Source organism: Oncorhynchus mykiss, chromosome 30, assembly GCF_013265735.2.
Source record: "Oncorhynchus mykiss isolate Arlee chromosome 30, USDA_OmykA_1.1, whole genome shotgun sequence".
Classification (NCBI taxonomy): domain Eukaryota; kingdom Metazoa; phylum Chordata; class Actinopteri; order Salmoniformes; family Salmonidae; genus Oncorhynchus; species Oncorhynchus mykiss.
The window spans coordinates 8095910-8167998 of NC_050570.1; the positions used below are offsets into that span (position 1 = coordinate 8095910).

The 72089-nt window shown below is 42.9% G+C and overlaps 4 protein-coding genes across 6 annotated transcripts; 3 read left to right on the top strand and 1 right to left on the bottom strand.

The window, feature by feature from the left end:
- Positions 1–3421: 3421 nt before the first annotated feature.
- LOC110521242 (protein PML) lies at positions 3422–9798 on the top strand. The gene is made up of 3 exons (XM_021598681.2): positions 3422–3810; positions 3972–4032; positions 8979–9798. The coding sequence occupies exons 1-3, from the start codon at positions 3796–3798 to the stop codon at positions 9506–9508; spliced, it is 606 nt and encodes a 201-aa protein (XP_021454356.2). The 5' UTR covers positions 3422–3795; the 3' UTR covers positions 9509–9798.
- A 2824-nt stretch (positions 9799–12622) lies between these two features.
- Positions 12623–29454, bottom strand: LOC118945775 (mannose-6-phosphate isomerase-like). The gene is made up of 3 exons (XM_036968620.1): positions 29369–29454; positions 28235–28414; positions 12623–13405 (listed from the first exon to the last, which is right to left on the bottom strand). The coding sequence occupies exons 1-3, from the start codon at positions 29442–29444 to the stop codon at positions 13383–13385; spliced, it is 279 nt and encodes a 92-aa protein (XP_036824515.1). The 5' UTR covers positions 29445–29454; the 3' UTR covers positions 12623–13382.
- Positions 15071–20963, top strand: trex4 (three prime repair exonuclease 4). 3 transcript variants are annotated; one of them, XM_036968617.1, is made up of 3 exons: positions 15071–15181; positions 15476–15575; positions 19969–20963. In XM_036968617.1, the coding sequence occupies exons 2-3, from the start codon at positions 15491–15493 to the stop codon at positions 20676–20678; spliced, it is 795 nt and encodes a 264-aa protein (XP_036824512.1). In that variant the 5' UTR covers positions 15071–15181; positions 15476–15490; the 3' UTR covers positions 20679–20963. The 3 variants fall into 3 exon arrangements, with proteins under 3 accessions (XP_036824512.1, XP_036824513.1, XP_036824514.1); XM_036968618.1 differs by having other exon boundaries at positions 15078–15169; XM_036968619.1 differs by having other exon boundaries at positions 15180–15262.
- A 959-nt stretch (positions 29455–30413) lies between the features above and the next one.
- Positions 30414–59590, top strand: LOC110522720 (secretory carrier-associated membrane protein 2). Its single transcript, XM_036968616.1, is given in 10 exon segments — positions 30414–30760; positions 37383–37460; positions 37629–37715; positions 38140–38254; positions 41802–41930; positions 46556–46715; positions 56656–56757; positions 57174–57257; positions 57259–57286; positions 58169–59590. Coding segments are annotated over 10 exon segments (981 nt in total). The 5' UTR covers positions 30414–30703; the 3' UTR covers positions 58310–59590.
- Positions 59591–72089: the final 12499 nt, after the last annotated feature.

The window sequence follows — 72089 nt, forward strand, 5'->3', positions numbered from 1 at the left end:
CGAGGGAAAGATGAACGGAGCAGAGTACAGAGAGATCCTTGATGCTCCAGAGCACTCAGGAGCTCAGACTGGGGCGAAGGTTCGCCTTCCAAAAGGACAACGACCCTAAGCACACAGCCAAGACGATGCAGGAGTAGCTTCGGGACAGGTCTCTGAATGTCCTTTAGTGGCCCAGCTAGAGCCTGGACTTGAACCTAATCAAACATCTCTGGAGAGACCTGAAAATACCTGTGCAGCAACACTCCCCATCCAACCTGACAGAGCTTAAGAGGATCTGCAAAGAAGAATGGGAGAAACTCCCCAAATACAGGTGTGACAAGCTTGTAGAGTTATACCCAAGAAGACTTGAGGCTGTAATCACTGCCAAAGGTGCTTCAACAAAGTACTGAGTAAAGGGTCTGAATATTTAAATATGATGTTTATTTTGTATACATTTGCAAAATATTCTTAAAACATGTTTTTGCTTTGTCATTATGAGGTATTGTGATGTCATTATGGGGTATTGTATTTAGATTAATGAGGGGGGGGGGGGGGGACAATTGAATCCATTTTAGAATAAGGCTGTAACATAACAAAATGTGGGAAAAGTCAAGGGGTCTGAATACTTTCTGAATGCTCTGTATGTGTCCCATACATCCTTGGTGCCAGCCAAGTCCTTCACCTCTGACTCTTCCTTCCTAGGTGTTTACATTGGTTCAAATATGAGTGAACCTTTCCATGCATTTACTCTGAGCTCAATGTGCATTTAAACACCTCACACAGAAAAGGCCATCAGTTTCAACCGTCCAGTGTGATTAAACAGACAGACGACTATCTCTGCTACTCTGACAAATACTTCTACAGTCTCTCTGTCACTCTCTATACCGTGCAATATCCTGTGTGTCTTATAGAGTCTGTCTGTCTCTTCTCACCAGTGATTAACCCGGGGTTAAATTAGTCTTCTAATATCTTGCCGTTACTGTACTGTACTTGCCATCCCATGCTTTACAACAAGCACCTATTTGAAACAACACAATCACAGTCTTGTCATGGGCAAGTGGTAGGACTTGATTACAGAATAGTCATCATAATGAATAGGGAATGTGTGGTTGCCTATGTGTTTGTCACAAGCTTGTCTCTTCTTAAACTGTACCATCCAGATTTCCCACTCTGTCCGAAACAGGTAAACGGGACTTGCTGCTTGTGGTCTACTATTAGGGTGGAGCGACGGAAATTGCAAATCATAGTGGTATTTTAGTGAGCGGGCACCTCAACCAGTCACAACCAAACAGGAGTCATATGCATTAGGCATCAAACTGAAGAAAACATCCTGAAACAGACAGGGACTACCTGAATTGACTACCAACTGCTTGTTTTCGTTTCTACGTTGCAAAGCATTTTTGCTATGGTGTGCCCTAATGAATACCACCCTGGTTGTCAGAAACGGCACTCGGAAGTTCAGTTTGAGACAGATGTACTGTGGGTTTTTGAGCAGTGTGGTGGGAGAAAAATAATTATTCCTACTGGTCAACAACATCAACAAGCTAAACTAAGACGGTGTTTGTATACCCTATAAGGCTAACATTGGCCAATGGTGTCCTGCTAAAGTGAATGCACCTATCACTGGAAGGCAGTTCTCTGCTTTTGTTGTTGTCTTCTTGTGTTCTTTTTATACACAGTATGTATGTTGTATTTATGATCATGCTTATGAGTGTACATTGTGTAAATGCCTGTTATAAAAATGATATATTATCCTGTGTATGACTACTTATATAATATTAATCATGTTCAGTTGTTTTTACAGGCAACAAAAAAGACTTGAGAAATGTTCTGTGTGTGTGTGGTGTGTGTGTGAGTGTGTGTGTGTGTGTGTGTGTGTGTGTGTGTGTGTGTGCTCTACTCTGGACACAGTTGTGTCGTTACTAGGGCAGTTATTGTCATATTTATTGTTCAATTTCAAGATATAAAAACAGTACCAGTCAAAAGTTTGGACACACCTATTCATTCAAGGATTTTTCTTTATTTTTACTATTTTCTACATTGTAGAGTAATAGTGAAGACATCAAAACTATGAAATAACACATATGGAATCATGTAGTAAGCAAAAATGTGTTAATCAAATCAATATATATTTACATTTTGAGATTCTTCAAAATATCCACCCTTTGCCTTAATGACAGCTTTGCCCATGCTTGCCATTCTCTCAACCAACTTCACCTGGAATGCTTTTCCAACCGTTTTGAAGGAGTTCCCACATATGCTGAGCACTTGTTGGCTGCTTTTCCTTCACTCTGCGGGCCAAAGCATCCCAAATGATCTCAATTGGGTTGAGGTCGGGTGATTGTGGAGGCCAGGTCATCTGATGCAGCTCTCCATTACTCTCCTTGGTCAAATACCCCTTACACAGCTTGGATGTGTGTTTTGGGTCATTGTCCTGTTGAAAAACAAATGATAGACCCACTAAGCGCAAAACAGATGGGATGGCATATCTCTGCAGAGTGCTGTGGTATCCATGCTGGTTAAGTGTGCCTTGAATTCTAAATAAATCACTGACAGTGTCACCAGCAAAGCACTATCACATCTCTTCCTCCATGCTTCAAGTCAGGAACTACACATGCAGAGATCATCCGTTCACCCACTCTGCGTCTCGCAAAGACACGGCGGTTGGAACCAAAAATCTCAAATTTGGACTTATCAGACCAAGGGACAGATTTCCACCGGTCTAATTTCCACTGTTCGTGTTCCTTGACCCAAGCAAGTCTCTTATTATTGGTGTTCTTTAGTAGTGGTTTCTTTGCAGCAATTCGACCATTCGGCCTGATTCACACAGTGTCCTCTGAACAGTTGATGTTGAGATGTGTCTCTTACTTGAACTCTGTGAAGCATTTATTTGCGCTGCAATCTGAGGAGCAGTTAACTCTAATAACCGTATCCTCTGCAGCAGAGGTAACTCTGGGTCTTCCTTTCCTGTAGCGGTCCTCATGAGAGCCAGTTTCATCATAGCCCTTGATGGTTTTTGCAACTGCACTTGAAGAAATGTTAAAAGTTCTAGAAATGTTCCTGATTGACTGATCTTCATGTCTTAAAGTAATGATGGACTGTCGTTTCTCTTTGCTTAATTGAGCTGTTCTTGCCATAATATGGACTTGGTCTTTTACCAAATAGGGCTACCTTGTCACAAGACAACCTATTGGCTCAAACGCATTAAGAAGGAAAGAAATTCCACAAATTAACTTAATAACAAGGCACACCTGTTAATTGAAATGCATTCCAGATGACTACCCCATGAAGCTTTGTACACTCTTGAAACACCTGCATTTTGGAGCTGCCTTACCCAAGAAAACAAAAAAGAGGCCATGTGTGTATGCGGCTTTATTAACTCAATGATATATTTTACATTGTTTGCAAACTGATATGTGACAAAGAAAGAATGAAACCAGGCGAATGGTGTGTGGAATATTCTACATTTGTTCGTTGTGTTGACGAAATCCTTCTAAAAAGGCTCATCGATAGTCACGCGGTCGTTATTCTTCACTTCCCTCTAGCCCTTTTCTATACCAATGTCACGATGATTCATTAACGAAACGCATTTATTTTAAATGGTTTAATGTTGAGTAAGCAATGCCTGAAACGAAAGTAAGTTTATATAAGTATCGATTCGCTCTTACCACCTGCCCATCCGTTGTGGCCCATCCCTTATGACCACCTGAATAAACTATTATTTACGAGTCACTATAATATAAAAGGGTACTTCATTCGACGGCAGACAGGATGATTTGAGAACCTATTTAGGATTTTGACAGCTTCGACATCGTTATGCAGTCATCTTTGGTAAGATCATATTCCATTGATCAGTTGTTGATTTTATATCATTGACAAAGGATTGTTTAAAAAACGGTTTCGGAGAGTATTATCAAGTCATTCATTCATAATGAAGATATCATACATTGATTCATGGTACTGATTTGACTGACTGTACTTTGCTTATCCAGGGTATGGGAGCAGTGTCTGGTGATACCGTAGTATTCTTTGATTTGGAGACTACCGGATTAGGTATTGTACTAAATATATACCCTTGTTTTTAAATATTGTTAGGTTGATAGAGTGCTCTACTGTTTTATGCTAAAAACTTCTATAATAAAACATTTATGTAGTAGACTGACAGTAGACTGAGGGCAATATCCATTGGTTGGAAAAGTACCCAATTGTCGTCATACTTGAGTAAAAGTAAAGATACTCAAATAATCCACGACTAAAATTAAAGTTGCCCAGTAAAATAACACTTGAGTAAAAATCTTTATAAAGTATTTGGGTTTTAAATACAGTATACTTAAGTATCAAAAGTAAATGTAATTGCTGAATGTATAGCTAAGTATCAAAAGTAGAAGTATAAATAATAAAACAATTCCTTCCGCAAACCAGACGGTACAATTTCCGTGATTTAAAAAAATATAGATGTTTTACGGATAGCCAGGGACACACTCCAACACTCGAGACATAATTTACAAATAAAGCATTTGTGTTTAGTGAGTTGGTCAGATCAGAGGCAGTAGAGATGACCAGGGATGTTCTCTAGATAAGTGTGTGAATTGGACCATTTTTCAGTCCTGATGAGTAATTTGGGGTGTCAGAGAAATTGTATGGAGTTAAAAAGTACATTGTTTTCTTTAGGAAGGTAGTGGAGTAAAAGTTGTAAAAAATATATATAAATAGCAAAGTAAAGTGCAGATACTCCAAAAGACAACTTAAGTAGTACTTTAAAGTATTTATTATTTAAGTACTTTACACCACTGGTAATAACTGCTTTGTTGTTGTTGCATTTCCCCTTTTAGTAGTAGACTATACACACAAGGTATTGTAAATGTTAGAGCTAAGAAACCCTGTATACAATTCAGGGACTCTTTTTGGACTACTTTTAAAGCAATATGTATTTCCAGTATATTTGTGACAAAGATGTGCGTGGGAGTTTATAGAGAGACAATTTGATGCCTGCTTGACAATTTGATGCCATCACGAAAGTGATGTGCGAAAACGAGTTCCTGATGTTGTGCAATATCTACTGGCTCACTTGATGGTCCAGGATAGATATGTTCTCATATTTATCATCAATAAACCATATTATTTATGAGCCATTCACAATATAAAAAAAATCAACGTAGCCTTAACAAGTCATTGGAAATAGAGCAACACGACACATGAGCCTGTGCTGCTATTATGATAAGGTATTATTATGAACTGCACACTATGGGCCCGATTCAGACTTAGAAAATGTACGCCTTTCCTATGCACTTCTCAGTAGCCGGTATTCAGACTTAACTTATGTAGGTGCGTAATGGGGTTTCAGGCGTGGTTCCCTTGCGTGCGCTGAATAAATGTAATTCAACCGCTGACAACCCTCCCACTTGCTGGCCATCAGATTTTCATGTGGAGTTTTTATTCAGTAGGGTTTATTTATCTAAAGCCATCCCTTTAAATTTGGTGTACCTTTAATTAGAAATTCTATCGACATATACTATAATATATGGAATAGTTCCGAATATTTATTTTTATTTTTATTTTTTTTATTTTACCTTTATTTAACTAGGCAAGTCATTTGAGAACACATTCATATTTACAATGACGGCCTACCCCGGCCAAACCCGGATGATGCTGAGCCAATTGTGCGCTGCCCTATGGGACTCCCAATAACGGCCGGTTGTGATACAGCCTGGATTCAATAAAGACACGTAAAGACACGCATATTCGACTTTTTGACAGCACCAATTGGGAGATTTGAAAATAAAATAAAAACTAGGATCTTGTATTTAGGGTTCGGAAAGTATTCATGAATAATACAAATTTTAAAAAAGATTTGGAAAGCTTTTACGAACTAAATATAATGGTGAATCAAAAATAGTGGTTTGATTCATCCTGAAAGTTGCCATATTCAATTATTCAACTCTTGAAATATTGGAAGGTGAGAAAAGTGTACAATAGAGGTTGAACAGTAAATCTACCCAAATAATACTCATTCCTCCCTAACCATGGAACTGTGAGGATAACGGTCCTGTGCAGTCGTCAGTTATAAATGGAAGGAAACTAACACTAGTGACAGTTATAAATGTAAGGAAACTAACACTAAAGAGACAGTTATAAATGTAAGGAAACTAACACTAAAGAGACAGTTATAAATGGAAGGAAACTAACACTAGTGACAGTTATAAATGTAAGGAAACTAACACTAGTGACAGTTATAAATGTAAGGAAACTAACACTAGTGACAGTTATAAATGTAAGGAAACTAACACTAGTGACAGTTATAAATGTAAGGAAACTAACACTAGTGACAGTTATAAATGTAAGGAAACTAACACTAGTGACAGTTATAAATGTAAGGAAACTAACACTAAAGAGACAGTTATAAATGTATGGGAACTAACACTAAAGAGACAGTTATAAATGTAAGGAAACTAACACTAAAGAGACAGTTATAAATGTAAGGAAACTAACACTAGTGACAGTTATAAATGTAAGGAAACTAACACTAGTGACAGTTATAAATGTAAGGAAACTAACACTAAAGAGACAGTTATAAATGTAAGGAAACTAACACTAGTGACAGTTATAAATGTAAGGAAACTAACACTAAAGAGACAGTTATAAATGGAAGGAAACTAACACTAGTGACAGTTATAAATGTAAGGAAACTAACACTAAAGAGACAGTTATAAATGGAAGGAAACTAACACTAAAGAGACAGTTATAAATGTAAGGAAACTAACACTAAAGAGACAGTTATAAATGTATGGAAACTAACACTAAAGAGACAGTTATAAATGTAAGGAAACTAACACTAAAGAGACAGTTATAAATGTAAGGAAACTAACACTAAAGAGACAGTTATAAATGGAAGGAAACTAACACTAAAGAGACAGTTATAAATGGAAGGAAACTAACACTAAAGAGACAGTTATAAATGTAAGGAAACTAACACTAAAGAGACAGTTATAAATGGAAGGAAACTAACACTAGTGACAGTTATAAATGTAAGGAAACTAACACTAAAGAGACAGTTATAAATGTAAGGAAACTAACACTAGTGACAGTTATAAATGTAAGGAAACTAACACTAGTGACAGTTATAAATGTAAGGAAACTAACACTAAAGAGACAGTTATAAATGGAAGGAAACTAACACTAGTGACAGTTATAAATGTAAGGAAACTAACACTAAAGAGACAGTTATAAATGTAAGGAAACTAACACTAGTGACAGTTATAAATGTAAGGAAACTAACACTAAAGAGACAGTTATAAATGTAAGGAAACTAACACTAAAGAGACAGTTATAAATGTAAGGAAACTAACACTAGTGACAGTTATAAATGTAAGGAAACTAACACTAAAGAGACAGTTATAAATGTAAGGAAACTAACACTAGTGACAGTTATAAATGTAAGGAAACTAACACTAGTGACAGTTATAAATGTAAGGAAACTAACACTAGTGACAGTTATAAATGTAAGGAAACTAACACTAAAGAGACAGTTATAAATGTATGGAAACTAACACTAGTGACAGTTATAAATGTACGGTATGTATAGTGGCTAATATTTAGCATGATACAAATTGAAGAAAAAACATACTGGGAAAAGTCCAGACAATTATACTGAACCAAAATATGAATGCAACATGTCAACATGTAAAGTGTTGCAAGGCCCTGTACACAATTCCTGGAAGCTAAAAATGTCCCAGTTCTTCCATGACCTGCATACTCACCGGCATGTTTGAGATGCTCAGGATCGACGTGTACGACAGCGTGTTCCAGTTCCAGCCATTGAAGTGGAGTGGGACAACATTCCACAGGCCACAATCAACAGCCTGATCAACTCTATGTGAAGGAGATGTGTCGCGCTGCATGAGGCAAATGGTCACACCAGATACTGACTGGTTTTCTGATCAACACCCCTACTTTTTTGTTAGGTATCTGTGACCAACAGATGCATATATCTGTATTCCCAGTCATGTGGAATCCATAGATTAGGGCCTAATGAATGTATTTCAATGGACCGATTTCCTTATGAACTGTAATTCAGTAAAATCGTTGTGTTTATATTTTTGTTTCCGTGTAAAACATTCTAGAAATCACAAAACAACTCTGTAGGTTTGGCGCTGTACTGTCATGGCTACAGAAGCCGATAGCGTGGATCTCCACATTTTATCCCTGCAAGTTATGAGGCCAGAATTTCATAAACGTCACTGTGGAAAAGGCGATATGTTGATATGCTTCTGTTTGCTGCCATATGACTGGTTTCACATTTGTCTCCACATTTGTTTCCAGCGATCATACGGCTGGCTATATTTACAATCCCCTTATCCAAACGGCTTAATAATTCACCTAGCTCTTATCAATGGCTCTTATCAATTAGTAAATTACAGTGCATGGACAATGCTGGAAAAGGAAAGTAGATGTTCTTCCACTTGGAACAGACAGGTTTCTCGACTTTATTCATCGTGCGTAAAGATAGTGGACTAATGAAGTATTCAAGTCAAGGTCAGATTACGGTGTATCTGTGGACACTCCTCCTCCACGACCTTCATTTATTTGACCTGCACGCCAAACGAATAGCGGGTGAATAGCATTATCTCATGCTTAAAGTTCAAGGTCAGAAATAAGTGTAGGGAAAAAAGTGCATAAAAAGGAATGATGTTCCATTACCCTGCAATTTAACTCAGGTCAAACCCCCCCCCCCAGGTGCTGCATTACTCATAAATGTTTTTTACACAGAACCAAAACGTCTTCTACAGGGACAGCCGAGGCACACATTGTTTTAATTAGCACCTTTGTTCATATTTTACATGTGAATCCAGCCTTGCCACAATACTGGCAAGTATTAAACCTACTTACCAATAACCCTAACCCCTCCTAACCTTAACCCAACTGTGAATAGAGTTTAACAGGGCATAAGGGTAAACGGTACTGTCCTTTAAATGTGACGGAATCTCCATCTACCTCCATAGACACATCCATGTGTGACATCATCCAGCTGTCGGCCATCAGCGGGGAGAGGGCATTCAACGTGTACGCTGTTCCTCGTTGCACCATGACGGACGAGGCCTCCAGGATCACAGGGTTCACCGTCAGGGACCACCGGACCCTGCTCCTACACGGTCGACGGGTGGACACCATCCCCCTCAGGGAGGTCCTCACCTCCTTCATCTCCTTCCTCCGAACCTTCCACAAGCCCCTGCTGGCGGCCCACAATGCCCGGCGCTTCGACTGCCCCGTGCTGGCCAGGGCTCTGAGGGAATGCTCCCTGACGGACGAGTTCCAGGAAGTAGTGTCTGGTTTCCTAGATACTTTCAGGATTAGTAAGGAGATGTTTCCATCCAAACTGGCCAAGTACTCTCAGGAGTACATGGTGAAGGTGTTCCTCAATAAGACGTACGATGCTCACAACGCCTTGGAGGATGTCAAGGCCCTGCAGGAGCTCTATCAAAAATGGAGTCCCAGGCAGGAACTGGTGCGCCGTCATACCTTCCCCCTGTAACATGCCTCTAACCCATACACTAGAAGGGTTTTATGATAGAGGGAAGCATCTGTAAAAAAAAAAAAAAGATATATATATATATATATATATATATATATATATATATATAAAATAATATTTTATTACACATGCAGGTTTTTTCAGTGTTTTCACACTGTATTTCCACAGTTACTTGTTTCTGATCGAGGGAAGCATCTGTAAAAAAAAATAAACATATAATAATATTTTATTACACACTCAGGTTATTTGCGTGCCCTGGTCTTTCCTGTGCATATAGAACTTTTGTGGATGATCTTGTCCACAATATAAAAATAAGAAAATGTAACTGTAAGTATTGTCATGCACAATTTTAGCAAACAATAATCATGTGGTAGCGTGTGTAAAAAAAAAAAATTAAAAACGTTTTTAAACATGCTTTATAAAATTGTTATTTGAAAATGGTTATTAATTAAAGTCTGAAACAGGTTTAGGATTGTTGTTGTCTTCTTGGTTGCAATGTAAACATATATGAAGAAATGGGCCTACCTTGGAGAAACTACTGACTATTAAGTTGGACAGGAACTGGGGATAAAATCTAAACAAATCTGTCAAACCTAATGGATTCTGTGCTTCTCAATAACATTAATAATGCTATATGAGAAACTCAGGGAAACGTTTTGGTTGGACAACTAATTTCAGGTCGAGAGGGGTCAACTCATTAGTGGACTGCGCTTTTCAGGGTCCAGCTGCACTATCATCTCAGTGGATCTGTCAGGAAAAATGTGTGTTTCGAAAGGAGTGGTCGTTCCTTTAGAAACCCCCACTTCTCCTTCTATGGTTCCTTTAGAAACCCCCACTTCTCCTTCTATTGTTCCTTTAGAAACCCCCACTTCCCCTTCTATGGTTCCTTTAGAAACCCCCACTTCCCCTTCTATGGTTCCTTTAGAAACCCCCACTTCTCCTTCTATGGTTCCTTTAGAAACCCCCACTTCTCCTTCTATGGTTCCTTTAGAAACCCCCACTTGTCCTTTTTATGGTTCCTTTAGAAACCCCCACTTCTCCTTCTATGGTTCCGTTAGAAACCCCCACTTCCCCTTCTATGGTTCCTTTAGAAACCCCCACTTCTCCTTATATGGTTCCTTTAGAAACCCCCACTTCTCCTTCTATGGTTCCTTTAGAAACCCCCCACTTCTCCTTCTATGGTTCCTTTAGAAAACCCCACGTTTCCTTATATGGTTCCTTTAGAAACCCCCACTTCTCCTTCTATGGTTCCTTTAGAAACCCCCACTTGTCCTTTTTATGGTTCCTTTCGAAACGCCGACTCCGTTCGACACCCCTGCGTTTCCTGAGAGATGCACTGAGAGACGACCTATCAGTAAGTGGAAGCATAGACACCCTGAGGGATGACTGCTCTTAGAGATGACGTCAAACTTCGGATACATGCTGTAGTAGCAGAGAGGAAGAGACGAAGAGAGGGGTTTTACTAGGTCCACTAAAATAAGGAATTTTTGTATGGAGGTCAATGAGAGAGTGTTGAATTTTGATCAACAAAAAATGCAATTGCTAATTTGCTACTGTATGTGATGCCTAGAAGTTTCGTAATTGTATTTATTTTCGGTAATATCAATTACCCAAACAAAGACTTTCTTTTAAAAAAGTATACTTTGTCATAAGACTTTATATGGGCAAATAAAACTCATAGAATAAAAAGGAAAGTTAGAACATCTTCCTAAATCTGAGGCTGGTTTTAACCTTCCTTTGGAATTGTATCAACTCACCAGCCAAGGCGTTTACTTGCAACATATAGTTAAATACACTGAAGAGGAACAATGGGTACATATTGAAGATACGCTCATCCCCAAAATCTTCTTATGTGTATATTTTCAAGGGAAAAGCTGAGAACATTAACAACAAGGAATAAGGAAGAAAATGAAACGTATTTGCCATGGACCAATATCACTCCCTAAAAACACAACTTTATGGAACAAACCTAGGATAGCTTTTCAGAATTCACAGATAAATTGGTCTACATGGAAAACTATAAAGGCATAGAAACTGTAAATGACTTGGTAACAGGAAATACATTTATTTCAATGACAGAATTAAAAAGCAATTTTGGATTGATACATATGCAATTTTAAAGTTTCATATCACATAAATTCGAAATCTTTTGGACATCAGAGAAACCTTGAGGGAATCTTATTTGAGTCAGAAAAGGATGATCATATGACAGGTAAGATATACAAAACCTTGCAGAGAGCCAATCCAACTGACAATCTCTTAGAAACAAAATATAAACTATTGGAACCAATACTTTAAAATAACGTATGTTGGCACAAGTTGGAGGGAATGTTGAAGCATAACTAACGAAATTACAGTCAACGAAAATGTATGCTTAATCCAGTATAAACTAATGTATAGAATTTATTATACACAAGACAAAATTCACCAATGACAATGACTCATTCCCAATGAGCCATGCTTTCTGGGAATGCTATGGTGTCCAAAAGTGATGGGCGGAGCTAGAAAGTTGGCTGTCAGAAGTATTAGAATGTAAAACCTACTTTTAATCCGTCTGTCTGCATATTTCAAGACATGGCATATGGGGTTGTAGTGAGATACCCAATGGACTGGACGATTCTCTTCTCATCACTCATCTTGAAAAATAAACATACTAAAAACGTGGGAGTAAATCACTCCGACGCCATTAACACAATGGAAAAATAAAATGATTTGTTATTGAAATATTGTAATAGCATGTGTGACCAAGAAAAACAAATTGGTACAATTTAAGGCCATGTGGCAAACAATAATGCAGGCACTGTGGATGGGGGTGTGGCCAGGCACTGTGGATGGGGGTGTGGCCAGGCACTGTGGATGGAGGTGTGGCCAGACACTGTGGATGGGGGTGTGGCCAGGTACTGTGGATGGGGGTGTGGCCAGGCACTGTGGATGGAGGTGTGGCCAGACACTGGGGAGGAGGATGTGGCCAGGCACTGTGGATGGGGGTGTGGCCAGGCACTGTGGATGGAGGTGTGGCCAGGCACTGTGGATGGGGGTGTGGCCAGGCACTGTGGATGGGGGTGTGGCCAGGCACTGTGGATGGGGGTGTGGCCAGGCACTGTGGATGGGGGTGTGGCCAGGCACTGTGGATGGGGGTGTGGCCAGACACTGTGGATGGAGGTGTGGCCAGGCACTGTGGATGGGAGTGTGGCCAGACACTGGGGATGGGGGTGTGGCCAGACACTGGGGATGGAGGTGTGAGCATGCGAGTCTGGGCAGATGAGATGGAGTCATTATTTGTAAGTCTGTCTGTAAATTGTTGTTCGTATGTGTAACTGGTTTGGGGGAATTATTTTTTTTATTTAAAAAGTAATTTCGTAATGGTTAGGTTGTTATGAATGCACTGATATAAGTGGGTGTAAGTGGCATTTCGGCAACTTTGATAAAAACACCAACTTATATTGTTAAATAAAGGTTAAATAAAAATAATTGAAAATATATATACCGTAGTTGTGCCTGGATATAACCTGTTTTAGCATGGACATTGCCATTGAGGGACTACACCATGTTAAAGTAGTCAACTGGTGTAGAATCCTATGACTTGGGAGCAATAAGCCAATGAAGAAGAAAATGTACAACTTTAAAATGGAGATAGCCTCAATGGCGCTTCCCATGCTGTCACAGACAATATAATGGCACAGATACAAAAGGGAGTCCTCTATCTCTATGGTCTGTTGTTCACACACTTATATCTTCCATTCATTGGCTAGAATGGTCCCACCTGATTATCGCTTCCTCCCGCATGCCTTCCATCTTTGAGGGCATGTATTTCCATTGTTAGAGTGGTCACTTGAGAAAGTAGAAACCTTCCATCATCCCAGAGAAGAGTCCCCTAAGCAAGCTGGTCCTGGAGCTCTGTTCACAAACACACCCCACAGATCCCCAGGGCAGAAACACAATTAGACCCAACCAAATCCTGAGAAAACAAAAAGATAATTTACTTGACACATTGGAAAGAATTTGCAAAAAAACAGAGCAAACTAGAATGCTATTTGGCCCTAAACAGAGAGTACACAGTGGCAGAATACCTGACCACTGTGACTGACCCAAACTTAAGGAAAGCTTTAACTATGAACAGACTCAGTGAGCATAGCCTTGCTATTGAGAAAAGTCGCCGTAGGCAGACCTGGCTCTCAAGAGAAGACAGGCTATGTGCACACTGCCCACAAAATGAGGTGGAAACTGAGCTGCACTTCCTTACCTCTTGCCAAATGTATGATGACCATGTTAGAGACACATATTTCCCTCAGATTACACAGATCCACAAATAATTCATATTTATGTTTATTTATTTTCCCTTTTTTACTTTAACTATTTGCACATCATTACAACACTGTATATAAGATGACATTTGAAAAGTCTTTATTATTTTGGAACTTCTGTGAGTGTAATATGTACTGTTAACTTTTTATTGTTTATTTCACTTTTGTTTATCTACTTCACTTGCTTCGCCAATGTAAACACATGTTTCCCATGCCGATAAAGCCCCTTGAATTGAAAGGTGTCTGCAGAAGGGATAAGCCTAGATGTCCATGTCAAATCAAATCAAACTTTATTTGTCACATGCGCCGAATACAAGTCTAGACTTTACCGTGAAATGTTTACTTACAAACCCTTGACCAACAGTGCAGTTCAAGAAGAGTTAAGAAAATAATTACCAAATAGACTAAAATAAAAAGTAATAATTAAAAGTAACACAATAAGAATAACGAGGTTATATACAGGGGGAACCGGTACCGAGTCAGTGTACAGGGGTACAGGTTAGTTGAGGTCATTTGTACATGTAGGTGGGGGTGAAGTGACTATTCATAGATAATAAACAGCGAGTAGCAGCAGTGTACAAAAGGGGTGAATGTAAATTGTCCGGTGGCCATTTTATTAATTGTGTTGGGGAAGAGATTATCTCATGTGTTGTAAAAGTGAAAAGAATGTGAAGTGTTGCAATTGTGGTTGGAACCATTTTGGCATGTCCGACTAGGGCTCCCTGCCATCCAGGACCTCTATAGCAGGCGGTGTCAGAGAAAGGCCCTATAAATTGCCACCCAAGCCATAGACTGTTCTCTTTGCTACAGCACGGCAAGTGGTAAAGGTGCACCAAGTCTGGAACCAACATGACCCTGAACATATTCTACCCCCAAGCCATTAGACTGCTAAATAGTTAGTGAAATAGTTAACCAAATGGCAACCCAGATTATCTGCATTGACTCATCACATACACTGCTGCTACTGTTTACTATCAGTCGTTTTTTCCCTAGTTATATGTACATATTTACCTCAATTACCTAGTACCACTTGTATCAACGCGGTACTCATACCTATTTAGCCAAGTTATCATTTTACTCATTGTGTAATTATTAATACTTTCTTATATTACTTGTTTTACTTTTCTGTTATTTCTCTCATTTATTTCTCCCTGCATTGTTGGGAAGGGCTGTAAGGATGCGTTTCACTGTTAGTCCACACCTTTTGTCTACAAAGCATGTGACGAATAAAATTGTATTTTATTTTTACCTTGTTTTTACAACCCCTTCCAGTTGGTGGCGGCAATACACCTTTTTGGGGGATGTAGTTCGCCATGAAACGCACAAGAAGAAGAAGCAGAAGAAGACGTCGGTCACAGTAAGAACAATGGTTTGTCATACACATCTTTGATATTGTCGTCTTTCTAGAGTTTCCTCCCTCATTGTACTAGTGTTTGTGCTGTTGCCCAAGGTTTGGGATTTCCGACACTAGTTGAATAGCCCCAAATAGAATAGAAAGAATCCAAGCAAATTAGAGAATTGATTTGGTCTAGTAATATTTGTGGTTTCATTGTCTTGTCTCTAGCGAATTGTTTGCTCTCATAACTTAATTCACGGCGCATTTATAGTAAATCGTCAGTTTGAGCTCTGCATTTTCACAACATTTTTCTCGTTTGATTTATAGACGTGATGAGAACTAATGGAAAATGAGAACAATCGCCTCGTTGTGGCCACCAGCCCTGGCCGAAGTTTGGTGTTCTTTGACTTGGAGACAACAGGACTTGGTCAGTCACTCGATATTCTTGCTACATTACTGCAGCCTGTCGTGTTGTTGATATATTGTAGCAGTTTGTTTGGGGTCCCTACTTTTGCTCTTGCAACAGTGTATGAAGAACCAAGGTTGGCGCGATGTTTATACACTTTCAATCAAAGACAACGTTTACGTTTTTTCATAATCATTCGATATAATCATGTAGGGCAGGTGATATTCATTTCCCATAGTAGTGAGATCAGTCTGTCTTGGTTCTGGGGACCAACAAGACCTGCCAACATGCACGCATTTTGTGTACCAACTACGCAGTTCTCTGTCCATGTACGCAGGTACGAGACCCAAGTATTTTCTATATATTTTTTAAAACATTTTAATAAATAAATACACGGAGTAAATCTAACATCCCGATTCTCGAGCTGCAACACACAGACATGTGCGTAGTTTTGTCAACGGACATGGAGATGAATACATAATTATTCGACGTAGCTACCCAGTGTCTGTCTGCCCCTCGTTGTTATTGCAGCCAGTCAGTAAAGCTATGTCAGACGACGAGAGTGAGGAAACAGGCAGAGCAGTAACCCCGAAACTCCAAAAAAGCAGAATACACGCGCCTGAGAAGTTCCTTCCTCGATACCAGAAGTGGTCATGCTTGACGCAATCCAAGCTATCGTATCATGCATTTTATACTTTGTGCAAGTATGATGACATCAGTCATCAAGGAACCTCAGGTAAGTGCTTACGTATAAGGATGCTAAATGATTTGATCCTAAGAAATATTGGATAATATTACTGTTGCCCATATTACTTAGTGATTTGAATAAATGGGTCATATAAAATGAATACAGCCATGGCCATGTTATTTTCCCACTCAATTTATTGTACAATGTCCCTATGTCATTTTTAGATTGTAGACATCATGTGGATGGGAAAGGGCATCAGAAGCTACTGGCAGCTACAGCATCAACATCATGTGGATGGGGAAAGGGCATCAGAAGCTACTGGCAGCTACAGCATCAACATCATGTGGATGGTGAAAAGGCATCAGAAGCTACAGCATCAACATCATTTGGATGGTGAAAAGGCATCAGAAGCTACAGCATCAACATCATGTGGATGGGAAAAGGCATCAGAAGCTACTGGCAGCTACAGCATCAACATCATGTGGATGGGGAAAAGGCATCAGAAGCTACTGGCAGCTACAGCATCAACATCATGTGGATGGGGAAAGGCATCTACAGCATCAACATCATGTGGATGGGAAAAGGCATCAGAAGCTACTGGCAGCTACAGCATCAACCCCAGCTATAGAAACCTTTGAAGCCAGTGATTTTTATTTATTTAATTTGTATTGAACCTTTATTTAACTAGGCAAGCCAGTTAAGAACAAATTCTTATTTACAACGATGGCCTAGGAACAGTGGGTTAACTGCCTTGTTCAGGGGCAGAACAACAGATTTTTACCTTGTCAGCAAAGGGATTCGATCTAGCAACCTTTCGGTTACTGGCCCAACGCTCTAACCACTAGGCTACCCGCCCCATCGAATCCTCAAGCTGACAAGGTAAAAATCTGTCGTTCTGCCTAGTTAAATAAAATAAAAATCTGGGCTGAAACTCTCTTTACGGCATATATTGTTGCACACAACCTGCTGTTGTGTGGCAGACCATGCAGGGCCCCGTTTTCAGAAGATGTTTCCCAACAGTGACATCACAAAGCAGTATGGCTGTGTCAGGACGAAGACCGCAAACATCAAAACACTGGCCCTTGATAATGAGCAAGGATTCACAGAGGCAATGAAGAGGTGTCCTTTCAGCCTGGCTACCGATGGCCGATACCGACACGGAGCATGTCAAAATGTAACTGATTGTATTTACGGCTCTTCGATGCAAGTATGGGCAAGGAAGTCGTGTTATGTGAATCGAGAGAGAGTCTACAGGAAGAGCTGTAATTGACACTGAAATGAAGAAGAGGAGCATTCCGTGGTGCAATTGTGAGGTTTTTTTTAGTGGATAATGCTGCTGTCTTACAAGGTCTGGGAAAAGGGGTGGCGACCTGAAATGAGAATGTGTACTTGGTTGGTTGTGCCTGCCATTTGCTACACATAGCTGCAGAGAGGGCGTCGAGGCAACTCCGTGTTAATACTGAAGACTTTCTCTTAACCATCTTTTACTATCTCGACAAGAGTAGCAAGAGGAAGGCTTCTCTGTTTGACACTGATGTCAGGAAGATTTTGAAGCTGGTATCTACAAGATGGTTGTCCCTTGGCCAGTGTATCCACTGCCTTCTGCAGCAATGGGATCCTCTGTGTTCTTTGCTGATGAGGTATCGGAGAAAGACCACTGTGCCCCCGAGCTTCACCACAACAGCCACATCCTCGTCCTCACTTGAGCCCTCTGCTAGGCAGCCCAAGAGTTTTTCCTCCTCCTCCACCACCACATTGCCAATGCCACGGCTCAAGCCCCCAGCTGACTCTACGAAGCCCCCAGCTGACTCTACTCCACCGGGCTCCCCCGAGCCTCCACCTGGCTCCCCCGAGCCCCTAGATCCCTCACCTGGCTCCCCCGAGCCCCCACCGGGCTCCTCTGGAAGCAAAGTCATGCCATCCTCCTCCCCCGAGCCCCCACCCTGCTCCCCTGAGCCCCCACCTGGCTCCCCCGAGCCCCCACCGGGCTCCCCCGAGCCCGGATCCCTCACCTGGCTCCCCCGAGCCCTCACCTGGCTCCCCGAGCCCTCACCTGGCTCCTCCGAGCCCCCACCGGGCTCCCCCGAGCCCTCACATGGCTCCCCCGAGCCCTCACCAGGCTCTCCCGAGCCCTCACCTGGCTCCTCTGGAAGCAAAGTCATGCCATCCTCCATCAAATGTGGACCTACTGACAAAACCTTCGACCTGACTCTCAGTATCTGTTCAAGCAAAGGGATATTGGGGTCAAAGTGGCAACCCAAAAGGCAGAGAAGAATGAAAAAGGACCAAAAGATCTTACAAATCCTGAGAAAGTCCTAAAATCTCTCACAGATCCGGTATCAAAAATCTATGCATACTTTTTTTACAGAGAGCCATATCAATTTTTTTATGTCGGAAATCTGATTCTGCAACGAGAGGAGCCGTGTGTTCAAATTTGACTGTCAATTTTAGAGATGCAACTGCAGAAACTAATGTTGTCCTTCTATACAAGCCAGACACTGTCACTACCCTTATGATGGCAGAAACGAGTAGTGGTGTCAAGTCTACACACTACCTGGAGAGCCCAAAACCAGCTTCCTGACGAGCTGTCCATTGGCCAGGACACCCGCACCTACATAGGAAGCCTTCTAGGCAGATGTCAGAAACATATTTTCTTCTGCAGTAGACTACATGTTGCTGAAATGTCCATTTGTAGATGTGCTCCTCCAGCATGCAGCGGTTGCTGACATTGCCAAGAGGCAGACTGCCAAGTTCTCATCCCTCAACCTTTTTCATGGCACGGATCAGGCCTGGAGAGAAATCGGCCCAATGAGAAGGGGGGGGCCAGCCTGGTCTACTCCCACCTTTCGGCTGTGATGCTGGGGATATTGGTCATATTCCACAGCAACGCAGACTGTGAAGAAGGTTTCAATGATTGCCAGAGGAACTGTTTGCCATAGAGAAGTCTACCCTGATGCTATGCTGCGTAAGGCTAAATCTGCTAGCTACCAGGCAAATCTGTCTAGGAAATGGAAGATTTGTTCTCACCCACCGTTTCCTGTCGTAGCCTTTTCCTTTTTATTATGGATAGCATGCTGATTTGATACTGATGCTCTGCTCAAACATTTGTTCTTATCATATCAGAGTTTAAAAATAAATATCGTGTCTTAGACATTTTGTACCTAAACAAATAACTTATTATTTGTTTTAATGAAATAAAATAAAACTCCAAGAATAAAGGCCCTTTGTGTGTTCTTTCCAATGACATCATGTTAGTGACGTTTTACCGTATGTGTAAATAGAATGCTGTCAAGGTATTCCAACCTTGTATAGACTTGATTTGGTACAATTCTATAATTGCAATCAGACTCACAAACAGCGTGTGTGCGGGGGGGGGGGGGGGAGAACCCCTATTCGGCACGTGCTATGCCTGCGAGTTGAATCTCCAATTTGCCGCGCATCTAGTACTCTAAAAAGTTGGACAAGGTTGGCAGGTCTGCAACAGGCTTTTGTCTCAGGCAGCCCAGAACTAACACAGATAGAATCAAAGAATATCACTGATTTGAATTCACCTTGAATCAGGTGTGTAGATCTGTAGTGGAAGAAAACCCTCAACCCCTGTGGGTCTCCAGGACCGGGACTGAACATTTCTAACCTAATGTTATGTGAACGTCTTAATCATTTCTATACGGGCTATCGTGGTCTTGAAAACTGATTGAGTGTTTGTAATGCTTGTCATTCCAACAGGTCAGAGCTGTGAAATCGTTCAGCTGGCTGCAGTAAGTGGGCGTCACTCCCTGAACCTCTACACTGTCCCTCGATGTCGGATGCAGCGTGGAGCCGCCAAGGTCACAGGCTTCAGAGTCTGGAGGCACAGGCTCTACCACCATCGCTGCCCTGTCCTGACCAACTCCCTCAAAGAAGTCCTAGTCTCCTTCATAGCCTTCTTGCGCATGCTGGACCGCCCAATTGTCGTTGGTCACAATATCCGTCGCTTCGACTGCCCTGTGCTAGCTAGAGGGCTTGATGAGTTTGACCTTAAAGCTGAGTTCCAGTTCGCAGTTTCTGGTTGCTTGGACACGCTCCCGTTGGCGCGAGAGATTCTGAAGGGACGCGGACTCCAGAGTTTTCGTCAGGAAAACCTTGTTCGGATAGTGGTTGGCATCTCCTACGAGGCGCATGATGCCTTGGAGGATGTGCGGGCACTGCAGAGGCTCTATGGTGCCCTCAGGCCCACGCCAGAGCAGGTCCTCAGGCAGAGCTTCACCCTGGACACCATGGCAGAGCCAGCACCCAAGCAGCCCCCTGCAGCCAAGGCCAAGGGGTCATGTAGGGCAACAGGTCAGTGGCCCCTGTGGAAGAACTTTAAACAGGAAGTGAAGGTCACAGAGGGACCCAAAGGGGGCACCACAGGCCAGGGTGATGCAACTCTTATAATGGATAATGGTTGTAAATGAAACTAAATGGGCATTATCACGTTGTGGAGATTATAAATATAATTACAGACGCTCAGTTAAATCATTTAAGGTTCTGACTTTGTGATGGATTGTAATGTGTTTGTGTAATTGTTTTTAAATTCAATATGTTTTCAGAAAATAAAGCTGTTATTTTGTTTTTTAAAACACTTCAACCTGTTAGGGGAATTCAACCGGAGATGGGCTAGAACAGTTACCTGCTACCCTCCCAGGGTAAGTGTTAGCCATAGCATTTACACTGAGATATCTATCAAACGTCTTAGAATAGGGAGTGCTGATTTTATGATCAGGTTTGCCTTCTTAAATCCCTATGAATAATATTACATGGAGATGGGACCTAATCCTAGATCAGCATCCCTACTCTGAGATGCTCTCCTTTCCAAATTCTACTTTACCAATAAAGTTATGGGCTTGTTACATTTGTTGAGGGATAAAAGTACATTCAAAAGGTGTGTAGTAGGCTAGAAATGTATCTTCTTTTGAGAAAAGGGGATTGGCAAGATTAGAACCTGTGACCTTCTGGAACCTATCCCACTGTGGCAGTAGGGGGAAGTGCACCACCCTTGTTATTTCACGTATTTAAAGAGACACTAACATACTCACACAGGGGAGAAGCCATATCACTGCTCCCAGTGTGGGAATAATTACACGCCCTCTGGTGCCTTAAAGAGACACTAACATACTCACACAGGAGAGAAGCCATATCACTGCTCCCAGTGTGGGAATAATTACACGCCCTCTGGTGCCTTAAAGAGACACTAACATACTCACACAGGAAAGAAGCCATATCACTGCTCCCAGTGTGGGAAGAATTTCAGCGTCCAGCATAATTTTAAGAGTCACCAGCTCACTCGTACAGGAGAAAAAACATACATTTGATCTACTATTTATTAGGTTGCCCAATAAGCTGCTGGCGAGACGGTGGCTACTCTTCCTGGGGTCCAAACAGGAAACACAAATAAAATACATCAATATATACAAAGCACTACATTTACATTACAATTTAATCATTTAGCAGATGCTCCCATCCAGAGAGACTTGCAGCTAGTGCATTCATCTTAAGATAGCCATGCGAGACAACCACATACCACAGTCGTATCCGAACCTTGTATCACATACATAATCCAATGCAAAATACAGTGCCTTGCGAAAGTATTCGGCCCCCTTGAACTTTGCGACCTTTTGCCACATTTCAGGCTTCAAACATAAAGATATAAAACTGTATTTTTTTGTGAAGAATCAACAACAAGTGGGACACAATCATGAAGTGGAACAACATTTATTAGATATTTCATTTCAAACTTTTTTAACAAATCAAAAACTGAAAAATTGGGCGTGCAAAATTATTCAGCCCCCTTAAGTTAATACTTTGTAGCGCCACCTTTTGCTGCGATTACAGCTGTAAGTCGCTTGGGGTATGTCTCGATCAGTTTTGCACATCGAGATACTGAAATTTTTTCCCATTCCTCCTTGCAAAACAGCTCGAGCTCAGTGAGGTTGGATGGAGAGCATTTGTGAACAGCAGTTTTCAGTTCTTTCCACAGATTCTCGATTGGATTCAGGTCTGGACTTTGACTTGGCCATTCTAACACCTGGATATGTTTATTATTGAACCATTCCATTGTAGATTTTGCTTTATGTTTTGGATCATTGTCTTGTTGGAAGACAAATCTCCGTCCCAGTCTCAGGTCTTTTGCAGACGCCATCAGGTTTTCTTCCAGAATGGTCCTGTATTTGGCTCCATCCATCTTCCCATCAATTTTAACCATCTTCCCTGTCCCTGCTGAAGAAAAGCAGGCCCAAACCATGATGCTGCCACCACCATGTTTGACATTGGGGATGGTGTGTTCAGGCTGATGAGCTGTGTTGCTTTTACGCCAAACATAACGTTTTGCATTGTTGCCAAAAAGTTCAATTTTGGTTTCATCTGACCAGAGCACCTTCTTCCACATGTTTGGTGTGTCTCCCAGGTGGCTTGTGACAAACTTTAAACAACATTTTTTATGGATATCTTTAAGAAATGGCTTTCTTCATGCCACTCTTCCATAAAGGCCAGATTTGTGCAATATACGACTGATTGTTGTCCTATGGACAGAGTCTCCCACGTCAGCTGTAGATCTCTGCAGTTCATCCAGAGTGATCATGGGCCTCTTGGCTGCATCTCTGATCAGTCTTCTCCTTGTATGAGCTGAAAGTTTAGAGGGACGGCCAGGTCTTGGTAGATTTGCAGTGGTCTGATACTCCTTCCATTTCAATATTATCGCTTGCACAGTGCTCCTTGGGATGTTTAAAGCTTGGGAAATCTTTTTGTATCCAAATCCGGCTTTAAACTTCTTCACAACAGTATCTCGGACCTGCCTGGTGTGTTCCTTGTTCTTCATGATGCTCTCTGCACTTTTAACGGACCTCTGAGACTATCACAGTGCAGGTGCATTTATACAGAGACTTGATTACACACAGGTGGATTGTATTTATCAACATTAGTCATTTAGGTCAATGGATCATTCAGAGATCCTCACTGAACTTCTGGAGAGAGTTTGCTGCACTGAAAGTAAAGGGGCTGAATAATTTTGCACGCCCAATTTTTCAGTTTTTGATTTGTTAAAAAAGTTTGAAATATCCAATAAATGTCGTTCCACTTCATGATTGTGTCCCACTTGTTGTTGATTCTTCACAAAAAAATACAGTTTTATATCTTTATGTTTGAAGCCTGAAATGTGGCAAAAGGTCGCAAAGTTCAAGGGGGCCGAATACTTTCGCAAGGCACTGTAAATAAAAATGTCTGTGTTTGTCTTCACAGTCCCTGTAATGCCGTATGGTGTTCTTTTATCCGTTTTTTATCTGGTTTTAATGCTAGCTTGAGTTACCTGGGTGACAGAGTCATGTAGTCATGGCTATATTTAATACTGTGCGTTTCCCAGCCGCTGTTCTGGACCTGGGTACTGTAAAGAAACCTCAGGTTGCATGTCTTGTGTTGTACAGATGAGTGTCTGAACTGTGTACCAACTGCTTGAACAGACAGCTCGGTCACATCAACACTTTGCACAAAGACCAATAGTGACGCAGTCAATCTCTCCTTAACATTGAACCAGTGGAGATTGACATACACGTCACTGACGTTCACATCTAAGTGCCATATGTGCTGCTCTGTTCTGGACCAACTGCAATTTGCCAATGTCTTTCTTTGCCGCACCTGACAACTAGGGCCTGTAGGACGTGTCTGGTTGACTGAGAAGTCAAGAAATCAGTCTTATCATGGACAGACCTCTTCCCAATTTAAGAAAGGGAAAGGGGGATACAACCACTGAGTCTATATTTTCACCATGACAGCATGCTATCTAGGGTAACACCCAGCGGTTTAATCTCCTCAACTTGCTCAATAGCCACATTATAAAAATACAAAAATGCTTTTAGTTTTTTAGGTATTTCGCACCAGTCTATTGCTAGTTACTCATTATAAAACTGACTGTAGCTCTATGTTAAGGGTGTTTTATTTATTTTACTGTTGTAGCCGACGTGTATACTGTTGAGTAATCAGCATGCATAGACACACGGGCTTTATTCAAGGTCATTGGAAGTTTATTTGTAAAAACCAAAAACAATAATGGACCTAGCCAGCTGCCCTGTGGTACACCACACTCAACCGAATTTGCATCAGAGAATGTTCCTTTAAAGAAAACCCTCTGTGTTCTATTAGACAGGTAACTCTCAATCCATGATAAATCAGAGGATGTTAATCCATAACACCTACGTTTGCTATGATCAATGTTGGAGCCATTGAAGGGTGCTTTACGGAATGAGTGTTGCTTCCCTCCAGGCCTGAGGGCACTATAACTACACTGAACAAAAATAGAAACGCAACATGTAAAGTGTTGGTCGCATGTTTCATGAGCTAAAATAAAAGATCCAGTAATTTTCCATACTCACAAAAAGCTTATTTCTCTCAAAATTTGGTGCACAATTTTATTTACATCCCTGTTAGTGAACATTTCTTATTTTTCCAGGATAATCCATCCACCTGACAGGTGTGACATATCAAGAAGCGTGATCATTACACAGGTGTACTTTGTGCTGGAGACAATAAAAGGCCACTCTAAAATGTGCAGTTTTGTCACGCAACACAATGTCACAGATGTCTCAAGTTTTGAGGGAGCGTGCAATTGGCATGCTGACTGCAGAAATGTCCATCAGAGCTGTTGTCAGATAATTGAATGTTAATTTCTCTACCATAAGCCGCCCCCAACATTGTTTTAGAGAATTTGGTAGTACGCCCAACCGGCCTCACAACTGCAGACCACGTGTAACCACGCCAGCCCAGGACCTTCACATCCGGCTTCTTCACCTGCAGGATCGTCTGAGATCAGCCACCCGGACAGCTGATTAAACTGTGGGTTTGCACAACCAAAGAATTTCCACACAAACTGTCTCAGGGAAGATAATCTGCGTGCTGGTTGTCCTCACCAGGGTCTTGACCTGACTGCAGTTCAACGCCGTAACCAGTGGGCAAATGCTCACCATCAGTGCCCACTGGCACCCTGGATAAGTGTGCTCTTCACGGATTAATCCCGGTTTCAACTGTACCAGGCATATGGCAGACAGCATGTATGGCGTTGTGTGGGCGAGCGGTTTGCTGATGTCAAAGTTTTAAACAGAGTGACCCATGGTCGGGTTATGGCATGTACAGACATATGCTATGCACAACGACACTGCTCAAAAAAATAAAGGGAACATTAAACAACACAATGTAACTCCAAGTCAATCACACTTCTGTGAAATCAAACTGTCCACTTAGAAAGCAACACTGATTGACAATACATTTCACATGCTGTTGTGCAAATGGAATAGACAACAGGTGGAAATTATAGGCATTTAGCAAGACACCCCCAATAAAGGAGTGGTTCTGCAGGTGGGGACCACAGACCACTTCTCAGTGCCTATGCTTCCTGGCTGATGTTTTGGTCACTTTTGAATGCTGGCGGTGCTTTCACTCTAGTGGTAGCATGAGACGGAGTCTACAACCCACACAAGTGGCTCAGGTAGTGCAGCTCATCCAGGATGGCACATCAATGCGAGATGTGGAAAGAACGTTTGCTGTGTCTGTCAGCGTAGTGTCCAGAGCATGGAGGCGCTACCAGGAGACAGACCAGTACATCAGGAGACGTGGAGGAGGCCATAGGAGGGCAACAACCCAGCAGCAGGACCGCTACCGCCGCCTATGTGCAAGGAGGAGCAGGAAGAGCACTGCCAGAGCCCTGCAAAATGACCTCCAGCAGGCCACAAATGTGCATGTGTCTGCTCAAACGGTCAGAAACAGACTCCATGAGGGTGGTATGAGGGCCCGACGTCCACAGGTGGGGGTTGTGCTTACAGCCCAACACCGTGCAGGACATTTGTCATTTTCCAGAGAACACCAAGATTGGCAAATTCACCACTGGCGCCCTGTGCTCTTCACAGATGAAAGCAGGTTCACACTGAGCACATGTGACAGTCTAGAGACGCCGTGGAGAACGTTCTGCTGCCTGCAACATCCTCCAGCATGACCGGTTTGGTGGTGGGTCAGTCATGGTGTGGGGTGGCATTTCTTTGGGGGGGCCGCACAGCCCTCCATGTGCTTGCCAGACGTAGCCTGACTGCCATTAGGTACCGAGATGAGATCCTCAGACCCCTTGTGAGACCATATGCTGGTGCGGTTGGCCCTGGGTTCCTCCTAATGCAAGACAATGCTAGACCTCATGTGGCTGGAGTGTGTCAGCAGTTCCTGCAAGAGGAAAGCATTGATGCTATGGACTGGCCCGCCCGTTCCCCAGACCTGAATCCAATTGAGCACATCTGGGACATCATGTCTCGCTCCATCCACCAACGTCACGTTGCACCACAGACTATCCAGGAGTTGGCGGATGCTTTAGTCCAGGTCTGGGAGGAGATCCCTCAGGAGACCATCCGCCACCTCATCAGGAGCATGCCCAGGCGTTGTAGGGAGGTCATACAGGCACGTGGAGGCCACACACACTACTGAGCCTAATTTTGACTTGTTTTTTTAAGGACATTACATCAAAGTTGGATCAGCCTGTAGTGTGGTTTTCCACTTTAATTTTGAGTGTGACTCCAAATCCAGAGCTCCATGGGTTGATACATTTGATTTCCGTTGATCATTTTTGTGTGATTTTGTTGTCAGCACATTCAACTATGTAAAGAAAAAAGTATTTAATAAGAATATTTCATTCATTCAGATCTAGGATGTGTTATTTTAGTGTTCCCTTTATTTTTCTGAGCAGTGTATAATAAACTATACACAATTCATGGAAGCTGAAAATGTCCCAGTACTTCCATGGCCTACATACTCACAAGACATGTCACTCATTGAGCATGTTTGGGATGCTCTGGATCAATGTGGACTACAGCGTGTGCGCGTTCCCACCAATATCGAGCAACTTCGCACAGCCATTGAAGGGGAGTGGGAGAACATTCCACAGACCACAATCAACAGCCTGATCAACTTAATGCAAAGGATGGCACTGTATGAAGCAAATGGTGATCACACCAAATACTGACTGATTTTCTGATCCACGCCCCTACCTTTTTATTTACCTCTACGGGATTGGTGTCCCCCCTGTGGGACTTTTGAGCTAACGTGCGCTAATTTGGTTAGCATGACATTGTAAGGAACAAGACAAATTCCCCGGACATAGAGATGTCTTATATGGGCAGAAAGTTTAAATTCTTGTTACTCTAACTGCACTGTCCAATTTACAGTAGCTATTACATTGACATAATACCATGCTATTGTTTGACAGTGCACAGTTATGTACTTGAAAATGTAACTAAAACCAATTAGGAACATTTGGGCAGACTTGATACAACATTTGGACCAGTAATGCAATGGTTCATTGGATCAGTATAAAACATTGCAAACACACTGCTTCCATCTAGTGGCCAAAATCTAAATTGCTCCTAAACTGCAATAATACATTGTGGCCTTTCTCCTGCATTTCTAAGAAGATAAAACATTATTGAATGTGTTACATTACTTTTACATTTCCACAAACTTCAAAGTGTTTGGTTTCAAATGGTATCAAGAATATGTATATCCTTGCTTCAGGTCCAGAGCTACAGGCAGTTAGATTTGGGTATGTCAATTTAGGCAAGATTTTTTTTAAAGGGTCCGATCCTTAAGGAGGTATCTGTGACCAACAGATGCATATATGTATTCCCAGTCATGTGACATCCATAGATTAGGGCCTAATGAATTTGTTTAAATTGACTGATTTCCTTATGTGAACTGTAACTCAGTAAAACCGTTGAAATTGTTGCATGACTGTTTGAGCCATACAGTATCCTTTGTGAACTTCAACGGACAGGCCTAGCTTGATCCTAGATCTGTTTGTGCTTTTCTGCTATGGTCGTTGTCATGCCAAACATGACATATTTGGCGGCTATACAGCACAAACAGATCTGGGACCAGGCTAGTTGGGGTCTAGCTATATGAGGAAGTGTAAAGGTGTCACAAAAATAAAATACTTGTTGTATAATGCTCTCACCATCCTCAGTGACTCTTTTCACCAGCATGTCGAGTTGGTCCACAAACACCTTTTTCTCACAGTTCATCATGCAGGCGAAGCACTTCTTGAGGGCCAGCGAGATGCGGAGATCCTCCCCGATACTGCTCTGCCGTTCCTCCGCCGCCTCCTTTCCGACAAGGGTGTGAAACTCTGGGATAGCTGGGATGGACACACAGACAGACAATAGTAACACACATGTATCCTTTAAAGGCCATTAACGAGTATCATTGATCTCCACTTTATTTATCTTGAAGTGAAGGAAATCACTGAACTGAGAGGTTGAATACATTTTAAAACATGGAATATAAAACAATGATAATGGACAATCTGAAAGATATACTAGATTTCTTATCAGCCAAAATATTTTTTACGCCATAATTACATAAAAAAAAAAACACAAAAATAACAAATGACCATGTTTTGTAATGTTTCCAAAACAAGAAATGTATTAGTAAGAAGTAATGTGGTATATTGCTCAATTTCATTTCATTTTTTGTGACCGGAGTCTTTAAACCAAAATATCAGTTGAGAAGACAAAATGTTCAGCTGTGGGAGGTTACCGTGGCAACGGGGCCACTCCAGTTGTGTCAGGTGTGTCTGTGAGATTTGTAATCTGACTAGGGTGTCTTTTTCGCTATAAATTGCAGCAGCAGACTCAAACTAACGTTGGAAAAACAACAGAGCTTGTGAACAAAACCAATGTAAATAGCCCCCCCCCCCCAAAAAAAAAAAAACACGCTGACAAAGTCTCACTTTGTCGTCTTTAGAGTAAATAAGACCAACAATGAAACTATCAGCACTTCACTCATTCAGCTCCCCCACCAGGCAGTGTGTTTGCCCGGGGTGGGATATAGGATTCCTATTTCTTTGTGCGATTAGCGGTTAAGAAACAAAACAAAACAGCTACTGCTGCATTTGTCTTCTATAAATCTCAAGTCGACATGTACTCATACTTTACTTTTGACTATTTGTGAATGTGACGCTCCGCACTGTAGATCATTGCAAATTGACCACCCGACAACGTGACTGGTGAAACAGATATTCTTACCCGCCAATAACTAAAGCTACCCGCATTCGACGAATGTTCATTTTCATGCCATGTATGCCACTCACATTTGAGAAAGCCAATGATCTCTTCCACGGGTCTGAAGCCACAGAGGCCTTCAAATTGAGTAAGTGCGATGGCCATCTCAGGCTTGTGGTTGTTGTCATGGTAATGCTCTGGAAACTGGGCATGGAGCCATCCAGGCAACTCCTGATGTGTGGACCAATGGGGAAAGGAAATAAAATGTGAAAATAAAATCTGCCCATTCACCACTGCGTTGGACTTTGTGTTTCCCACTGATAAAATGTCACCACTCCCAAACTATTGACCTTTAGGACGCTGTAGCTAAATAAATAATGACTTGTGAAAATGACAGGCATTGAAGGAGCTTTATTTGTTTATTTAACCTTTAGTTAAGTAACTAGGCAAGTCGGTTAAGAACAAATTCTTATTTATAATGACGGCCCACTCCGGCCAAACTCTCCCCTAACCCGGACTACACTTGGCCAAATGTGTGCCGCCCTATGGGACTACCGATCAATGCCGGTTGTATGTAGTGACGCCTCTAGCACTGCCATGCCTTAGACCGCTACGGCCGCTCAGCCAAAGTCCTGAAGGGACCAATCCGTGAAAACCAATCTGCAGGACAGGAATAATACATTGTCTGGAGAAAACCACTACTTATTGCATATCTCATTCCACCTTCAGAGTGGGGTCACATCACAGGCATATTTTACACCTTGTCGTCTCGGGGATTCGAACAAGCAACCTTTTGGTTACCAGCAAAATACTCTAACCGCTAGGCTACCTGCCCAACATCCAGAAAGGAGAAAAAAAGAAACAGTAACAATGATCAGGGGAGAGACAAAATGGGATAAATATGTCTCATCTCTTACTTCCTCCATCGCTGGAACGTCAGCGTTCACAGTAGTTCTGATGTCATTCTATGGGCTCAATCTTATCACTTACAAACCATCACTTTCAAATGAAAATAGTTTTTTCTAATCAAACTTTGACCTAGTCTACATTAGTTTAGGGAATGTTTCCAAATGATTGTGCTTTTAATTATTGGCCTAGCTAGTGCCATTAATACACATTGAATTGTGTCCTCAATTTGGTATTGAAAACATGTATATATGTATTAAATAAATCTGAGACGTCTGTGTCCCAAAACATATATTTTTAGATAAATAAAGGTTCAATACATGTTTGTTTTTTTATCTACAAATGGCGCACTGTACTTGACTATCCAAAAAACGTAACTGTCATTCTCGTATGTAGCCTACCTCTGCGCACTAAACTCAATTTCAGGAAGTAACCAATGAAAGAAAGAGGAGCTGATCAAGCGATAGGAGGACTCTATTGTTTCTACTTTGAGAAGATATTATAAAAACGCTATTAAAATGTCGGAATTTGAAGATAACCCATTTGCAGAATCGTACGACATCAACCCTTTTCAGGTAATACGCTTTTATTATAATTTTTTTTTTAACAAGTGTTGATACAAAGTTGGCGCTAACTTTTCACCAAGTCTTGCTTCAAAGTAACACACAGGAAACGTGTTGGGTGTATCTGGGTGTGTAGCATGATTGACAAGGGTTTAGCCACTCATTTGTCTCCAGTTCAGGTTGGGTTTTCCCCATCTCCCTCAGATACAAGAAGTTGCAAAAGTAACGGTGTACATTTGATAAAGGAAATAGCGTACAAACTGATAAATAAGACCGTTAGTCTACTACGCTTTCTCAGCAAAGAATGCTAAATAGTTACAAAGTAGGCCCTATAGGCTACGTTATGAGCGCACTGTCAGTGAATGCATCTTTTTTTCCCCATGAACCTACACAATGCGGTTTAGCTTTAGATGTGAACAAACGTCACAGCCTCCAGGACGCCTACTACCGTTCAGTTGCACCTTTTACAATATCTCCCAATAGAACTCAGCAAAATGGAATCTCAAAACACCAATTAAGGCTACAAAGTCACTTCACTCCAAACACAGAATGTGGGTGTGAAATGTAACGGAACAAAAGCGTAGCCTCTAACCATGTGTCTGATTTATCTGAGGAATAAAACTACCAAGCAGAGATAGGGATAAAGCCTGGGGCCACACTGGCCATCTAGGAAGTGTGAGAGAGAGAGTCTGGACAAACTTTATTGCACATCAGTAAAGATGGTATACACGGGATAGACATGAATATCAATTATCAGTGTTATGCTCATGTAACCGATGTGAAATGGCTAGCTAGTTAGCGGTGGTGCACGCAAATAGCGGTTCGATCGGTGACGTCACTCGCTCTGAGACCTAGACGTAGTTCCCCTTGCTCTGTAAGGGCTGCGGCTTCTGTGGCGCGATGGGTAACGATGCTTCGTGGGTGTCAGTTGTTGATGATGTGTGCAGAGTGTTATGCTCATGATTACATGAGCATAACACTCTGCACACATCATCAACTCTTTGTAACTACGTCCCTGGTTCGAGCCCGGTCGGGGCGAGCTTGTAGAACGGACAAAAGTTAAACTGTTACACTCTGCGTGACTCTCACTCAGAATGTATGGCTTCTTGGCAGTTTCAAACTGGGAAATGTTTCCTGTGAATACTTTAGCGCATACTGCTTTATTGACTAGCGACACAGCTCCATTAGTATGAAACAATAATTTACCAATTTTCAGTACTTTTGTTGACAGAATTCAACATCTGTTTCAATTAAAACTTACAGACAACACACAGGACTGTTTGCTACTTGTACAGTGAAACGGTATTGTTACTGCTGTAACCAAGTCAAATCTGGATAGGCCTATAGGCCTATAGGCCTGGCCTGTATGAGATACAGTGCCTTTGGTGTAACCACGTCAAATTTGGATAGGCCTATAGGCCTATAGTGCCTTTGGAAAGTATTCAGACCCTTTGACATTTTCCACATTTTGTTATGTTACAGCCTTATTCTAAAATGGGTTAAACATTATTTATTTTTTTCCCCTCATCAATCTACACACAATACCCCATAATAGCAAAGCAAAAACAGGTTTAGACATTTTTTCTAATTTATTCAAAATAAAAAAAACAGAAATACCTTCTTTACATAAATATTCAGATCCTCAAAATTGAGCTCGGATGCATCCTGTTTCCATTGGTCATCCTTGAGATGTTTCCACAACTTGATTAGAGTCCACCTGTGGTAAATTCAATTGATTGGACATGATTTGGAAAGTCACACACCTGTCTATATTAGGTCCCACAGTTGAAAGTGCATATCAGAGCAAAAACCAAGCCATGAGGTCGACCAAATTGTCTGTAGAGCTCCGAGACAGGATTGTGTCGAGGCACAGATCTGGTGAAGGATACCAAAAAAAATCTGCAGCATTGAAGGTCCCCAAGAACACAGTCGCCTCCATAATTCTTAAATGGAAGAAGTTTGGAACCACCAAGACTCTTCCTTGAGCTGGCCTCCCGGTCAAACTGAGCAATCGGGAGAGAAGGGCCTTGATCAGGGAGGTGACCAAGAAGCCAATGGCCACTATGACAGAGCTCCAGAATTCCTCTGGAGATTGGAGAACCTTCCAGAAGGACAAGCATCTCTGCAGCACTCCACCAATCAGGCCTTTATGATAGAGTGGCCAGACGGAAGCCACTCCTCAGTAAAAGGCACATGACAGCCCGCTTGGAGTTTGCCAAAGGGCACCTAGAGGACTCTCAGACCATGAAAAAAACAAGATTGAACTCTTTGGCTTGAATGCCAAGAGTCACGTCTGGAGAAAACCTGGCGCCATCCTTATGGTAAAAAGCGTGGTGGTGGCAACATCATGATTTGGGGATGTTTTTCAGAAGCAGGGACTGGGAGACTAGTCAGGATCAAGGCAAAGCTGAACGGAGCAAAGTACAGAGATCCTTGATGAAAATCTGCTCCAGAGCGCTCAGGACCTCAGACTGGGGTGAAGGCTCACCTTCCAACAGGACAACAACCCTAAGCGCACAGCCAAGACAACACAGGAGTGGCTTCGGGACAAGTCTCTAAATGTCCTTGAGTGGCTCAGTCAGAGGCCAGACTTGAACCTGATCGAGCCATCTCTGGAGAGACCTGAAAATAGCTGTGCTGCCACACTCCCCACCCAACCTGACAGCTTGAGAGGATATCAAGACAAACTGGACTCTGGGTTGACATATCAAGACAAACTGGACTCTGGGTTGACATATCAAGACAAACTGGACTCTGGGTTGACATATCAAGACAAACTGGACTCTGGGTTGACATATCAACTGGACTCTGGGTTGACATATCAACTGGACTCTGGGTTGACATATCAACTGGACTCTGGGTTGACATATCAACTGGACTCTTGGTTGACATATCAACTGGACTCTTGGTTGACATATCAACTGGACTCTGGGTTGACATATCAACTGGACTCTGGGTTGACATATCAACTGGACTCTGGGTTGACATATCAAGATCAACTGGACTCTGGGTTGACATATCAACTGGACTCTGGGTTGACATATCAAGTCAAACTGGACTCTGGGTTGACATATCAAGTCAAACTGGACCCTGGGTTGACATATCAAGACAAACTGGACTCTGGGTTGACATATCAAGACAAACTGGACTCTGGGTTGACATATCAAGACAAACTGGACTCTGGGTTGACATATCAAGACAAACTGGACTCTGGGTTGACATATCAAGACAAACTGGACTCTGGGTTGACATATCAAGACAAACTGGACTCTGGGTTGACATATCAAGACAAACTGGACTCTGGGTTGACATATAAACTGGACTCTGGGTTGACATATCAAGTCAAACTGGACTCTGGGTTGACATATCAACTGGACTCTGGGTTGACATATCAAGTCGAACTGGACTCTGGGTTGACACGTCAAGACAAACTGGACTCTGGGTTGACACGTCAAGACAAACTGGACTCTGGGTTGACACGTTAAGACAAACTGGACTCTGGGTTGACATATCAAGACAAACTGGACTCTGGGTTGACATATCAAGACAAACTGGCCTCTGGGTTGACATATCAACTGGACTCTGGGTTGACATATCAACTGGACTCTGGGTTGACATATCAAGACAAACTGGACTCTGGGTTGACATATCAACTGGACTCTGGGTTGATATATCAAGATCAACTGGACTCTGGGTTGACATATCAACTGGACTCTGGGTTGACATATCAACTGGACTCTGGGTTGACATATCAAGACAAACTGGACTCTGGGTTGACGTATCAACTGGACGCTGGGTTGATATATCAAGATCAACTGGACTCTGGGTTGACATATCAACTGGACTCTGGGTTGACATATCAAGTCAAACTGGACTCTGGGTTGACATATCAACTGGACTCTGGGTTGACATATCAACTGGACTCTGGGTTGACATATCAAGTCAAACTGGACTCTGGGTTGACATATCAACTGGACTCTGGGTTGACATATCAAGTCAAACGACTCCGGGTTGACATATCAAGTCAAACGACTCTGGGTTGAAATATCAAGTCAAACTGGACTCTGGGTTGACATATCAACTGGACTCTGGGTTGACACATCAAGTCGAACTGGACTCTGGGTTGACACGTCAAGACAAACTGGACTATGAGTTGACATATCAACTGGACTCTGGGTTGACATATCAAGACAAACTGGACTCTGGGTTGACATATCAACTGGACTCTGGGTTGACATATCAAGACAAACTGGACTCTGGGTTGACATATCAACTGGACTCTGGGTTGACATATCAAGACAAACTGGACTCTGTGTTGAAATATCAACTGGACTCTAGGTTGACATATCAACTGGACTCTGGGTTGACATATCAACTGGACTCTGGGTTGACATATCAACTGGACTCTGGGTTGACATATCAAGTCAAACTGGACTCTGGGTTGACATATCAACTGGACTCTGGGTTGACATATCAACTGGACTCTGGGTTGACATATCAAGTTAAACTGGAATCTGGGTTGACATAAAGTCAAACTGGACTCTGGGTTGACATATCAACTGGACTCTGGGTTGACATATCAAGTCAAACGACTCCGGGTTGACATATCAAGTCAAACGACTCTGGGTTGAAATATCAAGTCAAACTGGACTCTGGGTTGACATATCAACTGGACTCTGGGTTGACACATCAAGTCGAACTGGACTCTGGGTTGACACGTCAAGACAAACTGGACTCTGGGTTGACATATCAAGACAAACTGGACTCTGGGTTGACACGTCAAGACAAACTGGACTCTGGGTTGACATATCAAGACAAACTGGACTCTGGGTTGACATATCAAGACAAACTGGACTCTGGGTTGACATATCAAGACAAACTGGACTCTGGGTTGACATATCAAGACAAACTGGACTCTGGGTTGGCATATCAAGACAAATTGGACTCTGGGTTGACATATCAACTGGACTCTGGGTTGACATATCAAGACAAACTGGACTCTGGGTTGACATATCAACTGGACTCTGGGTTGACATATCAAGACAAACTGGACTCTGGGTTGACATATCAAGACAAACTGGACTCTGGGTTGACATATCAAGACAGACTGGACTCTGGGTTGACATATCAAGACAAACTGGACTCTGGGTTGACATAGCAAGACAAACTGGACTCTGGGTTGACATATCAACTGGACTCTGGGTTGACATATCAAGACAAACTGGACTCTGGGTTGACATATCAACTGGACTCTGGGTTGACATATCAAGACAAACTGGACTCTGGGTTGACATATCAACTGGACTCTGGGTTGACATATCAAGACAAACTGGACTCTGGGTTGACATATCAACTGGACTCTGGGTTGACATATCAAGACAAACTGGACTCTGGGTTGACATATCAAGACAAACTGGACTCTGGGTTGACATATCAACTTGACTCTGGGTTGACATATCAAGACAAACTGGACTCTGGGTTGACATATCAACTGGACTCTGGGTTGACATATCAACTGGGCTCTGGGTTGACATATCAACTGGACTCTGGGTTGACATATCAACTGGACTCTGGGTTGACATATCAACTGGACTCTGGGTTGACATATCAACTGGACTCTGGGTTGACATATCAACTGGACTCTGGGTTGACATATCAACTGGACTCTGGGTTGACATATCAAGACAAACTGGACTCTGGGTTGACATATCAAGACAAACTGGACTCTGTGTTGACATATCAACTGGACTCTGGGTTGACATATCAACTGGACTCTGGGTTGACATATCAAGACAAACTGGACTCTGGGTTGACATATCAAGACAGACTGGACTCTGGGTTGACATATCAAGACAAACTGGACTCTGGGTTGACATAGCAAGACAAACTGGACTCTGGGTTGACATATCAACTGGACTCTGGGTTGACATATCAAGACAAACTGGACTCTGGGTTGACATATCAACTGGACTCTGGGTTGACATATCAAGACAAACTGGACTCTGGGTTGACATATCAAGACAAACTGGACTCTGGGTTGACATATCAACTGGACTCTGGGTTGACATATCAAGACAAACTGGACTCTGGGTTGACATATCAACTGGACTCTGGGTTGACATATCAACTGGGCTCTGGGTTGACATATCAACTGGACTCTGGGTTGACATATCAACTGGACTCTGGGTTGACATATCAACTGGACTCTGGGTTGACATATCAACTGGACTCTGGGTTGACATATCAACTGGACTCTGGGTTGACATATCAACTGGACTCTGGGTTGACATATCAACTGGACTCTGGGTTGACATATCAACTGGACTCTGGGTTGAGTGCGGTTGTCCGTGACTGACGTTCCATACACTTTTTTTTACTTCAGGAAAATAAGCTTCTTGAGCTATTCGGCCTCCGAAATATCACAATAATTCATAAGCAATCTCTTTTTATATGAGTTCTGTTATTGAAGGCTACGAACGTCACATGTGAAGGCCGCCATTGTTGCATCACACCTTCTTTCTGCAATGGATTGATAGGCCTATTAAATGAGACTATAATTACGTTGAACGTAATGCTAATGAGAATGAGCTGATTGTTGCATATACTGAAGAGGAAACGTGTTGTTTTGTTTCAGGATCCCTCGGTTACACAAGTGACCAACTCTGACGTAGACCACATTGATCAATTTAACCCTTTCCCAGACCATCAGACGGTAAGATCACTTGCTTTTTACCCCTGCATGCGCGCACACACACACACTGATCAAAACTACAGGAACTGACATTGAATAGACTGATGCCCCATTTGATCACAGATTACTGTATTGTGTGTTTTTTTGCCCTGCTTTTTCTCAGTCTGCCATGTGTATTTCCTGTTTCAGGTTAGCCTATCAGGGCCCACCATGCCGGCCTCCAGGATCCCTTCCCAGCCTGCCGTGCTGCAGCCGTCAACAGAGCCCGGCCCACAGGTCAGTGATGACGCCGGATGATGCTGGTCACTAGTTTACAATGGAACCATAAGCCATCAATGTCTTCACATAAGAATGAAAATATGAACTTTTTCCTTTTCCATATTTGACTGTCTACTTGTCCAATACTGATTTTAAAGAAGATATATGGAAGATTTTGCTTCTGGGGGTTAGGGTTCGCCAAATCAAGCTCCCTTTTAAAATGGACCAATATATGGTCCATAAACGAGCTGATTGGCCAGAAAGGGACACACCTCTCCACACCCATGAGCAAAAGTATATATTGTTTACCTCAAACTATTTATGTGGTTACATGTGATGAGAAATGGAATAGCCTAATGTTATATCACGTATGTATGTGAACAATACAGCCAACATTCAAGCCAAAATGACACCTGTCCTCTCTCTCTTCCTGTCCCTCCAGGTGACGGAGGCTGCACGCCAGGCTAGCCTGCTGAGGCAGCAGGAGGAGCTGGAGCGGAAGGCTGCAGACCTGGAGCACAGTGAGAAGGAGTTGCAGAACAGGGGAACCTCAACAGGTCACTCACTCCCTTCTCCTCACACCATATACCTCTATCCTTCCTCTCCTCTCCTCACACCATATACCTCTATCCTTCCTCTCCTCTCCTCACACCATATACCTCTATCCTTCCTCTCCTCTCCTCACACCATATACCTCTATCCTTCCTCTCCCCACACCATATACCTCTATCCTTCCTCTCCTCTCCCCACACCATATACCTCTATCCTTCCTCTCCTCTCCCCACACTATATACCTCTATCCTTCCTCTCCCCACACCATACACCTCTATCCTTCCTCTCCTCTCCTCTCCCCACACCATATACCTCTATCCTTCCTCTCCCCACACCATATACCTCTATCCTTCCTCTCCTCACACCATATACCTCTATCCTTCCTCTCCCCACACCATATACCTCTATCCTTCCTCTCCCCACACCATATACCTCTCTCCTTCCTCTCCTCACACCATATACCTCTATCCTTCCTCTCCTCACACCATATACCTCTATCCTTCCTCTCCTCTCCCCACACCATATACCTCTATCCTTCCTCTCCTCTCCCCACACCATATACCTCTATCCTTCCTCTCCCCACACCATATACCTCTATCCTTCCTCTCCCCACACCATATACCTCTATCCTTCCTCTCCCCACACCATATACCTCTATCCTTCCTCTCCTCTCCTCACACCATATACCTCTATCCTTCCTCTCCTCTCCTCACACCATATACCTCTATCCTTCCTCTCCTCTCCTCACACCATATACCTCTATCCTTCCTCTCCCCACACCATATACCTCTATCCTTCCTCTCCTCTCCCCACACCATATACCTCTACCCTTCCTCTCCTCTCCCCACACTATATACCTCTATCCTTCCTCTCCCCACACCATACACCTCTATCCTTCCTCTCCTCTCCTCTCCCCACACCATATACCTCTATCCTTCCTCTCCCCACACCATATACCTCTATCCTTCCTCTCCTCACACCATATACCTCTATCCTTCCTCTCCCCACACATATACCTCTATCCTTCCTCTCCCCACACCATATACCTCTCTCCTTCCTCTCCTCACACCATATACCTCTATCCTTCCTCTCCTCACACCATATACCTCTATCCTTCCTCTCCTCTCCCCACACCATATACCTCTATCCTTCCTCTCCTCTCCCCACACCATATACCTCTATCCTTCCTCTCCCCACACCATATACCTCTATCCTTCCTCTCCCCACACCATATACCTCTATCCTTCCTCTCCCCACACCATATACCTCTATCCTTCCTCTCCCCACACCATATACCTCGATCCTTCCTCTCCTCTCCTCACACCATATACCTCTGAACATATCCTACCTTAGCCTCACACGCTTTTTCAGTTCTGCCCACACATTTTCTATAGGATTGAGGTCAGGGCTTTGTGATGGCCACTCCAATACCTTGACTTTGTTCTCCTTAAGCCATTTTGCTACAACTTTGGAAGTATGCTTGGGGTCATTGTCCATTTGGAAGACCCATTTGCGACCAAGCTTTAACTCCTTGACTGATGTCTTTAGATGTTGCTAAAATATGTCCACATAATTTTCCTGCCTCATGATTCCATCTATTTTGTGAAGTGCACCAGTCCCTCCTGCAGCAAAGCACCCCCACGACATGATGCTGCCACCCCCGTGCTTCACGGTTGGGATGGTGTTCTTCGGGCCTGCAATCCTCCCCCTTTTTCCTCCAAACATAATGATGGTCATTATGGCCAAACAGTTCTATTTTTGTTTCATCAGACCAGAGGACATTCCTCCAAAAAGTATGATCTTTGTCCCCATGTGCAGTTGCAAACCGTAGTCTGTCTTTTTTATGGTGGTTTTGGAGCAGTGGCTTCTTCCTTACTGAATGGCCTTTCAGGTTATGTCGATATACGACTCGTTTTACTGTGGATATAGATACTTTTGTACCTGTTTCCTCCAGCATCTTCACAAGGCCCTTTGCTGTTGTTCTGGGATTGATTTGCACTTTTCGCACCCAAGTACGTTAATCTCTAGGAGACAGAACGCGTCTCCTTCCTGAGCAGTATGACGGCTGCATGATCCCATGGTGTTTATACTTGCGTACTATTATTTGTACAGATGAACGTGGTACCTTCAGGCATTTGGAAATTGAAAATCCCAAGACACAACCAGACTTGTGGAGGTCTCCAGTTTTTTTTGTGAGGTCTTGGCTGATTTCTCTTGATTTTCCCATGATGTCAAGCAAAGAGGCACTGAGTTTGAAGGTAGGCCTTGAAATACATCCACAGGTACACCTCCAATTAACTCAAATGATGTTAATTAGCCTATCAGAAGCTTCTAAAGCCATGGCATCATTTTCTGGAATTCTCCAAGCTGTTTAAAGGCACAGTCAACTTTGTGTATGTAAACTTCTGACCCACTGGAATTATGATGCAGTGAATTATAAGTGAAATAATCTGTCTGTAAACAATTGTTGGAAAAATTACTTGTCATGCACAAAGTAGATGTCCTAACCGACTTGCCAAAACTATAGTTTGTTAACAAGAAACTTGTGGAGTGGTTGAAAAACAAGTTTTAATGACTACAACCTAAGTGCATGCAAACTTCAAACTTCAACTGTACCTCTGAACATATCCTACCCTCTCCTTCTCCCCACACCATAGACCTCTGAACATATCCTACCCTCTCCTTCTCCTCACAGTAGCCTCTTAGTAGGTTTGGATCAACCCGTATCAATTCAAATCAGGAAGTAAACTGAAATTCCTATGAGGAATTTACCAAAAGGCAGAAAAAAAGAGTGTGTGTGTGTGACAAAACACACATCACGGTGAGGGACAACACTACATAAAGAGAGACTTAAGACGACAACATAGCAAGGCAGCAACACATGACAACACAGCATGGTAGTAACACAACATAGCAACAACATGGTAGCAGCACAAAACATGGTACAAACATTATTGGGCACATACAACAGCGCAAAGGGCAAGAAGGTAGAGACAACAATACGTCACACAAAGCAAACATAACTGTCAGTGTCCATGATTGAGTCTTTGAATGAAGAGATGGAGATCAAATTGTCCAGTTTGAGTGTTTGTTGCAGTTTGTTCCAGTCGCTAGCTGCAGCGAACTGAAAAGACAAGCGACCCAAGGATGTGTGTGCTTTTTGGACCTTTAACAGAATGTGACTGGCAGAACAGGTGTTGTAAGTGGAGGATGAGGGCTACAGTAGATATCTCAGATAGGGGGGAGTGAGGCCTAAGAGGGTTTTATAAATGAGCATCAACCAGTGGGTCTTGCGACGGGTATGCAGAGATGACCAGTTTACAGAGGAGTATAGAGTGCAGTGATGTGTCCTATAAGGAGCATTGGTGGAAAATCTGATGGCCGAATGGTAAAGAACATCTAGCCGCTTGAGAGCACCCTTACCTGCCGATCTATAAATTACGTCTCCGTAATCTAGCACGGATAAGGGGAAAAAGATGATTCTTACAATAGAGCTGTTGGGGAAAAAAGTGAATGATGACATATTAATCAATCCATTTTTATTTCAATTAGGCAAGGACAACAACTGGCCACCTTTTCCCAAGGCTTTTCCCATAAATCCTTGCTTCTACCAGGACTTCTCGGTGGAGATTCCCATGGAGCACCGGAGGGTCTGCCAGATGTTGTACTATCTGTGGATGCGTAAGTACACTGTGTGTGTGTGTGTGTGTGGCACTACTGGTTAGACTGGTTAGTTGCTTTTGTTAAATACAGCAAAGATGTTACCTCACGGTATATTGTAATGTCAGGCACTGCTCTGTCTGCATGGCAGGAGAACAGGGCTAATTGTTGTACATCCCTATACATGTGCCATCTATACATACATACGTACCTATCTATACATGTACCATCTACAGTGCCTTGCGAAAGTATTCGGCCCCCTTGAACTTTGCAACCTTTTGCCACATTTCAGGCTTCAAACATAAAGATATAAAATTGTATTTTTTTGTGAAGAATCAACAACAAGTGGGACACAATCATGAAGTGGAACAACATTTATTGGATATTTCAAACTTTTTAAACAAATCAAAAACTGAAAAATTGGCAGTGCAAAATTATTCAGCCCCTTTACTTTCAGTGCAGCAAACTCTCTCCAGAAGTTCAGTGAGGATCTCTGAATGATCCAATGTTGACCTAAATGACTAATGATGATAAATACAATCCACCTGTGTGTAATCAAGTCTCTGTATAAATGCACCTGCACTGTGATAGTCTCAGAGGTCCGTTAAAAGCGCAGAGAGCATCATGAAGAACAAGGAACACACCAGGCAGGTCCGAGATACTGTTGTGAAGAAGTTTAAAGCCGGATTTGGATACAAAAAGATTTCCCAAGCTTTAAACATCCCAAGGAGCACTGTGCAAGCGATAATATTGAAATGGAAGGAGTATCAGACCACTGCAAATCTACCAAGACCTGGCCGTCCCTCTAAACTTTCAGCTCATACAAGGAGAAGACTGATCAGAGATGCAGCCAAGAGGCTCATGATCACTCTGGATGAACTGCAGAGATCTACAGCTGAGGTGGGAGACTCTGTCCATAGGAAAACAATCAGTCGTATATTGCACAAATCTGGCCTTTATGGAAGAGTGGCAAGAAGAAAGCCATTTCTTAAAGATATCCATAAAAAGTGTTGGTTAAAGTTTGCCACAAGCCACCTGGGAGACACACCAAACATGTGGAAGAAGGTGCTCTGGTCAGATGAAACCAAAATTGAACTTTTTGGCAACAATGCAAAACGTTATGTTTGGCGTAAAAGCAACACAGCTCATCACCCTGAACACACCATCCCCACTGTCAAACATGGTGGTGGCAGCATCATGGTTTGGGCCTGCTTTTCTTCAGCAGGGACAGGGAAGATGGTTAAAATTGATGGGAAGATGGATGGAGCCAAATACAGGACCATTCTGGAAGAAAACCTGATGGAGTCTGCAAAAGACCTGAGACTGGGACGGAGATTTGTCTTCCAACAAGACAATGATCCAAAACATAAAGCAAAATCTACAATGGAATGGTTCAAAAATAAACATATCCAGGTGTTAGAATGGCCAAGTCAAAGTCCAGACCTGAATCCAATCGAGAATCTGTGGAAAGAACTGAAAACTGCTGTTCACAAATGCTCTCCATCCAACCTCACTGAGCTCGAGCTGTTTTGCAAGGAGGAATGGGAAAAAAATTCAGTCTCTCGATGTGCAAAACTGATAGAGACATACCCCAAGCGACTTACAGCTGTAATCGCAGCAAAAGGTGGCGCTACAAAGTATTAACTTAAGGGGGCTGAATAATTTTGCACGCACAATTTTTCAGTTTTTGATTTGTTAAAAAAGTTTGAAATATCCAATAAATGTCGTTCCACTTCATGATTGTGTCCCACTTGTTGTTGATTCTTCACAAAAAAATACAGTTTTATATCTTTATGTTTGAAGCCTGAAATGTGGCAAAAGGTCGCAAAGTTCAAAGGGGCCGAATACTTTCGCAAGGCACTGTGTATATATAGATATATATATATATATATATGTGTATGTATGTATGTATATATATATAAATATATATATATATATATATATATATATATATATATACATACATGCATACATACGTATCTATACATGTACCATCTATATCTATACATACGTACCTATCTATACATGTACCATCTATATCTATACATACATACATACCTATCTATACATGTACCATCTATACATGTACCCATCGATATCTATACCTGTACCATCTATACAGGTATGTATATCTGTCCCCATCTATATCTGTCCCCATCTATATCTGCATCTGTCCCCATCTATATCTGTCCCCATCTATATCTGCATCTGTCCCCATCTATATCTGTACACATCTATATCTGTACCCATCTATATCTGTACACATTTATACCTGTACCACCTATATCTACACCTGTACATCTGTACATACAGTGGGGCAAAAAAGTATTTAGTCAGCCACCAATTGTGCAAGTTCTCCCACTTAAAAAGATGAGAGGCCTGTAATTTTCATCATAGGTACACTTCAACTATGACAGACAAAATGAGAAAAAAAATCCAGAAAATCACATTGTAGGATTTTTTATGAATTTATTTGCAAATTATGGTGGAAAATAAGTATTTGGTTAGCTACAAACAAGCAAGATTTCTGGCTCTCACAGACCTGTATCTTCTTCTTTAAGAAGCTCTTCTGTCCTCCACTCGTTACCTGTATTAATGGAACCTGTTTGAACTTGTTATCAGTATAAAAGACACCTGTCCACAACCTCAAACAGTCACACTCCAAACTCCACTATGGCCAAGACCAAAGAGCTGTCAAAGGACACCAGAAACAAAATTGTAGACCTGCACCAGGCTGGGAAGACTGAATCTGCAATAGGTAAGCAGCTTGGTTTGAAGAAATCAACTGTGGGAGCATTTATTAGGAAATGGAAGACATACAAGACCACTGATAATCTCCCTCGATCTGGGGCTCCACGCAATGACAACAAGTCATGAGCAAAAATCCCGGTGAGCAAAAATCCCAGAACCACACGGGGGGACCTAGTGAATGACCTGCAGAGAGCTGGGACGAAAGTAACAAAGCCTACCATCAGTAACACACTACGACGCCAGGGACTCAAATCCTGCAGTGCCAGACGTGTCCCCCTGCTTAAGCCAGTACATGTCCAGGCCCGTCTGAAGTTTGCTAGAGAGCATTTGGATGATCCAGAAGAAGATTGGGAGAATGTCATATGGTCAGATGAAACCAAAATATAACTTTTTGGTAAAAACTCAACTCGTCGTGTTTGGAGGACAAAGAATGCTGAGTTGCATCCAAAGAACACCATACCTACTGTGAAGCATGGGGGTGGAAACATCATCTGTCCCCATCTATATCTGTATCTGTACCCATCTATATCTGTATCCATCTATATCTGTATCCATCTATATCTGTACCCATCTATATCTGTATCTGTCCCCATCTATATCTGTCCCCATCTATATCTGTACCCATCTATATTTGTACTTGTACCATCTATACCTATACCCATCTATATCTGTACCTGTACCCATCTATCTATATCTATACCTATCTATGCCTCTCTATATACACTACCGTTCAAAAGTTTGGGGTCACTTAGAAATGTCCAGGTTTTTGAAAGGAAAGCTATTTTTTTTGTCCTTTTAAAATAACATCAAATTGATCAGAAATACAGTGCAGACATTGTTAATGTTGTAAATAACTATTGTAGCTGGAAACGGCTGATTTTTAATGGAATATCTACATAGGCATACAGAGGCCCATTATCAGCAACCATCACTCCTGTGTTCCAATGGCACGTTGTGTTAGCTAATCCAAGTTTATCATTTTAAAAGGCTAATTGATCATTAGAAAACCCTTTTACAGCTATGTTAGCACAGCTAAAGAAGCAATAAAACTGTCTTTCTTTAGATTAGTGGAGTACCTGGAGCAGCATTTGTGGGTTCGATTACAAAATGGCCAGAAACAGTCTTTCTTCTGAAACTCGTCAGTTTATTCTTGTTCTGAGAAATGAATGAAGGCTATTCCATATGAGAAATTGCCAAGAAACTGAAGATCTCGTACAACGCTGTGTACTCCTCCCTTCACAGAACAGTGCAAACTGTCTTGTGTGCATGATATTTGTGCGTCTGTAACTTTCTCACTCATCATTATTCACGATTCATTCAGGACTGTCTAATCATGGTAGCGTCCTCATTAATGTAGAAGTGTTTAGAATCATATTATATTCTTATTTACAGCAAAAGTGACTCCAAAATTACACTACTTTATTTACTATTCATTTCTATTGGGCACAAAATAATCTGAAACGCAACCAAAACAAACAGCAAATGCATACAACAAGTTAGAGTCACAAGCTTGATGTTATCATTCTGTGCTGGGAATATGGGACCAAAGACTAAACTTTTGACAACTTTAATACACATAAGTGAATTTGCCCCAATACTTTTGGTCCCCTAAAATGGGAGTATGTACAAAAAGTGCTGTGATTTAAAAATGGTTCACCTGATATGGATGAAAATACCCTTAAATGAAAGCTTACAGTCTGTCACTATAACCTCATAACCATTGTATCATTAGGGGTGCATTCATTAAGGGCGTGTTCACATTGAAAGCATTTTGCAACGTGAAACAAAAATGAGTCCAGGTTGCCTTAACCCTGTTCCAGTCAGTTTTCTTCCGTTTGGTACCTAATGAACACAACCCCCCCCCCCCCCCCCCCCCCTTTTCTCCCTCCCTCCAGTCCACTGTGTGACTCTGTTCCTCAACCTGCTGGCCTGTCTGCTCTACTTCACCGTGGAAACGTCCTTTGGTGTGAACTTTGGCCTGTCCATTCTTTGGCTCATCCTGTTTGCCCCCTGCTCCTTCCTCTGTTGGTACAGACCTGCCTACAAGGCCTTCAAGTGAGTTTACCAGGACCTAGTGAGTTTACCAGGACCTACTGAGTTTACCAGGACCTAGTGAGTTTACCAGGACCTACTGAGTTTACCAGGACCTACTGAGTTTACCAGGACCTACCGAGTTTACCAGGACGTACCGAGTTTACCAGGACCTAGTGAGTTTACCAGGACCTACCGAGTTTACCAGGACCTACTGAGTTTACCAGGACCTACTGAGTTTACCAGGACCTACTGAGTTTACCAGGACGTACCGAGTTTACCAGGACCTACCGAGTTTACCAGGACCTAGTGAGTTTACCAGGACCTAGTGAGTTTACCAGGACCTAGTGAGTTTACCAGGACCTACTGAGTTTACCAGGACCTACTGAGTTTACCAGGACCTACTGAGTTTACCAGGACCTACTGAGTTTACCAGGACCTACCAGGACCTACCGAGTTTACCAGGACCTAGTGAGTTTACCAGGACCTAGTGAGTTTACCAGGACCTAGTGAGTTTACCAGGACCTACTGAGTTTACCAGGACCTAGTGAGTTTACCAGGACCTACTGAGTTTACCAGGACCTACTGAGTTTACCAGGACCTAGTGAGTTTACCAGGACCTACTGAGTTTACCAGGACCTACTGAGTTTACCAGGACCTACTGAGTTTACCAGGACCTACTGAGTTTACCAGGACCTAGTGAGTTTACCAGGACCTACTGAGTTTACCAGGACCTACTGAGTTTACCAGGACCTACTGAGTTTACCAGGACCTACTGAGTTTACCAGGACCTAGTGAGTTTACCAGGACCTAGTGAGTTTACCAGGACCTACTGAGTTTGTGGCGAAATCTGCACAGAGCCTTCACCGTGCACTGCCACTTTAAGAGCGCATGAGCAGTAAGGAAGAAGAATATAAAGAGAGCTCGTTCAGCTCTTTGGGGAGGGGCTCTTTGGTGGCGCGACAGTTTGATTGTGTGTGCTGTGCTGCAGAAGTTTTGTTTGTTTTCAGCGTGTGTAGTTTATAGATTATTTAACTCAATCATCGGTGTAATCGCTCTAGGTCGTGGTTGTTTTTGTTTGGGACCACGCCCGTTATGGATCGCATGGATTAGTAGCAACATTGTTGCGAAGCGTTAACATACAAACCATCGGACAGTCAGACAGTACACCTGCACGCCTGAAGACCACAGCTAAGACCTCTCTTGTTCTCTTTCTCTTTTTCTCTTCCCTCTATCGTTCCAGTGCTTTACCCTGAAACAGACTCTCTATTTTTCCAATGCACTTCCCATTGAAGTGCATTAGAGCTGGACTATTATTGCCCTGCCTGAAGTATTTGGACATTTTAGTTAAAAGGGAGGTTGCTTGCCAATTGTGTATTGTTATGTGAACTGTATTGAGATGTACTAATGACATGTGGCTGAGAAGACTGGACATTTTTAAGGCCTTTGTTGTGTCGATGAACACCCCCCACATTCATACCCTCTGCACTCATCTACTAGAAAATAATACAGATTATTGCAAATCCTATGTTGATGACTGGGTTCGTTCTTGTATGAAGTTGCTGTTGAATTGCTCTGCCATTATTAGTATTAGTATTATTGTATGAGGTATTCTTGTTTGGGTTACCCCTGTGCTGTGATGTGGGTTTTATATGGTGTGTATTCTCTTTTCTCTCCACTGGCTATCTGGTAAACAGGCTACACTCTAGGCAGTCTCTTCTGCTGATGTGTGTGGGTCTGGTAGTGGTTCTTTCTATTCTACTCTTTTCCTTTCGGCATGGTTAATACCTGCCTGGCGCCCGAACAAAAGCTTTCTTTACCCCTCTCTAATAAATACCGCTACAGAATTGGCGCCCGAACAGGGACTTGAAGAGAAACACCCATGACACCATCCACACAAGGTTGAATCATGTCTTTTGTTGGAACCCCATACTGTGTCAATGTGGACACACCTGATGGTAATCATGTTCGGGATTCTTTCATTGTGGAAGGACTTAATGAACTAATGGAGTTGGATAGCACTGACCCTAATCCCCAGGTTTCTGGCTCACCTATAACATCTCCACCATTACCCTCCCCTCAAACCCTTCCGGTTACCCTGTCCAGAGAGACTGGGAGAGGTGTCTCTGTGATCCCTGGACAACTGGAACATCAATGGACACACACCAATCATAGTTTGACAATGCAGGAGAATGCCATTCGCAAACTCAGTGAATGTGTGGAGGCTCATCAGACAGATATGCAGAGGAGGTTGGATTACCTTCCCTGTCAAATGGAGGAAAACCAACAACAAATTGTTCAGAGACAGAAATATTTACAAGATTCTCTGAAGCAGGATATTCAAGGAAAACTGCACCGGTTCAAAACACAAATGGAAACTAACCATCATCAAGTCATACTCTTTCTTGAGGACGAACAAAAACGGAGAGCAGAGGAGTCAGCCTCTGTTGTGAAGGGAGTGTGTTCTTATCTGAAGGAAGTTATGGAGGACATGAAGAACTCTCTCACAGGGGAACTACGATTTTTGATTGAACAGACTCAAAAGGACACCGTTAATGAGATGGAAAAAGCACAGAAGGCCACAGACCTTCAACTGGAAGGGCTGCACCAGGAGGTAATGCAGTGCTTTTCCCTTCTGGACAAATCTTCTGCACCGCCCTCAGGTTTTACCTCTGCCACTGGCTTGGCCAGTAAGGTAATAGGAACAGGTAGTACTACAAAAACCCCTCTGAAGATACTGTTAAACAACAGAACTCCCGCTGCCACTGTCATGCCTCCTCTAGAGCGCTCCCTCCCTATCAAACTACTTTTCCCCACTTTTGGCAGCCCAGAAGATGATGTTGATCCACTGTTTTTCTTATCTAAGTGTAATGATTTTCTTTCTATCCGGCCCCTTACTGACTTGGAGGTTCTGGCCACCCTCCGCAGTGTTCTCCATGGTACAGCAAGAGACTGGTGGGAGATAGCCCGTGAACATGTGTCAACCTGGGAGGAGTTTCAAAAAATATTCCTCTTAGCCTTCCTCTCAGAGGACTATGGGGATGAACTGGCGGAACGTGTTCGTAACAGAGTCCAGGGTGAAGCAGAGCCAATACGGGACTTTGCCTTCTCCTATCGAGTTCTATGTAGAAGATGGAAGGCTGACATTACTGAGCAGGAGATGGTCAAACTCCTTCTTAAGAACATGGTTCCCCGCCTTGCTAGTCAACTTCGAGAACGTGTGCAAAATGTGGATGATCTGGTGCGGCTTGGGACTCAGTTTGAGAAGGACTGGAAGCGCCACCTCCAAACTAAAAACCCGGTTCCCTCATCCCAGTATACCAATAACTCTCCTGGGGCTAAACCGTCTCAGATATTTGTACCCAAGATCCAGGACAAAAGTCCAGTTATGTGTTGGAGGTGTAAAGTCCAACATCCTCCAGATTCTTGCCCGCTCTATGTCCAGCGTCAGGATTCAGGAAAAGGTCGGAAAGGACCGAAGACTGAAAGTCTAGACAGGCGTGGTGGCTTGCATACAATTGGGTCAGCCTTAATGCCCACCGTGAAGCCTTTAGACAGCACAGCTAGCGGTCTTATTCCTATTCCGCAACAACTATTGGTTCCTCTGACTGTTAGGAACTGGAGAGGGAAGGCCATAATCGACACAGGGGCATCTTACACCCTGATGCAAGAGGCCCTGTGGCAGAACATGGCATTACCTCATGAGGAGCTACGAACATGGGAGGAGGGACCATTGTACTTGGCCAATGGAGAACCTACCACTCCCTTGGGCTGGATTAGTATAATAATACAACTGCATGGTGAGACTATTAACCTTCCTGTGGCAATTCTTGCAGATTCAAGCCTTGCATTTGCTGTAGTCCTTGGCCTAGACTTCCTGTTCTTCAGTGGACTGACCATCTCGATGTCCGAACCCTCCTATCGGCTGCACTCTGACTATTCTCAGCCTCATCCATTTCAACCTGGTAATGCACTGATTTCAGGTTGGAGCCTGCTACATTATGCAGAGTCCGGACAAGGTCAAGTCAGAGACAGAGAAAATATAAAGAGACAAAGACAAAAACATGTTCCACCAGTGAAGTCTGAGAACCCAACTATCACCCTGATTACCGCCGTACCCCCCCTTCTATCCGAGAGCAAAAGCAAACCTGATGCTGATTTCTACATCAAACAAGCGGTGGAACAGGCATGTGTGTCGGATGATGAAAGGTGGCAGCTATCCCAGATGTTGGACGTGAACAGTGAGGTCTGTACTCTTACACTCGGCCGTACAACCGTCTTCAAACATAAAATCTATACCCGGCATGAGGTCCCTATTAAGCAGCGTCCCTACAGGCTGTCCCCCGCCAAACTGGCCATTCTCAATGAACAGCTCAAAAGCATGTTGGAGAATGGAATTGTGGAACCTTCTTTTTCCGGATGGGCTTCTCCGGTTGTCCTGATTCCTAAGAAAGATGGTGGATATCGATTCTGTGTGGACTACAGGAAGCCGAATGCCATAACAGAAAGTGATGCCTACCCTCTACCAAACATAAATGACATACTGGAATCTCTGGCAGGAGCATCCATCTTTAGTAATCTGGATCTGAACAGTGGCTATTGGCAGGTGTCAATGGATCCCGCTAGTCAGGACAAGACTGCCTTTGTCACCCCTGCTGGTTTGTACTCCTTCAAAGTCATGCCTTTTGGTTTGAAGAATGCTCCAGCAACCTTCCAAAGATTGATGGAGACTGTCCTGGGAGATCTGAGGGGTAGAAATTGTCTTGTGTATCTGGATGACATCATAATCTACTCCTCCTCTGTTGCGGATCATCTGCAAGACATTCAGTCCGTCTTCGACAGACTAAAGGCTGCAGGTTTGACCTTGAACTTGAAGAAGTGTCGTTTCTGTCTGCCAGAACTCAAGTTCCTTGGTCATGTGGTTAATGCTGAAGGTATCCATGCAGATCCAGCCAAAGTTGCAGCCGTGCAGGAATTCCCAATTCCCACATCCATCAAGGCTGTTCAGCGGTTTCTGGGTATGGCTGGATGGTACCACAGGTTTGTGCCTGACTTTTCAAAGGTAGCCGAACCCCTCAATCACCTTAAGAAGAAAGGTGTGAAATTCCAATGGACCCCTGCATGCCAAGGTGCATTTGAAGCACTCAAAAACAGTCTAATTACTCCTCCAGTGCTTGGACATCCTAACCTGAATGCTCATTTCATTGTGTACACGGATGCAAGTCAAACAGGACTTGGAGCAGTCTTGGCTCAACAAACAGGACTTGGAACAGAAGAAGTTCTTGCCTATGCAAGTCGCACCCTTAATTCAGCCGAGAGGAATTATTCAACGACTGAAAGGGAATGCCTCGCTGTGGTCTGGGCTTTGGAGAAATGGAGCTACTACTTGGAGGCAAAGATCTTCACCGTTGTCACAGACCACGCTGCTCTGCAGTGGGTTCTGGCATCAGGCAAGACCAACAGCCGTCTTATTCGCTGGTCTATCAGACTGCAGAAGTTTGACTTCATCATTGAGTATCGCAAAGGAAAACTGAACGTTGTACCAGATGCCCTTTCTCGGATTACAGAGACTGCCAATGTTTGTCCTCCCTTGTGCAGTACCTATACTACCGCTAAATGTCTGGATGATTCCTTTCCTCTGGATGATGAGAGTGTATGGAGAGCACAGCAGAAGGATGCTGCCATCATGGCGATCCACAAGAGTCTGTCTGAAGAAGACTCCAAGAGTCGCTTCAATGATAAGTATAGCATAATTCAGGATAAAGTGTATCGGAAAACTCCAAGAGGGGATGGAATACACAGCACCCATTATCGCGTCTTCATTCCCTCTACATTGTGTGACCAGATAATCCAAGCTTATCATGCCAATCCCATGAGTGGCCATCTTGGAGTTTTTAAAACTTATCGAAGACTACAAGATGTGGTTTACTGGCCAGGCATGTGGGTTGATACCCGGAAGTTTGTACAGCAGTGTGAAGTCTGCCAGAAATACAAACCAGACATTGGCAGACCTGCCGGGAAAATGCAGCAGACCGTGGTGAACCATCCAAATGAAATGTTGGGAATTGACCTCATGGGACCTTTTCCTCCCAGCCGGGGGACACGGAATGAATTTTTATTGGTGGTAGTGGACTACTACACACACTGGGTGGAGTTGTTTCCCCTCCGCAAAGCCACTGCATCAGCCATTGCTCTAATTCTGCGAAGGGAGGTTTTTACCAGATTCGGAATTCCGGACCAAATCCTCTCTGACCGAGGTCCGCAGTTCATATCAGGAATATACAAAGAGCTCTGTACCTACTGGGGTGTAATTGCCAAGCTGACCACAGCCTACCATCCTCAGACCAACCTGACCGAGAGGGTAAACCGAACCCTGAAGGGGATGATTGCTTCATTCGTGGGGGATCAGCACACAAGGTGGGATCAGCATCTTCCAGAATTTCGCTTTGCACTGAACTCTGCCGTGCAGGAGACTTCTGGGGTCACTCCCGCCGAACTCCACCTGGGAAGACCACTAAAAGGACCGATGGACAGGGTCTTGCAAAGTTCGAATGTTTCACCTGACTGCCCAGCGTTTGATGCCGTACAACACCACCACACCTTGCTAGCCAGAGTGGAGGCCAGCAAAACCAAAGCCAAACAACGACAGCTGAGAAACTATGACAAACATAGACGAGACGTGTGTTTTCCACCCCAGTCTCGTGTCTGGGTACGTTCACATCATCTGTCAAAGGCATCTAAGAAGTTCACTGCCAAGCTAGCTTCGAGATGGAAAGGTCCATACCGTGTAGTGCAGCAGTTGGGACCAGTGAACTACTTGGTCTGTTTGGAGGACACTGGGGAAGATGTCAGGACAGTGCATGTTGTTGACCTAAAGCCCTGCTACCCTACGGCAGAAGAGCTGGATCGCAGGCAAAAGCAACACCTGCAGGACCTCTTCGTGGAGGACTCTGATGAGGAGGACTTCCCTGGTTTTGTGTAGCAGGAACATGAACCTGTCAAAGCCTGCATCCTCTCTGTTTCTACAGGCATTGTTTTTTCATGGGGGGAGGAGTGTGGCGAAATCTGCACAGAGCCTTCACCGTGCACTGCCACTTTAAGAGCGCATGAGCAGTAAGGAAGAAGAATATAAAGAGAGCTCGTTCAGCTCTTTGGGGAGGGGCTCTTTGGTGGCGCGACAGTTTGATTGTGTGTGCTGTGCTGCAGAAGTTTTGTTTGTTTTCAGCGTGTGTAGTTTATAGATTATTTAACTCAATCATCGGTGTAATCGCTCTAGGTCGTGGTTGTTTTTGTTTGGGACCACGCCCGTTATGGATCGCATGGATTAGTAGCAACATTGTTGCGAAGCGTTAACATACAAACCATCGGACAGTCAGACAGTACACCTGCACGCCTGAAGACCACAGCTAAGACCTCTCTTGTTCTCTTTCTCTTTTTCTCTTCCCTCTATCGTTCCAGTGCTTTACCCTGAAACAGACTCTCTATTTTTCCAATGCACTTCCCATTGAAGTGCATTAGAGCTGGACTATTATTGCCCTGCCTGAAGTATTTGGACATTTTAGTTAAAAGGGAGGTTGCTTGCCAATTGTGTATTGTTATGTGAACTGTATTGAGATGTACTAATGACATGTGGCTGAGAAGACTGGACATTTTTAAGGCCTTTGTTGTGTCGATGAACACCCCCCACATTCATACCCTCTGCACTCATCTACTAGAAAATAATACAGATTATTGCAAATCCTATGTTGATGACTGGGTTCGTTCTTGTATGAAGTTGCTGTTGAATTGCTCTGCCATTATTAGTATTAGTATTATTGTATGAGGTATTCTTGTTTGGGTTACCCCTGTGCTGTGATGTGGGTTTTATATGGTGTGTATTCTCTTTTCTCTCCACTGGCTATCTGGTAAACAGGCTACACTCTAGGCAGTCTCTTCTGCTGATGTGTGTGGGTCTGGTAGTGGTTCTTTCTATTCTACTCTTTTCCTTTCGGCATGGTTAATACCTGCCTGGCGCCCGAACAAAAGCTTTCTTTACCCCTCTCTAATAAATACCGCTACAAGTTTACCAGGACCTACTGAGTTTACCAGGACCTACTGAGTTTACCAGGACGTACCGAGTTTACCAGGACCTACCGAGTTTACCAGGACCTACCGAGTTTACCAGGACCTACCGAGTTTACCAGGACCTACCGAGTTTACCAGGACCTACTGAGTTTACCAGGACGTACCGAGTTTACCAGGACCTACCGAGTTTACCAGGACCTACTGAGTTTACCAGGACCTACCAGGACCTACTGAGTTTACCAGGACCTACCAGGACCTACTGAGTTTACCAGGACCTACTGAGTTTACCAGGACGTACCGAGTTTACCAGGACCTACTGAGTTTACCAGGACCTACCAGGACCTACTGAGTTTACCAGGACCTACTGAGTTTACCAGGACCTACCAGGACCTACTGAGTTTACCAGGACCTACCAGGACCTACTGAGTTTACCAGGACCTAGTGAGTTTACCAGGACCTACTGAGTTTACCAGGACCTAGTGAGTTTACCAGGAACTACTGAGTTTACCAGGACCTAGTGAGTTTACCAGGAACTACTGAGTTTACCAGGACCTAGTGAGTTTACCAGGACCTAGTGAGTTTACCAGGACCTAGTGAGTTTACCAGGACCTAGTGAGTTTACCAGGACCTAGTGAGTTTACCAGGACCTAGTGAGTTTACCAGGACCTACTGAGTTTACCAGGACCTACTGAGTTTACCAGGACCTACTGAGTTTACCAGGACCTACTGATCTTCACAAGAAGTTATTTAATTAATAAGAGATTCTATAATCTTTCATGTTTGCATATAGCTAATTTGTGCATCCAATTGGTTTGCATGCCACTGTGCTTCGGCTGACAACAAGGCCTTGTTTATCTGGTGGATCACAAAGAGCATTTTAAAGTCCATCCCAGGATTTCAGTGTGTTTTGTGTGTGATATTTGCATGCAGAATAGTTCATTTTCAAATTTGTCACAAATGCACTGACAGGGCCTCCCGGGTGGCGCAGTGGTTAAGGGCGCTGTACTGCAGCGCCAGCTGTGCCATCAGAGACTCTGGGTTCGCGCCCAGGCTCTGTCGTAACCGGCCGCGACCGGGAGGTCCGTGGGGCGACGCACAATTGGCCTAGCGTCGTCCGGGTTAGGGAGGGGTTGGTCGGTAGGAATATCCTTGTGTCATCGCGCACCAGCAACTCCTGTGGCGGGCTGGGCGCAGTGCGCGCTAACCAAGGTTGCCAGGTGCACGGTGTTTCCTCCGACACATTGGTGCGGCTGGCTTCCGGGTTGGCTGTGCGCTGTGTTAAGAAGCAGTGCGGCTTGGTTGGGTTGTGTATCGGAGGACGCATGACTTTCGACCTTCGTCTCTCCCGAGCCCGTATGGGAGTTGTAGCGATGAGACAAGATAGTAGCTACTAAAACAATTGGATACCACGAAATTGGGGAGAAAAAGGGGTAAAACATTTTTTTTTAAATAATAATAAAAAAATACAAAAAAATGCACTGCCGGGATGAAAGGTTTGTTTAAGTGTGGCTTGATTTAACCATTTTATGCGGTAAAAGTGCTGATTGGTTAATGGTGATTGGTCACATTTGTAAGCTGTTGATTTAGCTAAAAAAAAGTATGCAATTGCAAGATACTGGAGGGACTGATTTGAAACATTGCTGTAGCAAGGTAAAAGTATTATTTATATATTATAAACTGGGTGGTTCGAGCCCTGAATGCTGATTTGGCTGACAGTCGTGGTATATCAGACCGTATGACAAAACATGTCCTTTTTACTGCTCTAACTGTTGGCATCCTGTCCAAACACAGAGAAACAGTGAAGTGTTTAAAAAAAAAAAGAAATAAGGCTTTTATTTCCCAATTTACTGCCAAATGGTGTTATTTAATTCTGTGTTCTCTAAACCCTGGGTCTCTGCAGGTCGGACTGCTCCTTCAGTTACTTCTTCTTCTTCTTTGTGTTCTTCTGCCAAGTGGTGGTGTTCATTATCCAGTCTGTGGGCTTCCCCAAATTGGGAAACAGGTGGGTGTGAGGAACAGGTCTGAGTGAGTGGGATGCTATGGATGTCAAATTGATGTTGTTTTTTATCTTCAATCTGTGTGTGTTCACCAGTCCAACCAGGGCCCATATACACCAGACCAAGATTATGAGTACTGATCTAGGATCTGTTTTCCCTTTTTAGGTCAGAATAAATATGAGTATAATGGCAATGAGGGACCTGATCCTAGATCAGCACTCTGAGATGCTTTGTTGGGTTCACAAACATTTTATCTTGCCACTGTATATATAGTGCATTCTATAAATATTGTGACTTTAAACCATATAATTGTTCAATGGTGACTAACATGTATATTTTATAACAATTTCAAAGGAAAATGCATTTCCGCGTTCGACTAAATTAAACAATTTACCGTATATTGATTTCTTCTTGATTCCAGTGGTTGGATCACCTCGTTGTTGGCCTTCGCCTCCAACAAGGCGGTGGGAGCCATCATGATGGTGGTGGCCTACTTCTTCACTGCCTGTGCTGTCAGTCATCCTGCTGTGGATGGTACGTGGCGTTACCGTAACTCCCTGGGAGAATCTCTATTGCATTTCCTTGATTCCTCGCATCCTCACCACCTCATCAAAACCCATCAGATGAGAAGGTCAGAGGGGAGGAACCTCTGACCTCATCCAGTTGATTTTAGGAATTTAACCACGGTGTAGTGACTGTATCCATGTAGTTAAACAGAATGTAAGCTGGTGAGATCAGGATGCTTCTTACGGCTAAGTTATAATTAACCTGATTAATTTTATCAACCATCTAATTATTAGAATCAGGTGTGCTAGATTAGGATTGGAGTGAATTTACAGGACGGTAGCTCTCCAGGGACAGGGTTGGAGAGAACCTAGAGGACGGTAGCTCTCCAGGGACAGGGTTGGAGAGAACCTAGAGGACGGTAGCTCTCCAGGGACAGGGTTGGAGAGAACCTAGAGGACGGTAGCTCTCCAGGGACAGGGTTGGAGAGAACCTAGAGGACGGTAGCTCTCCAGGGACAGGGTTGGAGAGAACCTAGAGGACGGTAACTCTCCAGGGACAGGGTTGGAGAGAACCTAGAGGACGGTAGCTCTCCAGGGACAGGGTTGGAGAGAACCTAGAGGACGGTAGCTCTCCAGGGACAGGGTTGGAGAGAACCTAGAGGACGGTAGCTCTCCAGGGACAGGGTTGGAGAGAACCTAGAGGACGGTAGCTCTCCAGGGACAGGGTTGGAGAGAACCTAGAGGACGGTAGCTCTCCAGGGACAGGGTTGGAGAGAACCTAGAGGACGGTAGCTCTCCAGGGACAGGGTTGGAGAGAACCTAGAGGACGGTAACTCTCCAGGGACAGGGTTGGAGAGCCCTGCTATACATTCTATACTATAACCCCTAATGATGTGGTGTCCTCCCCCAGGTGCACAGCCAGTACAGGCGTACCGGGGCCAGCTTCCAGAAGGCCCAGCAGGAGTTCTCCCAGGGCGTGCTCACCAACAAGACCTTCCAGACGGCTGCCACCTCCGCAGCCGCCTCCACTGCCTTCCAGGGGAACAACTAGACCCAGGCCGGGCTAACTCAACCCCCAGATACCCCCTTCACTCTCCACCCGTTGAGACTCTGTTGTAAAGGAACCACTGGTTTAGTCTCTCAACAATGGTGTCTTTTCAGCATCCTTTAATTTCAATGTACAAATGAAGACCACGAGTGTTGCTTTTAGCAGGGTGAAACCTGAATGAAAAATATAATGACGTTTAAAGTGTGTACTCTGTCTCATAAGACTATGATAATCACCTAGGTTATTAGTTACCAGGGCTACTGTAATTATTAGATGCATATGTTCCATTATACTTAGAAATCACCTCAAACTAACGCACCTTCAGATCCACAACATTTCATTAGCCTTTTCAGATAGTTTTCGTCAAAATGAGGTACTTTGTTTCCAATATCTTCATGTTGTACATAGTCCTGCTGTATGTGTAGAGTATTGGCTTTGGCAATGAGAGACAGGTGTTGTGTAAGAATGGCTTGAATATTTAACAGCAGGTTGGTTTGTCAGTATAGGCTGTCCCATTCAACTTAAAGGGACAGTTCACCCCATTGTCAGTATAGGCTGTCCTATTCAACTTAAAGGGACAGTTCACCCCATTGTCAGTATAGGCTGTCCTATTCAACTTAAAGGGACAGTTCACCCCATTGTCAGTATAGGCTGTCCTATTCAACTTAAAGGGACAGTTCACCCCATTGTCAGTATAGGCTGTCCTATTCAACTTAAAGGGACAGTTCACCCCGGAACCAAAGTTTGTCATTTTCATACCCCTGCCTGGTAAACTTGGCTTTTGGAATGGACTATACCTTTTGACCAAAACCTTGACGTGTGCCTTGACCAGTGTCTCTCCAGTTTGTCGCTGTAGCCATTGGTTCCTACGTTAACCAACCATTTTGCTCTTTTTTATTGTGGGAGAAATTCCGTTATTAAAGAACTATTTTTTTATATATAAAAAAAAAAAAAAAATGTATGACACATGCTCATCGTTCATACTATCGTGTCGACCTGAATCGTGCTGTACACACACTTTTTTTTTTTCTTCACATTGTCCTTTCCAGCACGGTTCAGGCAACTATGCTGGATGAATAACCAGGCCAGTAGACTTCTGTTCAGCTCAGCTCAGTAGTGTGAAAATGGTATCATTTAGATTGACAAACTCACGCCACCAACAGATTCATCATGTGAACAATGAGAAATAGCTCTTTGCTCTGCTTTTGATTAGTGTTTTGGTAACTCAGGTCGGGAAGCGCTTGTCACTCAAAATTAGAGCTGGACAAAGTAGAGCTGAGTGGTCAAACAATAAGATATATGCTCTTATTTGAGATGTCTTTCTTACTGTAACACAAATGATTAGACAAAAGATCAAGTACTTAAATGATTTGTGACTGGATTGATGTAAACAATCTATTTTATCATTTTGATTTGCCACATTCACAGGAGCAATGTATGTATACATTTGTATAAGTGGCGGTTTAAATGTAAGACTTAAATCAAAAAATCAACAAAGCAAATCGATCATGAAGAATGTAATATTTGATCTATTGGTTTACTAAAGTTTTTTTTTTAATGTATCTCAAATCAGTGTTACTTATCATAAAAATACTATTGATATTGAAATAGATTTTGTTTTCTTAATTCATATCTGTGTGAATATAACCTTTGACCTGCATTGTTTTAGGAGTGGAGAATTTTATATGGCCTTTTTGACATTCAAATTATAAAAACTTGTAGCATTTTTCTAATAAAAAAATGTTTGCTTTAATTGATACAATTGTTGTTTTTAAAGGAAGATAAGTTAACATAACATACGTGTGGTTTGGGAATGAATCCGTTTCTTCCTTCCTTGAAGTGATCACTAATCTAACATTTTAATTGGACAGGTGAGAGCAAGGCTTCTGCTGCATTGCCATCACCACTCCGGTCATATCAGTACCGAGATAATGGCACCCTAATTCCCTACAAAGTGCTCTCCTTTTTGACTAGAGATGCAGCCTACTTTTAGGAAACTAGGAAGGAAGGATGCAATTCTGAAGTATTGGAATGGGACCAATATTGAAATGCACTGTAGCCTTTTATTTCCTCCACCTTGACCCTTGACCCACTCCACCACTACACTGTCTGATGCTGCAGTGACTTTGCAATAAAGAACACACAGAACAGCAGCTGATGCTCTCCTCTCTCCAGGGTGCAGGCCAGAATAACAACCAAGCCTCCTCCGCCTCCTCTTTCTCCTCCCCCCTCTCCTACTCCACCTTCATGAAATGGGCCAGACAGCGTCCCAGCCAACCATCGCCTCTTCATCCTCCTCCCTCTCCTCTTCCTCCTCACATACCTCTGCTATCAACAAATGGGCCAGACGGCATCCCAGCCAACCACCTGACCCTGCACACCACTCATTCAGATCCCAGGCTGTAAGACACAGCGACCCAGTGGAATTCTCCTGACGCTTCACAGGTACATTACACGGCAGGGCAGCTATTTATAAGTCGAACAAAGGAATCGAGGTCGACGAGGCGAGGAGCAGTCAGAGTTTGAACACTGGAGGGAGGCAAGGAGGAGGCTGTACCTGTTGTACTATGTAGCTAACCAATGGAACAGATTGTTGTGGTTTTCTTTGCAGGAACTGTGGGATGTTCGAGTCATAGCCTGGACCCAGATCTGTTGGACATGGGTCCAGGCCTGGACCCAGTCAGCCTGGACCCATGTCTTGTCGACATATAAGGTAATCGATGGCCATCAATCACCATAGGGTTTGGGAAGACAGCACAAACAGATCTGGGACCAGGCTAGTCGAGGCCTATCTTGTTAAATAGATAGATTCTGAATGTACAGAGTTTTGGAGGTGTTGGTTGACTGGTATCAGAACGAGAAAGTGACATTTTAGAAAAGGAAACAAAATATGCTTCGAAAAGGGACGTGTGTTCAGAGAGGTCAAGCAGCAGAGGTCACTCCAGCTCTTCATGAGTTAGTAACTTGTACATTTACATAATTGGCATGGCAACACCTACCATAAAGAAGCTAAGCTGATAGCTCTCACAAAAACTTGGGATTTGACTTATCCTAATTGTTTTATTATTAACAAACAGCACTGCAGGGATATGAATGGGATATGAATGACAGGGAATATTCATTTTTAAACTAGGAGAGTCAATGTTTTTTTTCCCCAGTAGGGGGCAGCACGCTGGAGTTTCTGGAACATGCTGAAATGAAGAGCTGACTCACCGCTCGGTGCTTGGATCATATGAGGAGACTGGGTATGGTTGTAACACAATTTAATACAAATAACATCTGTCCTCTACAAATTAGTGAAGTTATTATATACCTCACTCAAACCGCAAATGCATGGTTTTGTTTTAAATACAATTTATCCCATAGTCTGTCTCAGTTTGCTTGTTGAGGTTAAATGTAACAGTTGGGGGAAAAAAATCATGATTTATCAACTAAACGTTAAAAATACTTGAGAACATGAGAACTCACATCGCCATGTGGCAGAAATGATATTACAAATTATACACTGTTTATTGTTGAACTCAATCCACAGGCCCTTCTCAACTATTCAACGACATTTGAACTAAACAGTGTGTGTGTGTGTGTGTGTGTGTGTGTGTGTGTGTGTGTGTGTGTGTGTGTGTGTGTGTGTGTGTTACATGTACGCTCAACCAGAGTCACAGTTGTGACAGTGGCACGGTAGACCTGGGTTTACAGGCTTGGTGGGCCCATCGGTATTCACAGCACTGCACCTAGACCTTCTTAGACTTGTTACAACTAACCCTGACCCTTGCAGCCATTAGCTAGCTTCAATTTTAAAACTTAAACATCGATAAATTACATCAAATATTTCTACACAGATTGGTTAGAAACCTGATATAAGTTTGGCGAATCTAACTACAAAGCAGGTGATACCATCATCTCCCCCTCCCAAAAATAAAAAAATAAAGAATATGTTACCTCAAAATCATATTTTGCTCAACAGTTTTGCTTCTACACATGAGGGTTGAGGACTAAACTGAGCATGTGCAAAGTGAATTACATGATTCTACCTTGCTCCTGGTTGGAGGAATTGAAAGATTCCAACTATCCCAAGTTACAACCATCCCCAGTCTCCCCCAACCTGCAGCCCATATTGTACATGTACTGCTTTGTGTATTTATTCAACTGAACTATCTATGAATGCCTGTCTGCCTGCCTGCCTGTCTGTCTGTCTGTCTGTCTGTCTCCCTCCCTCCCTCCAAAATAACCTAAAATATAGCCTATTGGAACTCCAGCCTTTTAACCCAATTGCATCAACCTTCAGAAAAGGTTATCATCAAGTCCTGTGGTGATGGTTTCTGATGGAACACCTTCTGCTATATATTTAGATGTGTGAACCGCAGGCACAAGGGTAGTGTCCCAAATAGAACCCTATTCTCTACAAAGTGCACTACTCCCTATGTGGCCTGGTCAAAAGTAGTGCACTATATAGGGAATAGGGTGCCATTTGGGAGAAAAGTCAAAGTCAACGAGGAGAAAAGCTGAATTAGGCAGTCACAGAGAATAAAGAGAGTTTGAAGACTGGTCTATGCACTGAACTCACCGCACGGGCCTGAATTGGGAAATAGCAACTGATATCTTTGACATTTTCCACTGATCATATTAATATCCTCTTCCACTGTAGCAGATTCCTGGGTTAGTCCATTGAACAAATGGGAAATGGGCTACAAATTAATTTTAGACACATCAAAAGTCCCTAAAATAGTGCCTTTATATATTAAATATAAAAAATAGTTTTCACTACATTTTAGCCATCTAAATAAAAATCTAGCAACTAAATCACACTTTTTATCTGACTAATTAATTTAATTAGTGTTGTGGGAGTCCTATTGCAATGACTAAGGCTTGTCTTTACTTTTAACATAATTAAATTGCTAAACATTGATAATGATGTCTTAAGAGGCTTCCTCTGCATTTTTGTTTAGAATTCATCCAAGCTTGTCTGACAGACCCAGTAGAAATACAACGAAGGCAGGATCTCTGAGGCAGCAAGAGATCTGTGTTCGGCGGTCCACTTCTGGACCTTTTTTGGAACACCATTATTTTTCCTCTTACTGAGATTCACTGAAATAAATCATTCTCTCTACTATTATTCTGACATTTCACATTCTTAAAATAAAGTGGTGATCCTAACTGACCTAAGACAGGGATTTCTTTTACTAGGATTAAATGTCAGGAATTGTGAAAAAACTGAGTTAAAATGTATTTGGCTAAGGTGTATGTAAACTTCTGACTTCAACTGTAGATATAGTTTTTTGTGTGCTCTAGTGCAACCGTGTCTAGATGGAATTTGCATTTGTTGTCCTGGCCACTGGACCTTTATTGGAAAACCATTATTTTTGTCTTACAGAGATTTACTGTCAAGGCCCAAGTCTGACAGAATCTGTGCAGAAGATTGAGGTGCTGCTGTAGGCCCTTCTTGATTGGGTATAGGAGCACCAGATAATCTGCAATTTGACATTTGATTTCCAAGTCCAGTAGGGTGAGGCCAGGTGCTGCAGACTGTTCTAGTGCCCTCCCCAATTCATTGATATACACGGAGTATCAGTGGCGGTCGGTGTAGTTTAAGATGATAAATGATATTCCATTCCCCAGTTCAATGTAACATGGATAGGTTTGGTCTACTGCATGATACTCTAATGTTCCCTGTACTCATCATGGGGTTGCTACAACCTAGTCTGTCGCTACAAAACCTAGTCTGTCGCTACAACCTAGTCTGTCGCTACAAAACCTAGTCTGTCGCTACAACCTAGTCTGTCGCTACAAAACCTAGTCTGTCGCTACAACCTAGTCTGTCGCTACAACCTAGTCTGTCGCTACAAAACCTAGTCTGTCGCTACAAAACCTAGTCTGTCGCTACAAACTAGTCTGTCGCTACAACCTAGTCTGTCGCTACAACCTAGTCTGTTGTCGCTACAACCTACTCTGTTGTCGCTACAACCTAGTCTGTCGCTACAAAACCTAGTCTGTCGCTACAACCTAGTCTGTCACTACAACCTAGTCTGTTGTCGCTACAACCTAGTCTGTCGCTACAAAACCTAGTCTGTCGCTACAACCTAGTCTGTCGCTACAAAACCTAGTCTGTCGCTACAACCTAGTCTGTCGCTACAAAACCTAGTCTGTCGCTACAACCTAGTCTGTCGCTACAAAACCTAGTCTGTCGCTACAAAACCTAGTCTGTCGCTACAACCTAGTCTGTCGCTACAACCTAGTCTGTCGCTACAACCTAGTCTGTCGCTACAACCTAGTCTGTCGCTACAAAACCTAGTCTGTCGCTACAACCTAGTCTTTCGCTACAACCTAGTCTTTCGCTACAACCTAGTCTGTCGCTACAACCTAGTCTGTCGCTACAAAACCTAGTCTGTCGCTACAACCTAGTCTGTCGCTACAAAACCTAGTCTGTCGCTACAAAACCTAGTCTGTCGCTACAACCTAGTCTGTCGTTACAAAACCTAGTCTGTCGCTACAACCTAGTCTGTCGCTACAAAACCTAGTCTGTCGCTACAACCTAGTCTGTCGCTACAAAACCTAGTCTGTCGCTACAACCTAGTCTGTCGCTACAAAACCTAGTCTGTCGCTACAAAACCTAGTCTGTCGCTACAACCTAGTCTGTCGCTACAAAACCTAGTCTGTCGCTACAAAACCTAGTCTGTCGCTACAACCTAGTCTGTCGCTACAACCTAGTCTGTCGCTACAAAACCTAGTCTGTCGCTACAAAACCTAGTCTGTCACTACAACCTAGTCTGTCGCTACAAAACCTAGTCTGTCGCTACAAAACCTAGTCTGTCGCTACAAAACCTAGTCTGTCGCTACAAAACCTAGTCTGTCGCTACAACCTAGTCTGTCGCTACAACCTAGTCTGTCGCTACAACCTAGTCTGTCGCTACAAAACCTAGTCTGTCGCTACAACCTAGTCTGTCGCTACAACCTAGTCTGTCGCTACACAACCTAGTCTGTCGCTACAACCTAGTCTGTCGCTACAACCTAGTCTGTCGCTACAATCCTAGTCTGTCGCTACACAACCTAGTCTGTCGCTACAACCTAGTCTGTCGCTACAACCTAGTCTGTCGCTACAACCTAGTCTGTTGTCGCTACAACCTAGTCTGTCGCTACAACCTAGTCTGTCGCTACAAAACCTAGTCTGTCGCTACAAAACCTAGTCTGTCGCTACAAAACCTAGTCTGTCGCTACAACCTAGTCTGTTGTCGCTACAACCTAGTCTGTTGTCGCTACAACCTAGTCTGTCGCTACAACCTAGTCTGTCGCTACAAAACCTAGTCTGTCGCTACAACCTAGTCTGTTGTCGCTACAACCTAGTCTGTTGTCGCTACAACCTAGTCTGTTGTCGCTACAACCTAGTCTGTTGTCGCTACAACCTAGTCTGTTGTCGCTACAACCTAGTCTGTTGCTACTACAACCTAGTCTGTTGCTACTACAACCTAGTCTGTTGCTACTACAACCTAGTCTATGAAACTTTAGAAAGTAGGTTCATAGGTCAAGATAATTTGTAGTAACCAAGGTGACCGAAAGTAATACATTCAATGCACACTCATACCTGCATCTATCTCTTCTAGGCATGTAATCATTAGTCCAAACAGTTGCGTTTTACAATCAAAACGAGAGTTTATATTGGACAGATTCAGATAGGTCTTTCCCAGTTTAGGTTTGCTTCTGTTTTAAGAAAAGGTTTTCAACAGAATCGGCAGAATGAAAACAAAGTTCAGCCACATACAAACAGCATCATCTCTTTGCTCATTGTATAATTCCTTCTTGTGTCTACACGCTCGCACCTCCTCTCACCTTTTCCTTTCGTTTGGGGACTTCAGTGCACAACACATCTGCTGTCTGCAGTGGAGTGTATTCATGGATGCCAAGGGAAGCCAGTCTTCAGCAAATATTTGACCAATTAAAAAAAATACCAATGATAAAATAATGTATCTTTCATCTATCTCAGTGTTTTCATAATTTCCCATCAATTGGCATGTGGTTGAATCTCTCCGGAGAAATCATCAGAGGGAGGGAAACAGCGCCCCTCTGTCTCTGTATGTGTAGCCCATGTATGTGATGCTGTCTGGACAAAAAGTGTATAACATGCTGCCACGCAGCATTTGATTGATTGATGAGAGCAAGCATTTGGTCAATCAGCATTCAGCTGAGCTCAACTGTGGGTTGTCCTGGTGCAGCAAAATGCCCCCCAAGGGAGGCCAGTTAGGTTTTGGCTTCAGACCAATCAATTGGGTCATTCATCCCCCCAGCACTCCCATATAACTATTCCCCAGGTCGTGGCTGTAAACGAAAATGTGTTCTCAGTCAACTTACCTGGTAATATAAGGGTAAAAAAAAACCTTTAAAAACACTTAATCAAAAACATCATTTTCAGAAAAATGTGTATGTTTCTGGTCTGCTTGTGTTGATGTCCTGTAGTAGCTTGCTAGCTTGCTAAATCGTCCCTTTCCTAAACAATGGATGGAGATGGGGATTTGGACTTATGGTCAGAAATCAGGACCATGGACAGCCACATTATATTTATACTGAACAAAAATATAAACGCAACATGTAAAATGTTGGTCCCATGTTTCATGAGTTGAAATAAAATTGTTCATTTGCATGAAAAGCTTTTTTCTCTAGCATTTTGTGGACAAATTTGTTTACATCCTTGTTAGTGAGCATTCCTCCTTTGCCAAGATAACCCATCCACCTGACAGGTGTTAAATATCAAGAAGATGATTAAACAGCATGATCATTACACAGGTGCACCTTGTCCTGGGGACAATGAAAGGCCACATATGTCAAGATTTGAGGGAGGGTACAATTGGCATGCTGACTGCAGGGATGTCCGCCAGAGTTGTTGCCAGAGAATTGAATCTTTATTTCTCTACCATAAGCCGCCTCCAATGTTGTTTTAGAGAATTTGTCAGTGCGTCCAACCGGCCTCACAACCGCAGACTACGTGTCACCACGCCAGCCCAGTATTTGGAATTATATTACGATCCCCATTAGCTGTTGCAAAAACAAAGCTACTCTTCCTGGGGTCCACATGAAACATGACATAATACAGAACATTAATAGACAAGAACAGCTCAAGGACAGAAGAACTACAGACATTTAAAAATGGCACACGTAGTCTGCATATCAATACATACACACAAACTATCTAGGTCAAATAGGGGAGAGGCGTTGTGCCGTGTGGTGTTGCTTTATCTGTTTTTTAAAACCAGGTTTGCTGTTCATGTGTGCAATATAATATGCAATAATGGCTCTATATAATACTGTACGCTTTCTTGAATTTGTTCTGGATTTGGGGACTGTGAAACGTGTGTGTGTGTAAGTTGACAATGCGAATAATTTGGGATTTTCAACACATTAACATTTCTTATAAAAATAAGAAGTGACGGAGTCAGTCTTTCCTCAACTCTTAGCCAAGAGAAACTGGCATGAATAGTGTTTATATCAGCCCTCTGATTATAATGCAAGACGTGCAGCTCTGTTCTGGGCCAGCTGAAGCTTAACTAGGTCTTTCCTTGCAGCACTCGGCCACACAACTGGATAATAATCAAGATAAGACAAAACTAGAGCCTGCAGGAGTTGCTTCTTAGAGTGTGGTGTCTTTATTACGGCCCGACCTCTCCCCATCTTTACAACCATTGGATCTATATGTTTGACCATGACAGTTTACAATCTAAGGTAACACCAAGTAATTGAGTCTCCCCAACTTGTTCAACAGTCACACCATTCATTACCAGATCCAGCCGAGGTCTAGAACTTCGGGAATGATTTGTACCAAATACAATGCTCTTAGTTTTAGAGATGTTCAGGACCAGTTTATTACTGGCCACCCATTCCAATACAGACTGCAACTCTTTAAGGTTTTCAGTGACTACATTAGCTGTGGTTGCGATGCGTATATGGTTGAATCATCAGCATACATAGACTTACAAATAGAAAATAGTAGAAGGCCTAGAGAGCTTCCCTGCGGTACACCACACTTTAGATCTTTGACATTAGAGAAGCTTCCATTAAAGAAAACCCTATGAGTTCTATTAGATTGATAGCTCTGAATCCACGATATGGCAGAGTTTGAAAAGCCATAACACATACGTTTTCTCAACAACAGGTTAGGATCAATAATGTCAAAGGCTGCACTGAAATCTAACAGTATAGCTCCCACAATCTTGTTATTATACATTTCTATCAACCAATCCTCAGACATTTGTGTCAGTGAAGTATATGTTGAGTGTCCTTCTCTATAAGAATGCTGGAAGTCTGTTGTTCATTGGTTTACAGAGAAATAGCATTGTATTTGTTCCAACACAATTTTTTTCTAACAGTTTGCTAAGAGCTGGCAGCAGCAAGCTTATAGGTATGCTGTTAGAACCAATAAAGGCTGCTTTAACACTCTTGGGTAGGGACAAGACTTTGGCTTCCCTCCATGCCTAAGGACAAAGACTTTCCTCTAGGCTCAAATTAAATATATGACAGATAGCACTGGCTATAGAGTCAGCTACCATCCTCAGTAGCTTTCCATCTAAGTTGTCAATGCCAGGAGGCTTGTCATTACTAACAATCATTTTTCCACCTCTCCCACACTAACTTTACAAAAATTCAAACTTGAAATGCCTTTTTTTCATTATTAGTTTTTTATGCATAAGTACGGTGGCTCACTGTTCATTGTTGGCATTTCCTGCGTACTTTTGCCACTTCGCAAATTACATAATCGTTTAAAAGAATTGGAATCATTAAATGGTTTTGCAATGAATAAGTCATCAGAAGATGGAGTTGAATTAGTCTTTCTGCCCATCATTTCATTTAAAGTACTCCAAAGTTTTTTTTCCCATCATTCTTTATATATTTTTAACATCACATGTGCTCCTTCTCTGGCCTCTAGGTCACCAGGCTACTCATTATGCCGCACACCTGTCACCATCGTTACGCGCACCTGCGTGTCGTCAGACTCACCTGGACTACATCACTTCCCTGATTACCTTCCCTATATATGTCACTCTCTTTGGGTTTTTTCCCCAGACATCATTGTTTCTGTGTCATGTTTGTGTGTTGTTCATGGTTTCTTGTTTTGTATTATGTTACGTTTATTTATTAAAACACTCACCTAAGGGAAGCATCATGGAGTGTTTTTTTTCTGTTTTTTCCTGCCTCCGCCGGTTGGTCAGACTCTCATCCAGCGCATCAGCAGGGGATCGTCATTTTGATCGGCGTGCTGCGGCTGGAGCAGTACTGTCACGTGTTCTCCCTCTCCTGCCTCTAGGTCACCAGGCTGCTCATTTTGGAGCAAACCTGTCACCATCATTACGCGCGCCTGCGTGGCGACAGACTCACCTGGACTCCATCACTTCCCTGATTACCTTCCCTATATATTTCACTCCCTTTGGTTCTTTCCCCAGGCGTCATTGTTTCGGTGTCACGTCTGTGCGTTCGTGGTTTCTTGTTTTGTACTATGTTACGTGTATTTATTAAAACACTCACTCCCTGAACTTGCTTCCCGACTCTCAGCGCACGTCGTTACAATCACATGAGTCACAGCAAAATCTTTTGTATGATCACTTATACACTATTTTAGGCCTAGCTGTTGGAACTTTGGCTTTCCTGGATATGGCCACTATATTGTGGTCACTGCAACTAATGGGTAAGGATACTGCTTTAGAACAAAATTCTACAGTATTAGTAAAAATGTGACCAATACATGCGGACAATCTTGTTCCTGTAGTGTTTGTAAACACCCTGGTCGGATTTTTTAAATAACCTGAACCGGATTACAGGCACTGGTTACAGTGAGAAGCTTCCTGTTGAGCAGACAGCTTGATGAAAACCAATTAATATTCAGGTCCCCAAGAAAGTAGACCCCTCTGTTTACATCACATACACTATCAAACATTTCACACATTATTTAGATACAGACTGTTAGCACTTGGTGGCCTATAGCAACACAACAAAAGAAAAGGCTTTAGATGTGCCAAGGGAACCTGCAACCACAACACTGCAACCACAACAATAACACTTGACTAAAGCTCTTCTCTAAGCATTACAGGGATATGGCTCTGGATATATACAGCAACACCTCCCCCATAATAATTCATGTCTCTTCTATAGATGCTACTGCTGTATCAAATTAATTATCTAAGTGAGTCTCAGAAATGGCTAATATATGAATGTTATCTGATGTTAGCAAGTTATTCATTTCATGAACCTTATTCCTAAGGCTACATATATACATATGGGCTATTGTCAGCCCTTTCCTGGATAGCTTATCAGATATAGACATAATATATAAAAGAGCAAACAAAGCAAGATAAAAAAAAATATACATTCAGCAGTCCATCAATCAATTGGTGTGTGTGTGTGTGTGTGTGTGTGTGTGTGTGTGTGTGTGTGTGTGTGTGTGTGTGTGTGTGTGTGTGTGTGTGTGTGTGTGTGTGTGTGTGTGTGTGTGCGTGCGCTGCAGGGTTGAATCTATGAACCCATAGGCTTAGCTCTCTCATCCCTTCGAGGCTTTTGGGAGGGAGGGTGTAAAATGAGCCTGTCATAGCGGCCGTAAGCAATGTCCCCACGCGCTGTGGCAGATTGCATAGCTGGGATAAGTTATTTTCTCTTCTGGCACACAGCCTCCGGATAGTCCTTGTTGAGGAAGACATACAGTGTATTCGGAAAGTATACAGACTCTTTGACTTTTTCCACAATATTTTACTTTTATAGATTTATTCGAAAATGTATTAAATAAAACATTTTCCCTCATCAATTTACACACCACACACCATAATGACATTTTTGCAAATGTATTAAAAATAAAAAACTGAAATATCACATTTACATAAGTATTCAGACCCAGAGAGGTTTGATTGGGTTCAAGTCCAGGCTCTGGCTGGGCCACTCAAGGACATTCATAAACGACTCCTGTGTTTTCTTGGCTGTGTGCTTAGGGTCATTGTCCTGTTGGAAGGTGAACCTTTGCCCCAGTCTGAGGTCCTGAGCGCTTTGGATCTTTCTGTACTTTGCTCTGTTCATCTTTCCCTCAACCCTGACTAGTTTCCCAGTCCCTGCCACTGAAAAACATCGTCACAGCATGATGCTGCCACCACCATGCTTCACCGTAGGGATGGTGCAAGGTTTCCTCCAGACGTGACGCTTGGCATTCAGGCCAAAGAGTTCAATATTGGTTTCATCAGACCAGAGAATCATGTTTTCATGGTCTCAGAGTCCTTTAGGTGCCTTTGGCAAATTCCAAGCGGGCTGTCATGTGCCTGTAACTTAGGAGTGGCTTCCATCTGGCCACTCTACCATAAAGGCCCGGTTGGTGGAGTGCTGCAGAGATGCTTGTCCTTCTGGAAGGTTTGCACATGTCCACCGAGGCACTCTGGAGCTCTGTCAGAAGTGACCATGGGGTTCTTGGTCCCCTCCCTGACCAAGGTCCTTCTCCCCCGATTGCTCAGATTTTACCTGGGCGGCCAGTCCTTGTTGAGGAAGACATACAGTGTTTTCGGAAAGTATACAGACTCTTTGACTTTTTCCACAATTTTTTACTTTATAGATTTATTCTAAAATTGATTAAATACATTTGGTCCCCTCCCTGATCAAGGTCCTTCTCCCCCGATTGCTCAGATTTTAGCTGGGCGGCCAGCTCTAGGAAGAGTCTTGGTGGTTCCAAACTTCTTCCATTTAATAATGATGGAGGCCACTGTGTTCTTGGAGACAGAAATGTACCCTTCCCCAGATCTGTGCCTTGACACCATCCTGTCTCGGAGCTAACCAC

Bases quoted from the DNA above. Each gene is read 5' to 3' on its own strand.
- LOC110521242 (XM_021598681.2), top strand. The intron at 4,033-8,978 runs GTATTGTACTAA...CTACCTCCATAG, and splicing joins TTTGGAGACTACCGGATTAG to ACACATCCATGTGTGACATC.
- trex4 (XM_036968617.1), top strand. From the start codon at position 15,491: ATGGAAAATGAGAACAATCGCCTCGTTGTGGCCACCAGCCCTGGCCGA. The intron at 15,576-19,968 runs GTCAGTCACTCG...TCATTCCAACAG, and splicing joins CTTGGAGACAACAGGACTTG to GTCAGAGCTGTGAAATCGTT.
- LOC118945775 (XM_036968620.1), bottom strand. From the start codon at position 29,444: ATGGCCATCGCACTTACTCAATTTGAAGGCCTCTGTGGCTTCAGACCC. The intron at 28,415-29,368 runs GTGAGTGGCATA...TGTCCATCCCAG, and splicing joins GATCATTGGCTTTCTCAAAT to CTATCCCAGAGTTTCACACC. The intron at 13,406-28,234 runs GTGAGAGCATTA...GTTTGTGAACAG, and splicing joins GAAAAGAGTCACTGAGGATG to AGCTCCAGGACCAGCTTGCT.